Here is a 50,688-nt window from a genome sequence, read left to right as displayed (position 1 = left end):
TAATATGTGATAGGGAAGCCTGTCAAGTTCTTAGGGAGAAGAATGTTTAACAAATAGTGTTTTTTAAAAATCTGACTAACATCATAGAATGAAAATAGGATTAGGTGCCTATCCATTATCACAAGCCAAATTTATTAAGGATTTAAATGCAAAAACAAACCAACAGAAAGCACCAGATTTACTAGAAGAAAACACAGTGCAGGTTTATGTTTACAGAACTTCAGATGAGGGGAACTAAACAAAAGCAAACATCATAAAGAAATTTCTGATGAACTCAACCAGGCAAAAATTTTAATGCCGTAAATGAAATTCAAAAGCAAGTGACAACCTTGAAAAATATTTGTAACAGATATGACAGGAGATTAATATTTTAATTGCTAAAGAGCTCTTCAAAAATTAAAAGATGTTGATTTTAATAGAAATATTGTCTCTGGGCATAATGTAGGACATTTACAAAAGAAAAACAATATGAATACCCAAGACACACAATGTCCAAAATGGAACAATGCCATTTCTTACATAGCAAATAGGCAAAGATTAAAAAATAATAATAAACCCACACAGAGGAGGAGTGGGAACAAGAAAACAGCTATGCTCCGGAGGGCAGCTTGCCAGGACCTGTCAAACACCTTTCAAAGGTGTGTATGATCCCTAACATCCCTGCCATTCCTGCCGTGCACTGTGAAGAAACAAGGGGGGCGCACCTTGCTCCAGCGAGGATAACCCCACCCTCCTGCCGCGGAGCCGGGCCGGGTAACTTAGCTGTCTTCCCCTGGCCAAATGACTGGCTTAGGTTCCGTCCCTTTTCCCTGTTCAATCCAAATTGACTCACGGGGGACGTTTCCTGGGGCTACAGGGAAGGAAAATTCTTGTCTTTTGGCAAGAGCACCCAGACTCCTGTTCTCCCTCCTTTTCTGGAAAAACTGGAGCGCACGGAGAAGCCTGGAAGTGCCGCAGCCATTTCGCCACCATGCGGGATGGCGCCGAGGACAAAGCTGTCCTGAGCGAGGCGGAGCAGAGAGAGGAAGAGGCCTGGGCTCTCGGTGGTAGTGCGGCCCCGCTCTGCCTCTGGGCCGTGCGGTTTTGCGTGCCCTTCCTCCCTGTGCTTTGGTCTGGGTCTCCCTAGAAGCAGGCCAGCTTTGGGCCGGGGATTCCGTGCAAGTGGCTTCTTGAGAGGCGCCCCCAGGCGACACCCACAGGAGCCTGTGGAAGTGAGACACGGGCGGGAAGCCTGTGTCCTGAAATCACTTTCCACGGGGGGCAGTGGGAGCTCAGTCCCCGCTGGCAGCTCTGGGATACAGCGTAGAACGTACCTCCCCGTTGTCCCAACCAAGAGGCACCTCTGGGGACATCGACCAGCTGCGACGCCCAGTTTGCCTGTGTGCTGGGCACGTGCGCTCGCACCGCCAGGAACCCACCCCCCTCCCCCACCCCCCGAAGCAGAGACTCAGGTCCTCAGAGGCAGCAGCAGCCTTGCGCCTGCAGGATAAAGGCCTGGGGCTCCAGGCTCCAGCGTGGCGGAGCTGGTTTTGCTGCGGGCAGCAGACGCGCAGTGCTTCGCTCTCCATCGGCGCTTCTGTTGCTGGACATTCGTCCCGAGGACGCTCAAGAGAGTGCTTCCCGGGGCAAGCGGCTCTGCGGGCGGGCGCCCAGGCTCTGGGGCCAAGGTGTCATCTTCCTGCGCTCCGGGCGCCTGCCTCGGGGGTGGTTGGAGGGTTCAGTGGGTCCGTATATGCAAAGGGATTCTATCAGGGACACGCCCAGAGGAAATATGAGGGACCCAAAAAACCCAGAATGTGTTTATGAAAAATTGTGTACTTATTTTTACATGTTTAAACCACAGTCGCCTTCAAAGTGCTCCCGCTGGATGCAACACACCTACTTGGACTTTTTTGCACGGCTCAGATGTTTTTGAACTCAACGGTTTTGATGCCTTTTAGTGCTTCTGCCGTTTTTTGTTTCACCTCTTCCACATGGGCAAAAGTTTCCGTTTGAGGACGTTTTTTTATCCGGGAAAACAAACAAACAAAAGTCGCTTGGGCAAGAGATTGGGTGAACAGGGAGGGTGAGGCACAGAGGTCACGCCGTTTTTGGTCAAAAACTGCTGAACACTCAGCGTGGTGTGGGCAGGTGTGCTTGCAAATCACCCGTCATGAAATGGGCCAACGTGTTGCAAATTCACTGAAGCCAAACGCAGCCTCTCACAACAACGCCAGCTGGCGCACAGATCCAGGGGGCTCCTAGAACACTTACCTAGGAGGGGAAACCTGTACTACAAGACACCTGCTCTCCAAAGGATAATTCCATTTGGGGGGATCCCCCTCGCACACTTAGATGTTAACTGGCATTAAAATTAATGACCTTGATAACAGCAGGAAGTTGAAAATAAACTAACACTCAACCATAGGGACTGTTGGATATATTTGCAGCAATTCATATGATGAGTTAGTACATGACCATCAAAACCCCAGAACCCTACAAAAATGTAACCACTGACAGAAGGATGTTCATGACGTTGTTACAAAGCCCATTTCAAGAGGGAATGTGCAGCTGTGCCAACACCAGCTTCTGGTTTTGATATTGTACCTTCATTGCATAAACTATTAGCTCGGGGCGGGGGAGTTATAGAGGGGAGGGGTGCCCTGACCTCTCTACTATTTCTATAACTCCCCATGAATCTAAAATTATTTCTAAATAGAATGTGAAAACAACAGTTTTAGGTTTACAGACATATTTGAGTGCAGAGAATCAGCATATCCCCTTTTTCCCCTCCAGGTTCTTTATTGTTAACATCTTACTTAGTCCTGCTCATTCGGTACAACTGAGAAGCCAGTACTGACCCATTATTATTAACTAAGGCCCGTAGTTTACATGAGGGTTCACGCTTGGTGCTGTACATTCCGTGGGTTTGGACAAATGTATAAAGACATGTGCCCACCAGTAAGCGCCACACAGAGTAGTTTCACTGCCCTGAACGTCCTCTGTGCCCACCTGTTCGCCCAGCCCCCCAACCCCCGGCCACCACCTGTCTTCTCACTGCCGGCACAGGTTTGATTTTCCCAGGTCATGTAGTTGGAGGAACACAGTGGGTGGCCTTTCAGACTGGCTTCTTCCGCTCAGTCATATGCATTCAAGTTCCCTCCGTGCCTTTCTATGGCTTAATAGCTCCTTTTTGTTGTTGAATAACACCTCATTGTAGGAATGCACAACAGAGGGGCTCCCTAAGAGCTCATTTAAATTCAGGAAAGAAACCCTCCCTTAGAAGAGGGGATAAGCATATCCGGGGGAGCCGAGGCAGAAGGAAAGGTGTGTAGATGGACTTTAGGAGAATGGGGCATTGCAAGGGAGGGAGAGGCAGAGGCGGCAGCGGGAGGGGGAGGGGCGGTGGGAGGCGGGCAGCAGCAGCAGGTACTTATTAGGAACTCTGGGCCTCTGGGTCTTGGAAGAGAAGGCGGGGGCGTGACAGGTGCAGGCGCGGTTGCCATCTATGTCACTTCATGTTGACCTGTGTCTTGAGGAATTTCCTGTCTGGCTCATGGTGGGTTTCAAAGCACCCACCACCCCTTCCTGGCAGCTGCAGTCTGGAAAACTCACCACCGAGCATTTCCCAGACGCCAGGGGCTCAGAGCCTGGACATTTAGCACTGTCATGGCCAAACTGGCAGGCTGCCAGCTGCCACAGGGGCTAGGGCATAATTCCCCAGCCACTGACAGCTGAGCGCCTGCCTGACAACATGGTACCCCGGGGTCAGGGGAGCCGTGGAAGGCAACGGAGTTTGTTGCCTCCACCCTCAGGTCTGAGGCCCTTAGATTCCAGGGCTGAATGGGGCCCGAAAGGCCATCTGGTCTACCCACTGGGCTCTCCATGGTCAGTCCCTCAACAGGTGACCTTCCTGGGGAGTGGCATTTAGACATTAAGATCTGGGTGCAGGTGTGTTTGATGTCCCTGGGCTGCCATTGCTTCTAGTCCCTCTCAGAGGAGAGGGTAGGAATATACATCTATGTACCAAGGCACGTATGTTCCTACAGCTATAGTTATTTTTCTGTCTCTCTGAAGAGGTACGTGCTTGTATTAAAGTGAACACTTTCACACCGATGCCTCCCACGCTAATCCAGCGCACGGGGTCCATCCTGGCACCTGCTGTGACTTTAAGCGGCTCTTACAGCAGACTAAGGGTTGGGTGTTGCAGGAAGGCCGGAGTAAGCAGCAGGGACCGCACGTCTGTCACCTCCACACGCCCGTTACCGGGCAAACATTCTGCTCCCTGATGTTGGCCTCATCCACGAGCTGATGCGCTGCCAGAATGAGCCCTGAGCCCAAGCGTGGGTCCGGGTCCTGCCGTGGCGGCCCAGGACCTCAGCTAGGGATCAGGGAGCCAGGCCTGAGCCTGCTCTGGGGCCTGAGCACTGGCATGGCGGAGGCACCAGGCAAAGGCTGGCACATCCACGGAGTCACGCCTAAGAGGAACTAACAGGGTCTCTCAGTGCTCTTGGTCCCCTTTTTAATCAATGCTCCCCTATGTCTGCGTAAAGGAAATTGACAGAGACTTAAGTTGGGATAGTGATTCGTTATTCACATGCGCGAGCCCAGACACTGGTGAGTACAAAGCACCGGCGGGGGTGGGGGCTGCTGAGATGTGCCAAGTGAAGACACCCCTGGCTTTGGTCTTCTCCTGGGCTGCGGCATGTGCCATCACCCGGACAACATGGCCCACGCCCATGTCCCCTCCCTCATGGTTTCTCGACCTCCCCGCTCCTCTCTCTGAGCCGCCGGTCCCATGCTTGCCCTCTGGTCTCTGCCATGCCTGGAATGGCTCTCTTTCTGGAATCGGGTCCCTGCAGCCTCTCCTTGCAGCCTTCTGAGTGGCCTCACCGGGGCCTGCAGCCCTCCCTCCTGCTCCGCAGTCAGTCCCGTCTCCTCACCCCTGCCCGGGACTCTCTCCAGCCTCCACCTCTCTACCTTTGCTTTGAACAGACAAATATGACTCAAACTCCAGAAGCCATACAGCAGAAAGATCGACCCATTCAGATACACAGCAACAAGACCCTGGATGTAAAAACACCTGGGAGGAGAGGACATGCTCCCATCCGCTTTAGGGCACCTGCGCTTCTAATATCCTAGAGAGTCCATAACAGGTGATACAGACACCCAGCTCGGAGTCCAACTTGCCTGCTCACAGCATTTTCTTGGTAAGACACACCCTGCCTTTGAGCTCTTGCCCAGCCTCGGCCACCGCACTGGGTGATCACCCTGTGCTCCTCACGAGCCTGTGTTGGTTCCTGAACTGGTCAAGCTCCATCTACAAACAAAGGGATGGTCTCCTTAATATATAAAGATCGCCCAGAAATCAATAAGAAATGGTCCAGATATGATAAGAAGAGCAAATACAACTTGTTCTTAAATATAGGAAAGAAAAGCCATCTCGCTTGTATGACCTGAGGTATATTTTACCTGTCAGAATTAGCAAAAACAAGAGTTTTATATGATACTCTTTTCGCTGGGTGTTTGTATTTGGCTCCCAATTCCAATGTGTGGAGGGTTCCCCACACCAATGCTCTGACACCACCCGTTACCCGTACTGCCACACTCTTGGGTTCGATCGATTTGCTAGAGCAGCTTGGAGAACTCAGGAAACGCAGTTACTCACCAGTTTACCAGCTTATTGTAAAAAATATGAGTAAAATTTGTGAATCAACAGCCAAGCCAGATGGAGAAGAGATGCAGAGGGTGAGGTTTCAGACAAAGGGGCCCCTCTCCGCGAGGAGCCGGGGGCTGGACGCAGTAGCACTCGGAAGCTCTCCCCACCTCTACCTTTGGGTTTTCTGGAGGCCACATCGCAGCGGCAGGGCAGATTCAGTCACCGGCCATCGGTGACACACACGCCCACCCCGTTCCAGGCTGGTTCCCCGGCAGGTGCTCCCAAAGGTCACCTCATCACCCCAACCCAGGGGCTCAGTTGGTTAGGCCAAGAGATGGCTGTTTTTCTCCCTCCCTCTCTTTTGCCCTCCCTTTCCCTCTCTCTGAAAAATAAATAAACACAAATTTAAAAAATGAAAAACAAAAGTCACTTAACATAAATCCAGTTGTGGCAGAAAGGGTCTGGTTATCAATAACTACACCCATTTCACCCTCTGGCTCTAAGGTGATTTCAGGAACTAAGAACAAAAGATGCTCCCATTGTTCTTGAGGCTCAGGAAATCCCAAGGGTTTGGGGAGCTGCGAGAGCCACCAGCCCAGGGCAGACTGCGGCCCAAACCTGGGCTGCCCCCAGGACCCCCGAGCAGCAGGGTCTCTCTGCCTCTGGCCTTGGCCATTGTATCAGTAGGAGGGACCGGCACCCTGCCCTCTGTGAAGAGTCTTGGAGGACAGGAGGGAAAGTGGGAGCCCGCGGGGGAGAGGCTGGGGACGAGCTGAGGCAAAAATGTTTGGCTCCATTAGCGACAGCAAGGCAGCCTGGCCGTGGAGTCAGAGAGCAGGGAGAACAGACCTGGGCCACGGAGTGGGGGGGGGGCGCGGCCCCAGAGCCGCCCAGGAGCCCCACGCGGGGTGGGACCAGACTAGCCCCACCAGTAGCCTGTGTGGGACTCTCAGCACCTTCCAGAAGGCGGCCAAGGGGGCTGGGGGGGCTTGGGGGAGCAGGACAAGGAGAGGCTTGGCTGGCTGCTGGCTCTTGGGGTCAATGTCAGCAGCCCTCTCGTCACTCACAGGAGGAAGGGCTGCCGGCCCAGGGACAGCAGATGGCTCCACCTGCCTCCTCGGGCCCAAGGCGGACTGACATTTCTCTGTCCACTCACGTTCTTGGCTGCGTGTGGCCGGCAGGCGTGAGAAGAGCGACACCAAACTGTGGACCAGCCAGGAGGCCAAGGGACGCGGTGCCAAGGAAGGAAAAGGCTGGATTAGAGCCCCTGCCCTTCGGTAAGTGGTAGGCGGACACGTGTCCTGGGTGTGGACTGGCACCACTCCCATCGTGCTCTCCCCGGCAGGCGTGGGCGATGGAACACCGAATCCACCAGCGTGGTGTTCTACCCACTGCTTTTAATCAGGGAACTCACCTCGCATCAGAAGTGAGGCCATGGGCTTGCAATCACGTGACACGCCCGCCCCCACGGCCCCCACCCCACAGGGCAGCTGGGTCAGCAGAGGGGCATGGCCCGCTGAAGACAGTCTTCTGCAAGGGCTGCTTCTGTCTTCCAGGTGGCAGGGACTGCTTTGCGTGGGTCTCTCTCCGTAGCCAGGACTCAGAATCAGGCAGACTGGAGCCTTGCTGGCATGGAGGTCTTGGTGTCCACGGAGGATTGCTTCTACTAGAGGACAGAGCAATGGCTTTACCGGACTGCAAATTAAGTCTCACCAGGCCATGTGGGGCTCTTCAGGAAACGGACCCAACACAGAGCCAACAGAATACGAGGATTATTCTACTGACTGGGGAACATTTAATGGTGTTAGGGCCGGAGACCCCATGTTGCCGGCCCCGTGACCTGCCACCTTGTGTCAGGCCTTGCAAAACAGGTTACGGCCAGTGGTCACTGTGTGCTCGGGAACTGTGGCCTGCGTCACCACACGCCCAATCACGAGGTTCCCTGTCACCAGTGGCGACTGAGGCACAGCCGCCAACGTCCTGCTGAGAACTAGTTACGCCCCCATCGCCCCCTCCCCTCTCCCCTGAGCATTTCCCAGAAACAAGGACCTTGTCTCCTGACAGCCATCCCTAATCAGGGGACATTGTTCTTTTGTAAACACCTGTACCCTGGACTCTGGAGCTGACCAACAGGGTGACCCACCCCCGAGAGTCTGCGCCATGGCCTCAAAAATCCCTCCATCCTTTCCCCTGGGGCTGCAGTCTGCTGGGACTCAGCCTGCCTGCTCGAACATCCTTCAATAACGGCTTTGACCTGGTCCACCCAACTCCTCCCTTCTTCCAGGCACAAACCTAACAAAGGGGAAACCTGGAGACAGGTTCCCACACAACAAGGGTGCGAGGACCACGGCTGGGACCCAGAGAATCCTCTAGAAAAAGCACAAATGAATGGAAAACTGTAATGAATAAAGGCTGCACAGTTCAGACCCTTTTGGAATAAAGGTTTGAACCAACCGTGCCCAATAAAGACTCCCGACCAGCTGAGGCCCTGGCTGAGGGCACAGGAAATACAGCTAGACATTGGACATCAAAGTTAGAAAACAGCAACTTCTGCCCTGGCTGCTGTGGCTCAGTGGCCTGAGCACCGGCCTGCAAACCACAGGGTCGCCGGTTTGATCCCCAGTCAGGGCCCAGGCCTGGGCTGTGGGCCAGGTCCCCAGCTGGGGCTGCAAGAGAGGCAACCACACATTAATGTTTCTCTCCCTTTCTCTCTCCCTTCACTTCTCTCTAAAAATAAATAAAATTTTTTAAAAAGAAAAAGAAAACAGCAGCTCTGGCCTCATGAGTTACAGGCTCTACCTCTTTCCTTGACAGATATGGCAGCTCCCCCCAAAGTCGCTACCTACACACGATTTCCTTTCCTCATTATTTTATGCACGTTTTGTTGGAAGTTAACTTGGCCCTGAACTTGGCCCTTTCGTCTGCAGGCGTCGTTCAGTGATTCTGTGTTCTAGTCAGATGAGGCCGTGACTGAACTAGAGGCACCCACAGGTGGCTGGGCTGGGCAGGTCTTCAGTTTGGGGAGAGGGTAAGAACACACACAGCACAAGTAATTCTATCCTGGGCAGAAAGAGCTGCTTCTACACTGTTCAAGTTCAGGTACGTGTAGGAGGGTACGTATAGATGCCGCGTGGCTCCAGCGGAGAGCTGTACAATTTCTAAGCCCTTTCCTTTCAGCGCCGCCTGTTTGGGGGGCATTGGGCAGAGGGCTCGGCACACAGCCCAGCCCGCCCGCGGGCCCACGGCGGGCTTCTCTGCCGCGGCAGGGCACCCCGAGGGCAGCCTTGGTGCTGGAGGGAGAAAGGGCCCCGCTGCGCCTCGCCTCTCCGCCTCTGCAGCGGCCATGTGTCCCCACAGCCGCGCCGCCACCAGGGCCTCCCTGCACCTGTGTCGTGTGGCGCTCAGACGCCAGCACCAGGGGGCAGCAACCGCCCCAGGCAGCAGCTCCCGGAGTTGCGGCCTCCCTGATGTTCAGTGTTTTCTGTTTGCCTTTTGAGTCAGCAGTACTATTTTACTATAAAAGTAATTTGCACAGTGTCTGTCTCCTCTTCGGACCATGACTGAAACACGCCCAAGGAAAATCTCCATCTGCTAAAGCAGAGCCTCAGGACTGTCTTGTTTCGCAGTCAGGTAGGCGCTACATGGTTCCACCCCTCGGGCACTTCCCAGGGGCCCTGGGCATCCGGAGGCCCCCCACCCCACGGCCACCTTCGGGCTAAGCCCCTCCATCCAAGCCGGCACTCCAAGCCCAGGCCTGGGGCGATTCCTTACTTCGAAGGCTAATCCGCAGAACCGCCTTCCATTCCAACACTCCTGACCCCACGCTGAGAATGAACAAGTTGAGTTTTGGTAACGATTACCATCACCGAGAGAGGATTTTTATAACGAACTTGTGTCCGCGACCCCGGCACTGTCCGGACCATTTGGCACACTGTCTGGACGCACTTAAAACCAAGACCCACGCACCGGAGGGCAGCATTAGCAGCACCCACGCCCCGCAGCCCCGCTCCCCGGTACTGAAGAGTCCGCAGCCCGGTTCTTGCTGATACTTTCCGTTTATTACTGAGCAGACAGTGTCTCTGACAATGCAGCACTGGGTCCCTCCTGCCACAGCCTCCGCTCCTCCACTGGCGGGCGCCTGGAAACTCATTCCGGGAGCATCGTGGACCACAAGCTTCTCTCTGGACAGGACATCCTCACCACCGCCAGTGTCGCAGGGAAAGCGCGAACACACACAGGAATGGAAGGAGAAAAGGGGCATCCACTGGGGGAGGGGTCAGGGCCACGGGAAAGCAGCCCTCCTGTAGGAAGTGACCCCATCTCCCCGCAGTAACACACCCGCTTGTCAGGTGCACCTCTTCCCCTTGTCTCTAGAGCAGGCGACACCCTGGCCACTGTCCTATCTCAGCACAACAGAGGCTACGGGAGCACAGGGGAGAGGGCCTCCCAAGCTGGCCGGGGAACTGGAGGCTGGGATGAGCGGGCTCTCCCAGCTCCCACTCAAAGCTGCCGGCAGTGTCTGGAGCCCTCTCAGCGGGAGACGCTGCCTCACAAAGTGACTGGTTTACCCAGCAGCGGTCAGCCTGCGTCAGGTGGGGAAAAACCACTTTCAGATACGGCAGTGACGAAGAGGACGGGGAGGCACAAGCAGCTCCAGAAACACAAGAGGGAAAGAATCTGAACAAATGAGACCAAAAAAGAAAAGAAAAAGCAACCCCACGGATGTGGACAATCCACCTAAGCACCGGGCGTGACAGAACCCTCACTTGTGAACATGTGATACACGCACACGCGCACACGCACACACATGACAGCCTGGCCGGTGCCCAGAGGAGGGCACCCCGAACGTCTGCTCTCTTTGGGATTTCCGTGGCAAATCTGAGTTGAGGAGCAAATGAAGGCCTCCCTGGGGCCTAGACAGGTCCCCGGAGGCAGCCCCGCTCCCCACATGAGGCCGCGCTGCCCCTGGGCTCGTCGGCCTGAGCCCCACACACCTGTCTGGGCACTAGGATTTAGTCTTCACATTCCTGGAGTTTCAATCACTGCTAGACCTTCTCATCCAACCGAACCTTCCCTCTAATGGAAGCACCTCCCTTTGGCCCCTGAACTCCTCTGTTCTTTTAGGAAAAAGCCTCCCCAGACAGTGGCGATTTGGGGGTATTCAGGAGGTGGAGAGGAATAGAAATACAGTAAGGAAATGCCTGTTGCTCTCATACGACTTCTCTGAGACCAGGTGGCGAAGGCCCTCTGGCCTGCAAGGATAGGTTTTAGGAGGGACCTTAATTTAAGGTACTTCGATCTCTGCTCACAAGAGCCCAGTAAGACACTGCTCCCTGGAGGCCGCTGCAGGACGGGTCCTCAGTACTCACTCAGTCCCAGGTGCTCTCTGACCCGGCGGCAGTCCCGCCGAGCCAGACCCCCCGCCCCGGTGCCCGCCTGCAGGTGCCTGCCAGAGGTGGCTGTGGGCATCCCGGGTCAGCACACACCTGCCACATACACACCAGGTGAAGAGGACTGACAGCAGGTCTCCGACCACTGAGACGGGCACAGCCACGCAAAGAAAGCCTCCCATCGCAGCCAGCTGTTCTTCGGACGTCCGGTTTCAGGATCACAGAAGTTACCACGTCAGGGCTAACACCTGGCCGTGACCGGCCTCCACGCCCCTCCCTCGGGGACGGGCAGGCAAGAACACGCAGGCCCTGCTGCTCTGGGGAGTCGGGTTCTCTCAGACACTGCCCTCGGCTCCCAATCTGGCGCTCGCAACCTCTACGGCCCTTCTGCTCCTACCCAGCCGGACCCCGCTCCCGTGTAAATGCAGTCACACCTCTGAGGCGCCTCTGGACTCCACTTCTAAGAGCAGCAGTGCCTGAGCAGGAGAGTCCCATCCCAGGGAAGGCTGGGGGGGCACACAGCAGGAGACCACACGATCACACCACACTGTCGGGAGGTGGTGGGCTCGGGGGGCGGGAGGGGAGCGAAATAAACAAAACGTCCCAATAATTTAATGGCAAAGCTAGAAGACAGCGCTTTCAGCTACCCCGGGAGGGACTCTCCAACACAGTGTCTCCCGGATGCAGAGATGTTCTGACACCGAGAGCGCTCAGCGGGCCAGTCTGGCTTGCACACGGGGTCACCGCACCCTCCGAATGGCAGGGAAGAGCACAATACAAGGCCCACGAGGCGCCCGGGCGGCACACAGCAAAACGGAAGGCCGGGCTCCCCCCCACAGAAACCCATGAAAAAAGTGTGTCTATTACAAAGTCACGTCTGCCATCTTCCGCTTTATAAAGTCGGCGATGCTGGAGGGTGTCTAGCGGAATCCGTCCTCCAGGAATGAGTGCAAAAGGGAGCAGGCCGCTCAGGGGCATCCCTTCTGCCAGCCGACGGAAGGACCAGCTGGAGACCGCCCATCCGTTCGGACAAACACACACACAGAAAAGGGTTACTGCCCGCGGTGTATGTTCACAATGTGATTTTTGTATTTCGAAAGCTTGAATTGTCCCTGGAAGAAAAAAATGGAGAAAATAGAGCATTCAATACACAGGTCATCTACAGGCGACACACACACACACACAGGGGAGACCTGCCCTACGCCACTCGGGGCCCTCGTGCGCGGGACGCAGCCTCCGACCACCCCCTCTCCCCACTCTAATGCCAACACAGCCATCGGCCTCCCAAGTCCCTTCAAACATTGCAACTCGACCGTCTGCAACAGTAAAAGATTAGAAACCACCCGAATGCACATCGGTAGGGGACTGAGTGTTAATGCAATAGCACATTCCTACGATGGGACACTGTGTAGCTTAAAAACACAAGGAAGCTCCCTACTGCTCAGGAAAGGTCTCCAAGAGAAACTGATAAGTTAAGGGGCAGAACAGCGTGTGCACATAGTATGCTACCTTTTGTGCACGTGGGGGTGGGGGACGTAAGGTCAGAGTTCGTGTTTGCTTGGACACACATGAAGAAGCTCTGTAAGGCTCCACAAGAAACCAGCAACATTAGTCACCTGGGGCAGGGAGGGGACACAGCAGAGACTGGGCAGAGGCCGTCCGAGTGGGAGGGAGACCTCCCTTCCTTACACACACACACACACTTTAAAAGAAGATGGAACCACACGACTGTACTTTGCACTCAAGAAGATGAACCAACCCGTCAACCAAACAACCCTGGGCTTCAAACTTACAGCAGCTTAAAAGGGATATTCCAAGAGGTGCAAAGTGGGTACCCTTCACTTTAGAAACTTAGCTAGACCTCCTGAAAGAGAAGCGTGTGTGTGTGGAACAGACTACAGGATATGTCCTGTGTAGTTCCTTCTACTGGGTGCAGACGGGTTTGGCCACCCACTAGCACCCACTCCTGTTCCCACTGGGAATCCAGTGACATCTCAGCAGTTCACGTCACCATTTGAATCCTGAAATCTAAGGCTGAAGATGCTTTACAGGTCACCTTATCTGCTGCTCTTAAGACTTAAATTTGTCTGAAATTCTGAAACAGAAATGGTCATTAACCTGATTCTGAAGCCATTATTTCCCTTTAATTTTAGTGGAACATTCTAGAAACTTTGGCTTTAACAGACCTATCTGAGAGGGCATAGGGCAAAGGGTCCAGAGGAACGGATACATTTGGCGCAGCCAGACGACAGCGTCCTCCGGCCGACACCAAGGCAGGACTGCAGTAAGTACGCGACAGGGACGGGCGGGAGGTGGCGGCTGGGCTGGGCGGCCTCTGCCCACTGGCAGGCATGAGCATGCAGCTCACTTATCAACGGCCACGGAGAATTTCAAGGATTTCCGTCTAAGGAGTTGAAGGCCGAACACAAACAGAACTTAACGGGGTAAGCGTCTGTTTTAATGGGCCTTTCAAAAGGACAGACCCCACTGAGGTGCCACCACGTAGCAAGCAAAGGATAAGGAACGTACTTGACCCTAAGACAGAGGAAAGCAAGTGGAACTGGTGTGTGTGCTACTTTGGAGTCCCCTTAGGGAAGATGTGCTGTCACACTGAGTGCACAGGACACAGGACCCCTCTAATGATGACAAAGCAGTGGTCAGGACGGTGTGGCTTCTCTGTACCACCTCTTCCCTTACAATGCCACCTCTCTGCCCACTGAGCAACTGGATGACAAAGCCCGCCAGCAGGGAGAAGTAAACGGGTGGCCAGACAGGCGGGGTGCGGAAAGCAGTCAGAAGATGCTCTGACTGCGGGAGGACGGTCTATCTGAGTGAGAGCTGGCAGACCAGGGTCTGGACCAGCCCTGGCCGCTCTTCAGGGACGTAAGGAAGAGCAGCTTCAGGATGTCTTCGCCATAAGCAGGTCCTCATCGTTGGGAAGGACTCCTGCCCTGTGCTGGGGCTGGGCCAGAACCAGATTGTTTCCGTGGCAGGTAAACTGAAGAGCTCTGGATATTTATTCTTGTTATTTCTGTCGTCACAGATGATCTCAGCATGAGAAAAACTAAGAACTCACATCACCCTACGGTCTGTCTGTGACACAGGAAAGGAGAGCAGGCTGGCATAGGAGCCAGGACAGTCAACTGTTCTTCCAGGGTCTGAGAGCAAGGGAAAGGACGAGCCATAGGGTGGGTGACAGGCTCCTGATAAGGACAGGCTGGTGGCAGATGGTGGCTTTGGCCCAGCTTTTCTAAAGAAAAGTGGGTTGAGAACAGCTCGGTGCCAAATTTAGTCTGAGGAATGCGTTCACCGCAAACCAGCTGGGAGCTAATCCTCGGTTGTGTCCCTCACCCAGGCTGCAGGGCAGAGAGCGCAGGAGACAGAAGGGACTGGGGGCAGGAAGCGGCAGAGGCCACTGGCGACTTTGTTTTTGTATAAAAAGATAGGCTTCTGATCTTTTGAAAGCACACTAAAATTGAGGAAACTGAGGAAATCCAGAGTGAGCTTCGGAAAGCCAGTCCCTCCAGCCCCCCAGCATGCTGGGATGGTGCGTGGGCTATCGGGAAGGCTTTTACTGTTACTGATACGGAAGCCGTTTTAGAAGGAAGGAAAACGTTACATTCCCATCTGTGCGTTTACGTAGAAGCAGCAACTGAGACTGAGCCCAGTGCACTGATTTAAAGGGGCTCTTCAGACCTCAGGATTCCCACTGTATCCTAATAACTCACTCCAGCAGGCGTTTACAAACCAGAGGGGCTCTTTCTCTACCAGATGGCCCTTCGTCCTGATGACCCTCCTAGGCTTCAGAGGGAACAGAGCTTCATCAAAATCAGCTTCTAACCTCACGCTGCCAGGCAACCTGGGGAGAACTGTTGCCCAAATACTCTGGAACAGCTTTCTACCCTGCTCCGCCTCAAAACAATCCCCTCCTGTCCTTGCAGAGAAATGGACCAGAGTGAGCTAGGGCAGACGTAGCTCCGGAGGGTGGACGGCACAGGGTGGGCGGTCCCTCAGAAGAATGCCTCCTGCCCTTACGAACACCTGCCCAAGCTGGGCACCAGCACAGGGCACCAAAGTGGCTCTGGGACCTCTGGGGGAAGCGAGGTGCCACCGAGGAGGAGCCCTCCCAGTGTCGGCCCTGATGGGGGCTCTGGGAACGCAGCCCCAGATGGGCCCGCAGGTTCAAGCCTCCATGCTTCTCGGGGGGACGGTCCCTGGCTACCAGCCGTGCAGCCCAAGCCAGTCCTGGCGCCCTCCTCTCTCCTTCCCGCATGCTAATAAAACCGCAAACCTCCCAGGTGCGGTGGGGCCAATTGCACTGCCTAATCGCCCGCTGAGCGGCCCCACCAACTTCATTCCCCCGAAATACAGACCGCTGCTCTGTGCATGCCCGCCCGGACACCGAGGGAACCCGAATCCTCCCCCAGCAGCCACCTGGGGCGCCTAGTGAGGCCATGCTTGAAAGGGCAATACTTGTTTATGATGGGGTCAACTGAAACAGTCCTACAGTATTAGCCATACATAGCGGCATCGAATATCATGTAAACTGAAGAAAAAAGTACTTGTTATATAACAATTATTTAATCAGCTTTTCCCTCTTCATAGATCATGACCTACTTCGATGAGAGGCTGAATGTCAGCGTCTCCATGGAGCCCAGGCAGCACGGGCGGGCCACGCGCAGCGTCTAGGAGGCCCCTTCAAGGTCAAGGCAGTAGTGATACATGAAGAAGCCCTGCCCCAGTCCAATAACACAAGGGAGTGAGTGGTATTTTTGGTTTAGTCTCCAATACTCCTCTCAGCCTTCCAAGTCTGTGCGACAAGAAGCAGAAGTGCCCCCCTCGTCTGCCCATAAAAAAGACGGGGGCGGGGGGGAGAACAGAGAGACTACAAAATGGCGATCACGCAAACATAGGACTTTTCAAAGCCATTCTGGAATTTCTTTCTGGGGGATTTAGTGTTAGCTAAGGGGAGAGAGAATTTTTTTAGTTTTCTTCCATTCTGACTATTCTATTTCATTTCAAAACCTTTTTTTCATGGAACCTAAGATATTATTAATGCTATGAACTTTTAAAGGTAGCACCATTTTATGTACTTTAAGAAGTAAATATTGCCAATTAAACTATGACAGAAATCTTTCCTACCACATTCACTGTAAGCAGTCTAATTTTAGGGATATTAAAAGCCAAAAAATAAAAAAAGGAATCTTAGACATAATTAAATATGGCAATATAATTAAAACAATTCCATTACAGACTCAGGCCTCTGGAAATTAACCTTGATTTACTTCAGATACCGGTTCTGCAGCCAGCAAACCAATGCACCTAACCGCACGGCTGATGCGATTTCATCCCCCCCGCGTGCTGGCCGCCACCGCAGAATCCCACGCTGACTGCATCTGACAGAGAACTCTTTTGAACTTCAATATTAAAAATCCAGGATCATCCAGCCCTTGCTGGTGCGGCTCCGTTGGTTGGAGCGTCGTCCCGTACACCAAAAGGCTGAGGGTTTGATTCCTGGTCTGGGCACATACCGAGGTTGCAGGTTCGAGCCCCACCCGGGGCGCGTATGGGCGGCAACCCATCGACATGTCTCTCTCACATCGTTTTGCCTGTGCTCTCCCTTCCTCTCTAAAATCAATAGTGTTTAAATTCTTTTTAATTGACTATTATCATCTAAAATCGAATTCATGATATGGGGATTAAACTAGTAAAACAAGAGGCATGAGTGGCATCATCCGTGCGCAGGAGTTCTGGGACTGCTTATCCATCCACAGTCCTCAGACCCCTGGCCCCTGCTTCTGCCCCTGCGGCATCTTCCCTTCCAGCCCATCTGAGGGACGCGGGTCTTCTTTTCTTGAGTCTCGTGTCCTCCCTGGGAAGGTGGAGTCCCGGAGCAGCTACTACAGTTGACATGTTCTGTTCCACTCTCAGGAACTCCCCCCTTCTTAGGAGGGTGGGGATCAGGGGTGGGTGATGTCTCTCAGGTCAGGCAAATGCAGAAGTCGTCTTTCTGCTCATTCCTCTCATCCAGAGTAAACGCGCCAGTGTCCCCTGCTAAAGCAGCAGACAGGAGCCTGGCATTCCCTTCACTGACATACAAGCGTTCACCCGGGGAACGCTTCCGCTGACCCCGCCTGCGGTAGCCTGGGGCCTCTCCCTGCCCCTGAACACGCCACGGTGCGGTGACAGCGCGGCCCAGAGCTCCGCCTGCCTCCCAGAGCCTGTCCCCGGTTCCTCACAACTGACAACCACCGCCAGCCAGCAAGACACACTCACCTACCCACGTCAGTCACAGGACACTGCCAGATGGGTTAAAAATGGCCACGTCTGGGCTAAAGCAAAAGGATTTGTGGCACATTTATAATCATGGAATGCTGGCACGGGAAGAGGTCAGAGACGTGGTCAGAGACACGTTAGTCCGTGGAGCCTCCCTTCCCAAATGGGAAAAGGCAGGTACAGTGAGGTTGGGGTTCAGCGGGAGACATGCAACCCAGGGAGCACGAGTCCAGTGGGTTTGACCGGGACGGTGACCATGAGCCAGAGGAGGGGCTGGAGCTCACTCGGCTCCAGCAGAAGCAAGGCTGGGGGCAGAGGGGAGAGGGGTCCTACGGCTCAGGGGTGTGTCACAAGGTCACAGAGAAGATAGACGGGCCCTACCCTGAGTGTGAGAGACAGAGGGGAGCGTCCGATCAGCGGCCGCTGCTGTTCACCAGGCCATGAAACTCCTCCCAGGCCCTGGCAAACCAGAGACAAAAAACACAATAGCACATTCAGATCAAAAGCTTTTTAACAAAGGAAGAGCAGACACATAACCCCTTTCAGATACCCTCAAGGTCGAGAGCGGCCCACCCGACCCGGGAGGCACAGCAGCGGTTCCCCAGCTGGCGGGCCCTCAGCTCCGCGGCGCAGGCCAGCGCCTATCAGGGACACTTGGCACTGGTCCTGGCTGCTCTACTGGTGAACTCTGGCCCTCACTCCTGTTCCCTGGGGCTTCGCAGCCAATCCTTCCACAGGTCCACCAGGGAGGCCAATGGGGTCAGAGCCCAGCTCTGCCATCGCGGGCGACGCCTCCCATTCACGGGGGCAAAGGGCAGCATGAGGGGGGACGGGTGACAGAAAGGGCCTCACCTGGACGGTAAGGGCAGCTGCCCAGCAGCATTCTGGCGTCTCGAGGTGCAAGGGGCAGCTGCGCTGCTTTCTGTTTTCACAATTCCAACCTTCTCACCCCTCCAACCTCAGACCCCAAATCTGTCCCAGGCTGTTTCTGAAGAGGCCCGTGTAATTGTCCTAAAACCTGAGCTGCGCAGGTCACAGGGAGCAACGCTCATGACAACTTCCACGCTGAACTCAGTGCAGAAACCGGGCTCAGGCAGGACTGAGAATGGGACCGAGGGGCCGTCTCTCGGGCTGGTGCCCCACAGAGAAGAGGTCCTTGGGGGCTGCTGGCCGGAAAACGGGACACACCAGCATCCTTGTGCATCCGGAGCCCTAACACACCTCCAGCCTCTTCAGAGGAACTACGTCCTGCTTTTTGTCCCGGCCACTTTTCAGCCCTATTGGGGACAGAATGTCTGCTAAGTTCCCTGGCAGTTATACACAGAATGGGTCATTTGGGGCTTCTAAATCTACCATTTCTTTTTGTCAATTATTCCATCCTTCGTTTAAAGGGGTGACGATCCCCAGGGTGACAACATATTGTGTCACTCACCACTGGTTTAGATTATGGCTACTAAAATACACTTCCTTACCAGGCCTTCTACAGGTAGCTTTTCTTCTTCTTTTTAAATAGGGAGGGAGGGATTGGGCACAGAGACCTGGCACAAGTGCCCCTTCCAGGCAGCACGGACAGGAGTTCCATCTTTGGAACAGGAGACTCTCACGTCAATGGCCCACCTCCCAGAGCAAGAGGCGGGCATGCAGCTGACGGTTTATTCAGCCAGTAGCACCACAGCCATGGATCGGCACTAACTGAGTGAAAGACAAACACCAGCCCGCCAAACAAGCGTGGGGTCTGTCAGTTCACAGACGGCTTCCACAGCGAGACAGCTGTCCCACAGCCCCCTCCGGCGACGGTCGTGCAGGGACGAGCCCGGCAGTCCACACGTGACGGCAGAAGGCCGCTCCACACTTCACTCCAAGTTTACACAAGGGCAAAGCAAACTCCGCGGCCGGGGCAGTGGCCCAGGAAACCCATCTCTCGTTTTAACTGGGAGATTCAAATTCTAGTCTAAGTAACTTAAATGTCCACAAGAAATGACATGACTGTGTGGAAGCTTCACCTCGTTTGTCCTTTGTTCCCAGAAAGGCCTCCACTAGCCCCAGAAGAGCAGCTCTGTCCCAAGAACCTACAGATACGTGGGTTTCAGAGACACGCTCCGGTCCACTGCAGCAGTAAGCTGTCCTCCCATCTTCTTCAGAAGGCTCGTCCTCATGTTAAATCTCAACATGAAGAATCTGGGTAAAGAAATTCCCTCACATGGACTCAGTGGAAATAAAATAATTGGTCAGAGTCACTGGTGCAATCCCTCTCACGCCTGCCTAAGAGCAAACCAACCGCCTAAAGCTAGGTCCAGTAGTCTAGCTGTTTGCCATCTGGCATCCCAGGCACATTAGGTATTAAAACTTGCTTCTTTTAAAGGTAAGAAAAAGAACAAATTAAATATCAGAAGTGTCATATGAATGAAGCTTCTAAAAACAATTACTGAGATTAATACAGCCCACATGGACTTCTGAACAAATGCAAATGACAGAGTTAACAGGGGCCTTTGAAGACCACTCTTGTTCCAGCTCACTCACCAGAAAGCAAACCCTGGGAGCAGAGGTCGCATTTCTGTGCAGCTCGGACCCTGCCCCCCCCCCCCCCCCCCCCCGAGCCGGGTTCACAGCCTGGCTCTCAGCTGGCCCTCAGTACTCACGGACAAGCTCAGCCGCCTGCTAGCCTGGGCTTTCTTTGCTTTGAACATCAGTAGAGAGCACATTTCAAAAGCCAGGCCAGCAATCACACTGGTGTGACCCGGCGATCCTGGGCTATGATTCTCCCACAACAGAGGGTGTGACTGGCCTTGCCTACAAAGTTCAATGTTTCAAGTACAATGAAATCTAGGCAAGGTGGAGGAAATTCCCCACGACTTGACCCGTTTTTCTGCTCGAATAAAGAAATAAAGAGAAGCCACCTACCCTCAACTTTCTCTGCAGAGGGGTCTGGTGAGCTTCCTCAACACTGTGGCCCCCCGAGTGAAGCTGGCCCTGTCTTCCCCGCGTCCATTCCAGGCCAGACGCACAAAGGGGCTCGATGGGACTATTCCAGAGCTACCACAGAGGCCAGGGCTGCTTTAAAGGCTCTGTGCCCAGTTTTATCCTGGTGGTCCCGGGATGCGGGGGTGCAAGTCTGTCTGTGTTAGGAGATGTCCTTTCAGAATGGGGGACGCGAGTCACTTGATGCCCACAGGGACCCAAACCTAGAAAACCTCAGCTGCGACCGGCCTCATTGAAAGGAGCCGGGCACCTGAGCGAGCACTCAGGTTAACAAGCCTGCGTTGCTCAATGGGACCTGTTCACCCCTAAGGGGCCAGCTGCGGGCAGCACAAAGGTAGGAGGCAGCAGGCAGGCGACCCCCCTGCAGCGGAGCAGCCGGGGCGGCGTGCGCAGCAGCGTCTGCCTCTCAGCTCTCCGAGGAGCGCAAGCACAGCAGGGAAGGCCACAAGCGCTGTGACTGGGAGCAGGCTGGAGAAACTGGACAGCTGAAAAAGGACACTGGAAATTGGACAGAAACGTAGCGAGGCGGCAGCACACTTGACTGAGAAACCCAGGCCCCTCAGCATCTCCAGAATGCCTTTTTCCTTCTCCTCCCTTGAGCTCGCAAGTCCCAGCAGCTGCCGTCCCTCGGCTCAAACAAAGGCGTCCCTAAGAGAGAGCCACAGGCAGGGCACGGGGCAGACGGTTCTGATGTCTGCTCACACATGGCAGGGTCACAGGGGCCTCAAGGTCGGTTCGTGCTTTCTGGTCAACCCCGATTCAGGAAGGTGACGTAACGCTCATCCCCTGGACCAGTTACATGAGCTGGAATTAAGGCCAACACATGTCACATAATAGTGGGAGGCAAGAGGAAAAAGGCCGTCTCAGAGGCAATTCTTGGACAAACGCTGGAAACAGAGCACAGGCACTTCCACATACCGGCACGTTCCTGTTTTCTAGGCACTTGGACCACTTTCGTGTATGCAATAAACCAAGCAGCAAAGACACAAACTCCTCTGGAAGGTGGAGCCCAGGGTGCTGCTCCCAACTGGGTTCTGTGGGATCCCAGGCCATGTGGAGAGTGATGGTCCGTCAGGATGGTACAAGCCCGGGCTGTCGCTGCCAATGAACAGCCACTTTGGAAACCTTCACAGATGCTATTAGGCAACCAGACCCAAGGTCTTCAAAAACATGTATTTTTGGTTTTGGTGGTGGCTCCCAAGAAAGCCTAAGGGACGTGAGGCTCGCTGCAACTGGACATGCAGGTCAGCGCCTGTGGGCCAAGCTGCCGGCCACACAGGCCAAGCCACGAAGCACGTGCGGGGCTGGCACAGGCTGCGCTCAGACGCCCTAAGGAGCAAACTCAGAGGATGAAGATGCTGCCCCCACCCCGGCTCCCAAGGCACAGTAACCTGGGAGAAAGGGAAGGGCCAGACCCAGGAGACCCCGCCAGCAGAGCTAGCTCAAAGAGGAGGATGGCCTGGCTCTACAGGAAAGCGCAAGGGAGAGGCCGGCAGAGCGCCTGTGGCCCAGGCAGCTCTGGCAGTGAGCAGACCCATCAGCACCAAGCAAGGAAGCTGTGTTCGGACAGACACGCACAGATGGAAGCAGGACTGCACCTCCGAGCAAGATTCCTCTGAAGTAAAGGCAAACAAAGTCAGCGAAGCAGAGGCCAAGGATCCCCCTTTCCAATATTAACGACCTTGCGGCTGAATTCTACATCGGAGATCACTACTCTTGTTAATCAGCGTGGCTAGATGGCAACTAAAGTTCAAGTACCAGAAAATGGGGTCTCGTGTTGAGTTAGATGTCACCTCATTATGTCAGACCTCAGCGAAAGAGGAACAAAATACCACGGGACACTGTACAGTGGGCTTAGGGAAAGGAGGCTGCATTCCCCGATGGCCCTCCACGGAGAAGTCTGTGCCATTCCTTAGCATGGGGACAGTCGGTCTGAAAGGCCACTTCTTTGATGCGCCAGAAAGAGCGAGAGCATGAGACAAGCTAGTTTAGCACCGTTTATTAAGTGATCTCAGCTGTTGCGTGTCAGCCTGTTCTTAAAACATAAAATGCTCTTCCAATTCCTCTTGTCCAGGACAGAAGGATCTTCAGGTAGCACGCCAACAGAACAAGAGGCTCCGATGATGCCAGCTTCAATGATGGTGCCATCCAGGCAGGGAGAGGGTCATGGCCCATTCAACCGCGGCTTCCAGAGGTTTTGAAAAAGGAGCCTTGGGGGGCCCGGCCTGCCTGGCATTCTAGTGGAAGTGCAAAAGGTCGGCACGTTGGGAGAGGGAAGAGCAGGAGACGCGAGGGCAAGTAGCATCTGGGTGTCAAGGAGGGTTCCCTGGTCCCCGTTGCTGCACGGCTGGAGCACTAGGCAGGCCTCTGGGTAAAGCGGCTCGCAGCGGATTACTGCGAGGAGCCCACGGGCTCTCCTAGACCCTGTAAGGACCTGAACATGTTTCTACAAAAGCCAGGAAAGGATTGTCTCAGGGTATGAGAGAGGGAGAACAGCGGAGAGGGGAAGAGGTGAAAAATACCTTTCCCTTTCCTATCCAGGTGAAGAGCTTGCTTTTGGGGCGTTGGGGGAAGTGGTTAGGGAGCCTTGACTGTAAGAGCCTTAGAAAAAGCAGGTATGAATCTCTCCAGCCTGCACCGAGTCTGGCTGGAGGGCAGAAATAATTTCTACCCTCAGAACAAAGAAAAGGAAAAATCTGCTTAGAGAAAACCATGCTAATGTAGGACTGCTAAGTCAAGCCACCAAGGCTGTAGCTAGCTAATAATAAGTCTTGGTGGCTGCAATGAGTCACACCCAGCCCTCTGAGTGTGGACCAACTCCTATGGCAGCGTCCCCAGTTAAAAACGGGCCCTCAGCTAGCTGTAGCTAACTCCACCCACAACACGGCCTGTGAATGCGTGCGGAAGACTCCCGAATGGTCTGTCTGCTGAACACCGTCACTGGGCTCGCCACTAGTCTCTAGTAAGGATAACGGGATGATGGTACTATTTCTAATGATGACGATGAGAGCAATACTACTACTTGGCCCTGTAAGAGCAGCCTCCTTCCGAGGACCTTCCATTACAAAGATGCAATGCGCTCCCAACAGCCATGTTAGGTCAAGTATCGTTACCTCCCATTTTACAGAGGTAAACAGAAGCCGAGGGGCAGAGACTTGCCAAGGGCACATCCTGATGCCGGAGTCCCAGGAGAGAAGGGAACCTAAAAGTCCTGACTCCGCGTTGGCTAGCTCTCCATCGGTTGGTTTTGGGAAAATCTAACAGCCACTCCCCACGACTTGACTCCTAGTGGCCGGGCTGTATTGAAGACTCACTCGTTGAAGGAGCAACCCTGCCCGGTGCTTCCCGTGCGTGGACGCCCAGGGCCACTTCCCTAAGCCCCGGGCCAAGCACACAGCACAGCTTATTTCCCTGCTGGCTGTCATGCTTCTGAGATCCTACTCTCACAAACACACTGTTCTGCTTCCTTTAGAATTGCAGCTCCGCACACAAGGAAATGGAGTCACGTTCCTGATAAGACGTTAATTTCCCAAGACACAGAAACAGACAGAAGCTAATGGGTTAAAAAGACATGCAAAAGTGGGGACAGGAGCAGACAGGGAGGACTTTCTTGTTCAGTGAAGTTACTTTAAAAAATGGCAGGAAAGGGAAGAGCCCTCTGTCTTTCATGACAAGACGGCGGTTAGCCAATGAAGGACAAGCCAGCCCGTGTACAGAAAGCCAGCGCAGGAGCTGCAGCTGGGGCTCGCAGAGGGGCTCTCTCTGCTGCAGAGACATGTGCAGGGAGCCTCGCCAGTGAAGAGCCGCCACACGTGGCCAGAAGCACTAGAGGGGAAGACTGGGCTGTCCCTTCTCCACAAGTCAGTCTCCTGCGCGACCATATTCCTCTGCACCCAACCAAGAACCTACTTTTGCTAAGCTCAGGGATATGTCCCCCCGACTCCCCCCAACACGTACTTGATGCTGTCGGTGTGGGTTTTGTATTCCATAATGGTGTTGGGAGGTAGGTTAAGCACTCGCCGAAGCGTGTCCCGGATTCGGGCTGTGGTGGCTTGGTCGCTGGCAGTCTTATTCCATATTGAAATAATGTCCTCCTGCAGGAGGAACAGAGGGACTCATCAAAGCAAACCAGAGGCCGAGGGGAGAGGAAAGGCAACATGTGAAAACAGCCCAGCCCACGGGGAGGCTTACCTGAAACCGGACAGAGACTACAGCCCCACAGATCTCCTCCCCAACCATGAACTGTTCCCCCAACATGGCCAGGATGAGATTCTCCCAGCAACGGGATGCCAAGCCCTTCCGCAGCCGAATAATCCACTTGCCACCATTTTTATTTGCATCATCCTGTAAAAAGAAAGCAAAGTTAAAATATGGTTTCACAGCTCTTTCTTCTTTGGTATGATCACTAAGAGGTCTTGTCACTTTCCAATCATTCAACTTTATAGAAAAAATGGTGGTAGAGAGACAGAAAAGAAAGAAAAACGTGGTGGGGATCCTGACACAAACCATTACAAAAATGGCTCAACAGACCCTTTAAAAAGAATCTTCTTTTTTGAAACTACTTTAGGAACTGAAATGATGTCAGATTCCAAACACAGATAATCTCTCACTTCATTTGCTAAGAGTTTACCAAGTGTCACCATGTCACAAAGGCACAGACAGGAAGCCAGTCTACCTCCCAGACGCAGTCTAGCGGAGGAGAGAGACAAGGATATGAACACAGCAGTACAGTCTGGTGAGTGCTGCTGTAACATGAGTTAAAGAGGGAGACCTCAGAACCACTTAAGAGGAGGAAACATTTAAGCTGGCCTCGAGGGACCCGGAGCCAGCCAGGCCAGGCCGGCGGAGGCCCAGCGGCACTGGGAGGAGCATGGCTGTGCAAACTCTGAGTGTGGGATCAGGGAGGCAAAGGAAGGTCCAGCAGCCCCAAAGGGAAGATTTAAGAGAGGATGGGAGGTGAGGCCTGAAAGGTAAATGAGCTTCAAGGGCATGTGGCAATGGAGAGCAGCATAACGTTTTAAATTTGGGGGGAGAGGGACTTCTGGCCAAGATGGAGGCGTAGACAGACACGCTGCGTCTCCCCCACAACCAAGAAGGAACACAACTACCTCAAAAGTTCCAGAAAATCAAACTACATGGAAGTCCAGCAAACAAAGATATAAAAAAGAAATACTCACCCAGGCAGGAGCAATAGCTCTGCCTGGGACGTGAAGGCAAACAAACACAGGAGCCTGTCAGAATGAGGAGACAGAGAAGTATGGCCCCAAAAGGGGAACGGATCAAGGTCCCAGTGGGAGAATTAAGCGACGAGGAGATAGCCAACCTAACAGATGCAGAATTCAAAACACTGGTGATAAAGATGCTCACAGGGTTGACAGATATGCTTGAGTACGGCAAATGCATAAGAGAAGAAGTGAAGGCTATGCTAAGTGAAACGAAGGAAAATCCACACAAAACAAATGGTGAAGGGAAGGAAACCAGGGTTCAAATCAATGATTTGGAACATAAGGAAGAAAAAAAGTCAACCAGTGCAGAATGAGGAAGCAAGAATTGAAAAAAATGAGGAAAACTTCCCAAATTTTGCGAAGTTGATGGACATACAGGTCCGGGAAGCATGGAGGGCCCTGGGCGAGCTGGACCCAGAGGGGACCACACCAGGATACATCATGACTGAGATGCCAAAGGTAAAAGATAAAGAGAGAGTCCTGGGGGCAGCAAGAGAGAGGCGGAGAGTTGCCTACAGGGGGGTGCCTATAGGACTATCAGCTGATTTCTCAGAGGACACTTTGCGGGCAGGAAGGGACAGGTAAGAAGTATTCAATGTGATGAAAAGCAACCTACAACCAGGATTACTCTATCCAGCAAGGCTATAATTTAGAATGGAAGGGCAGATGAAGTGCTTCCCAGACAAGGTAAAGCTAAAGGAGCTCATCATCACCAAGCCATTATTATATGAAATGTCAAAGGGACTTACTTAAGAAAAAGAAGATCCAAACTATGAACACTAAAATGACAACAAACTCACAACTATCAACAACTGAATCTAAAAAATAAAAACAAAATCCAACAAGCAAACCAGAATAGGAACAGAATCATAGGTATGAGGATCATTTAGAGCAACGGTTCTCAACCTGTGGGTTGCAACCCCTTTTGGGGTCAAACAACACTTTCACAGGGTTGCCTAAGACCATCGGAAAACACATATATAACTACATATTGTTTTTGTGATTAATCACTATGCTTTAATTATGTTCAATTTGTAACAATGAAAATACATCCTGCATATCAGATATTTACATTACGATTCATAACAGTAGCAAAATTACAGTTATGAAGTAGCAACGCAAATAATTTTATGGTTGGGGGTCACCACAACATGGGAAACTGTATTAAAAGGTCGGGGCATTAAGAAAGTTGAGAACCACTGATTTTAGAGGGTTATCAGCTGAGAGGGGGGAGGGGGAGAAATGGGGAAATGGTGCAGGGATTAAGAACCATAATCGGTTGGTACAAAATAGACAGGGGGAAGTTAAGAATAATATAGGAAAGGGTGAAGCCAAAGAACTTATGCACGATCCATGGATATGAACTAAGGGGGGTGGGATGGCTGGAGGGAAGGGGGGTACTGGGTGGAGGGGAGCAAAGGGGGAAAAAACTGGAACTACTGTAACAACATAATCAATAAAATATACTTAAAAAAAAAATAAAATAAATTTGGTGGGAGAGGAGGGCGGTGTGATCACATTTGTCTTCTAGAAAACGTCATGGGATCAGGATAGAGATGGATTTCAGCAAAGCAAGGAGATCAGGAAGCTCAGCTCTGGGCCTCCAGTTATCGCCTGCGAGCTTATTTTTTGCCCACTTTAATCGACAGTCCACCATGGTAATATGATGCACACACAGCCAGGCCTATGAGAATAAGAGTAATTTTATAAAAAACACAGTCCTTTAATGTTGTTATAATACCTTTGGTGATGAAACAATCGTTCAGACCACCCAGCACCCACCCCACCCGCCCCCTGGCCCGACAAGTGATGGCACCGTGTCTTCTCCTGGAGGTCCCAGGTCTAAGGAGGTGCCCAACAGTGACGCGGTTTTGATAGAAGACTTTAAAATACTTTTAACCTTGGCAAGGCTAAAAAACAAAACAAAAACCCCAAACAAAAAACAACTTGCTCAGAAAAGCAGTCTGAGGCCAGCGTCCTCACCTCCCACATGGGTTTGATCCCTTCCTTGAAGAGATGGAAGTCACTGTGGCCTGTCAGGTCCCCGGGACGTACCATGTGGCTGTAAAACCTCCAGAACTGCTCCACCTGTGAAGAGAAGGCCCCAGAGTACTCAAGATACGACTTTTCTCTCTCTCTGACTGAATTCGAGACTCGCCTAAGAGAGAAGCATCAACAGGGAGGAAGACACCGTTTCGGGCTCTACTTCCGAAGGACACACTTTCATTTGGAGGGCGGCGTGGGAGGACAGGCGCATCGGGTAAAAGCGTGGGGTAAGAAGACAGCACAGCACAGCCCCCCCGGGCGAGAAAGGCCAGCCTCAGCCAGGAGCCTCTGCTGGCGGGTCCTGTCCGTCCCCACGCACCCTCCCCCCTGCACGGGTGCAGGATAACCGTGAGCTGCTGTGGGTCCCTGTTTTACCCACCAGAAGCCCTTGAGCCCTGAGGTATATTAAGTGCCACATAACCTCAGCCTGAAGGACCACAGGCTGTTTGCTCAAATACAGCATTCGCTACAATGACGTGCATTTCAGTTCCGTTCGGTTCCTAAGCAGGGGCACTGAGCTCGGCACCATGGTGCCTCTGCGGAGGCCAGGGCCGTCCAAACCCATGTAGGACTTAGCCTCTCATACTTAGGGTTCAAGACCCGTTTCTCCTCATTTCAGTTACAGCTGACATTCAATGTTATTCTGTATGAGTTTCAGGTGGACGGCGCCGCGGTCAGACAAGCGTATACTTTACAGGGATTCCGCGATACGCCTGGTGCCCACCTGGCCCCAGACACAGGTATTACAAGGTTATTGACCGTGTTCCCTGTGCTGCACTTGACAGCCCCGTGACTGCCCTGTAACTGCCAACGTGTGCTTCTTACTCCCTCCACTTCTCTCGCCCCGCCCCGCCCCTCCTCAGGCTGTTCTGTTAGGGCCCCTCCTTCGCTAGAACGTCTGTGTTGCTCCTTGCCCGCTCTCCACGGCCCTGGGGGGCAGCAGGCGCACCTCTCTGCCCAGTGTGCGCGCATTTATGCTGTCGTGCTAGTCCCGCCCCCTCCGTGGGGCCCTGAGGGGAGTGACAGCGTCCCGATGCCTCCGGGGTTCACAGAGGACACCGCCGAGGACAGGCCAGTGAAGAGGCCCGCTTCGGGCGAGAGGAGAGAACACGTGGGACAGTCCGGAGAGGCGCAGCTGGGACCTGCCAACACACTGCCCAGAGGCTCTCACCAGACACACAGCAGGACACCGGAGCCGTGCGGCTGGACACGGGCACTGCGGACACAGAGGCTCGGGTCACGCTTCTCGGTCTGGATGGCGGCTGCGGAGGAGGAGCCCCCACACTGTGCGCCGGAGGGCCCTTCAGTGCCCCTGCAGAACAGGGGCACGGGCCGCGCCCCGCGAGCAACCAGGCAGGCTGCCGCCACCTGCGGGACCTGCACGCAGGGCCCCATCTGGGCGACGGCCACGCTTGGCTGTTTAAGCTGCTCTGGGACAGGAGGTGGTCTGCGTGCACAGTGAGCGGCCATCCGTTCCCCCGGAACACAGGGTGGGGAAATAGAGCCCCCCACCCCACCCCAGCGGCGGCGGCTCCCTGTGAGTCAGGGACGGGAGCGGGGCCGCGCGGAGAGGCGCCTCAGCCACGCCCTGCCTCGGCCACGCGTGCTCTTCTCCGCTCTCACAGCCAGTCTTACGTCTAAGCCTGAGAGACGAAGGGTTATTAAACTTTGAAAGACTTTTCTCCCTCTCTTTAGGCAACTTTGGTTTCTGAGACTCTGAACTGAAAGACAAAAATAGAAGAAGGGTGCAGGCTTGGCACACAGTGTGCGGAAAGGATCTCAGAGTGACTGAAGCCGTGTGACAGCCGAGGACACGGCGTCAGACCCTGGCCTGCCCGCAGCCGGGCGCCGGAGATGAGCCTCGGGACCCCGGGCCGCGCTCCCGCCACGTTAACGCGCTGCCTTCCGGGCCTCCTGGGCCAAGGGCTCTGACACGCTGTTAGAGCAGGCCTAAGGGCCAGCGGGCAACCCTGCTTCGGACTGAACAGCACGTTCCCCGACATCATCACTTCCCCGTGAGCAACGCGACGTCGCGAGGCGCCCGGAACTGAGCGGCGGCGGCCCTGAAGCGCTGTCGCCCACCAGCGAGCGCTGAAGACGAGTTAAGCCAAGACGACGCTGTGACAGGCTCTATTCAGTCGGCCCACAGCCGGAGAAGACACCAGCAGCCCCCTCTCACGAGGCGGGCACGTGACGCGTTCTGCAGGAGGGAAAGGAGACGGCTGGGAATACCCGTCACGACCACGGAATAACGGCGCGGAGTCGGGAGCGAGCACTTACTGCCCAGCGCAGTGGGCGTCCTGTCTGGCCCTCGGTGCCCGGCCAGCTACTCACAGCCTCGAGGCTGCCATTCCCCTGGCATGTGGAGCGTGCCCACAAACGGGATGAGACTTGCGACAGACCCAGAAATGCAGGGAATAAAGCTGCCACCTAACAACGCAGGTTTCAACCGCCTGGTTCATCTGGAAGGAGGAGCGCGTCTAAGGGGACCCTCGAAGTTCTTCTCCCCAGAGCACCTCCATCTCCCTGTACTAGAAACTCCCAGCCCTGTCTTCCTTCCCTAAAGGCAAGGTCTTCCTTCATTTCAGAACCTACTAGTGCCCTGAACTCATTCAACAAACATTCCTTGAACCAAATATGCTCCAGTGCACAAGCTATTTTTAATTTTTCAAGAGAGCCTAACTTTACCAGAGATGAGGGAGCATGTGTCTACTCACTAGGGTCATCAGATGGCCTGATTACCAGTCACATCTGATTGATCATAGCTGGATGAATAAATACAACCTGTGTAGTCAGCAGTTTACACAGCAGAGCCTCTCATGCAGCACTCCGGGGCCGGCACTCCAGAGCGCTGGATGAGTGAGAGTATGGGCTTTGGAACGTGGCTCCCACAGCCCAATGGGGCTTCCATACTGATCCTCCGCTTAGCCAAGTAAAGTACAACCGACGTAAGACTTGAGATCAGATACTTAACCCAAGCCCCCCTTGTCCCAACTACAAAATATGGATAATATTCCTGGCCTCACAGGCTATCACAACAATCGAAGAAAGTTACACAAAGTGGCTATTACTGTGTCCTTCCTCTTCACTACTTTACTGTAACATTTACTATCTATCAGGGTTTCCTTTTCTAGTGTCTGCATTTTAAACAGGGCAGATGCCCCAACAATTTCAAGAAAATAACAAACTGCATTTGGCTCTGCCCAGAGATGGAATGCACAGCACATAGGAAGTACGTGATAATCTACGTGGAACAAGACGCGTTTTAGTGGCAGACACTTCTCAGGGAACACAGACCTAGCTACCTGTGCGGGAGGCGGACCGAGCCTGGGCTCCCTGTGCAGGCAGGACCACAGAAACAATTACTATAGTTTCATTTTCTTTCTGAAGACAGGAAAAAAACGCTGCTTTATACACATAATCACTAACAGCTCCAAAACCCTAACGGGAGGTTCTTAAATACAAAAGAATCACCTTGACCGGTGTGGCTCAGTGGATTGGGCATCATTCTGCAAACCGAAAGGGCAGCGGTTTGATTCCCAGTCAGGGCACACGCCTGGGTTGTGGGCCAGGTCCCCAGTTGGGGGCCCCAAAGAGGTAGCCACACATTGATGTTCCTCTCCCTCTCTTTCTCCCTTCCTTCCCCTCTCTCTAAAAATAGATAAAATCTTAGAAAATATATTTTAAAAAATACAAAAGAATCTTCTGAACTTTACTCTTAGCTTAACCATCAAGCTTCATGAGGACACCATGTACTATAAAATTTTGTACCCCACCCCCAGACACTGCACATAGTAAGAACTCAATAAATATCTACTTAAGCCTGTACTTCTATATTGTCCCCTTCTGATCAACTCCACAATTCACATACTCAGTCCCCACGGATGTCCAACAAGAAACCCAAGAATGACCAAATGTGTGTGACCTGCGAGACAGCAGAACACAGGCACGAAGGCCCCGCGAAGGCTCCCTGCGCACTCACAGAGGCAAAGGTGCCGATCTGCTTGATGTTCTGCTCATAGCTCTGCGAGCTGGTGGGCCGGCCGGGGGTCCTCCTGGAGTACCAGAACGTGTAGTTGTACTGCAGGGGGTGCTCCGCTGGTCCGGGGACAACAGCCTGCGGATTGCAGAGGGTGTGTTAGTCCGGGCCGTTGTTCTCATGCTCTGAGACTGAGGAAACGTATCAGGGCACCACCGCTTACAGCCTCCCCAGTTTAGTGCCTGCAAGGTGCCCAAGTTTCTACTTAAGACAGGAAATTTCTATAGTGGCTGATTCTAAATTCATGGGCCATTTTATTTCTGCTCTGATGGCTTCTGTAACTTTCTACTTCCTAACACAAGTATTTGTGTTTGTACCTTATCTCAACACATTCCCAGGCCCAGCACCACCTCCTCTATGGCACTCTGTCACTTACTGGCTAGTGACCCAGCGCAAGCTGTTTAACCTGCTTGTGCCTCAGCTACTCACCTGAAAAAATGGGAGTAAATAGCAATCATCATCTCACAGGGGTACTGAGATCAAATACATTAATAGACATAAAGTGCTTAGCACCATGGCCGGCACAGAGGAAGTGCTCAGTAAATGTCGGCTACTGTCATTAACACCACTATTAAACATGATCTGCTTGCCCTGGCTGGGGTGGCTCAGTGGATTGAGCACCAGCCTGCAAACCAAACGGTCGCAGGTTTCATTCCCATCAGGGCACAGGCCTGGGTTGTGGGCCAGGTCTCCAGTTGGGGGCACACAAGAGGCAACCACACACTGACGTCTCTCTCCCCACTCATCCCCTCTATAAATAAATAAATAAATAAATAAATAAATAAATAAATAAATAAATAAATAAATAAATATTATCTACTTGGTCCATAGTTTCCTTCACCTTTGTGTCCCCTTAGCACCTAAAATGCTTGTATCTAAAGGATACCCAATATTGTAGAATAAAGCAATAATGATTGCTTTAATTGAAAAATCCTCACTCAAGGACATGCTAATTGACTGACTGATTTTGTTTTTTAGAGAGAAGGGAAGGAAGGAAGAGGAAAACCAATCGGTTGCCTCCCATACACACCCTGACTACTGGGGACCAAACTTGCAACCCAGGCACGTGCCCTGACCTGGAATCAAACCTGTGACCTTCTGATTTACGGGATGCTCCAACCAACGCCTTTGATTTTTCAAGGCGCTGACCCATCTATCTTTAATTCTCTAAGTTTTCTCTCTTCTAAGTCACTTTTAGTTTAGACTATTACTGACGAAAGAGTCTAATATTCCAAGGGATGTGCAGGATTAGAAAGACTCAGCTGCAGCTTATGAAGCAAGTAACAGCCCTGCTGAGCCCAGGTGTGACATAACAGTGTGCAACCACCTTACCCCGGCTGGTGTCCTCTGGATACACAGATCCCGAGAGATAACCAAGCCCCAGGACAACTACCTCTGCGCAGCACAGAACTCACCTTCCTCTTGCTGCTGCTCTGCCCTCTGTCCCGGTCCGCTTTTTCCTTCTCACCATCTTTCTGTGTACTGTTCTCTTCATTCTGATCATGGTCCCCACTGTCATCGTCTTTCAATCTAAGTAGAAGGGCAGAAACAATGTTATCTCATGACTGAACTGACTCTCACTTACCTAACAGAGCTCCCAGGGCAAAGGAGCCACCACGTAACCAGCCCAAAGTCACACAGAAACCGACAGTGAGATGGGAGGAGGGCAAGAGAGTGCAGAAAGTCAAGCAGGGTTAAACAGCAATGGAACAGCCTCAGCTAAGGTGTGAGTTCCAGAAAGCACAGTCTTCCAGTTTCCCGACAGGCAGTGCAAAGAAGCAAGAGGTAAACGTTTCAGCCCCAGCCGGCGTGGCTCACCGGACTGAGTGCCAGCCTGTGAACCGAGTGGTCACCGGCTCGGTTCCCGGTCAGGGCACAGGCCTGGGCTGCTGGCCAGGTCCCCATTTGGGGGTGTGAGAGAGGCAACTGGCCGCTGTCTCTCTCACACAGCAATGGTCCTCTCCCTCCCTTTCTCCCTCCCTTCCTGTCTCTTTAAAAAACAACAACAACAACAAGTAAACAGTTTAAGGGATTGTCTTCTTGGCCAAAAACAAAGAGCCAAAAATCATAAGTTTCTGGATTAAGAACTACTTTGGCATTTCCAATGAAGTTTAAAAACTCGGCTATCCTTCTTGCCACATCTTCCAGCCCTCTCTCCTGTCCTTCCCCACTGCTACTGCCTCAGTTCCGGCCTGCTTCCCACCACCTCGTTATTGAAATAAATTCCTAAGTGCTCCCCCCAACACACACCACTCCACCCTCGATCCGTCCTCCACACAGCCACCAGCACGATCTTCCTAGATGCGAACTGACCATTTAACTTCCACGCTCAAAACTCTCAATGTTGCCATGACCGGGTTGCTCGGGGGCTGGAGCACCATGCTGTGCACCAGATGGCTGCGGGTTCAACTCCCGATCAGGGCACATACCTAGGTTGCAGATTCAATCCCCGGTTGGGGTGCGTAGAGGAGGCAACCGATCAAGGTTTCTCTCTCTCTCCCTTCCTCTCTCTCTAAAATCAATAAACATGTCCTCGACTGAGGATTTAAAAAAAAATAAAAACAAAAAACCTAAGGAAACCCCAAAGTCTCACTGCCCCTTGCCTTTTGATGCCCACCCTGCAGGGGAAAGTGCAGTGAAATGTGAGACACTCGAGAATCTGACCCCTGCCTACTAGCATCCACCCTGCCCCCGTCCCCAGCAATCTGCAGTCCCACTTCTGCGCTATCTGGAAACACTGCCCCTCAGCTGACGGTGACATTCCTCCCACACCTGTTTTTCCTACTAGATGGAGGGATCCCCTAGAACTGTGTCTTCTCATCCTTGTATCTCTGGCACCCAGGCCAGGAAGGTGCTGCCTCAGTGATGCATGAAAGAAGAAATGAATGTCTTCTTGCCTTAGAAGTACAGTCAAACGTACGTCAGGTGCTACCTTCTCCAGAGCACTGAAACTACCCCAAGGCTTTCAGGCACCCCTTAGGTTCACTGGTTCAGACAAAACCAAAGACACAAGGGCAGTTCGCCAGGAGAGTAAGAATGCTGCTTAGTCTAGAGCTGGACCGTTAACTTAGCATGGATCGTCTTTGAAATTGCTTTCCTGGCTCTAGGACTATCTAATCAAATGGAATTAGGCAATTCTCAGAAAGGTACTACAAAGGCTCAAATTATAATTCAGATGTTACTCTACATAAATACAGAAACCTGCTGTAAAGCATCTTCCTTTTTTTTTTTTGCCCATGAATCTTCATTTCATTGCCTAGCACGTAAAAAAGCATTCAAGCCCTAGCTAGTGTGGCTCAGTGGATTGAGTGCTGACCTGTGAACCTAATGGTTGCCAGTTCAATCCCCAGTCAGGGTACATGCCTGGGTTGTGGGCCAGGTCCCCAGTTGGGGGCGTGTGAGAGGCAACCACACATCGATGCTTCTCTCCCTCTCTTTCTCCCTCCCCTCCCCTCTCTAAAAAATAAATAACATCTTTTTTTTTAAAAGGCATTCAATAAACATCAGAATTCATGTGCTAGCCCCATACTGGGGTTCCTGCCTGGCCCATTTCACAGCCCTCCCTGTAGGACACACACAAGTGGAATGTCCCCATCCCCACCCTGGACAAGACCTGGCTACGAAGGGCACCTGACCAAAGGATAGTCTAGTCTGCCAATAGCCTCTGCCTCAGGGCCTTGCTCAAATTTATGGGCAGATTCCTTCCTCAGCTTTTCACCCAGAAGATGACAGACCACACAGAGTCAGAGCTGGGGCAGGCATATGGGCCCCACACGAGAAAAGCAACAAAGGAATAAAGACAATGAGCAAAAACAGAGAGCCAGCTGGGGAAGGCGATGGAACAGACAAGCAGAGAGCAGGGACGAGGTGGGTGTGGGACGCTCTCACTTCACTGGCTTGGTCCGGCCTCCCTGGATTTCTGGGAGACCATAACCTGTGCCTCTGCCCCTTCCCCTTAGGACACAGGCGTTGCTTTGGTTCCCTTCCAGAAGGAGCGTGTCTAGCACACAAGTCCCACACATTCTCCAGGCACTGACTGTCAGTACCAGACATTACAGAGCGCCCGTCCCCAAGGGCCTGAGGGAGGAGATGCACTCGGGCCTCTGCACGGCACCAAGGCCCCTGCTCCTCCTGCACGAGCCAGTGTCAGCCCCTGCCTGGTCCCAACAACCACCCCCACGGCAGTGTCAACCCGCCTGCAGTTCCCCGACCTCCAGTCACACTCACGATGAGGTCTCTTTTCAGGCAGCAGTTTCCCTTCTTCAAGAGTCCTTCAGGGCTGGGGCTGAGGGCCCCTTTCTCTTGGAAATATTTCCTAATCTCTCCCTAGGCTGAGCCTAGCTCCCCTCTTCTGGAGCGACCCCCCCCAAATAAATGTTTCTACTTGTCCCAGTGACACTGTCATGGCCAGTTTTGCAGTCTCCCGATTAGGACCATTGCGTGGGTTTTCTATTGCATAGGCCCCAGACACCCCCTAACTCTTCCTTAGGGCACACTCCAGGGACCCAAACCACCTCCTCAGCTCCCAGCCCCCCACTATGTCCTCTGGGTTCCCTTCCCTCAAGTCTTGGCTGAAGAGGGAAACAGTCGCCCAGCATCTCTTTTTGTTATTCCAAGCAAAGAATGGGAGTTCCTTTCTTTCTCGTGGTTTTGCTGCTAATCACTACTAGGAAAGAGAAAAGTAACAACAAAAATAACTATGTTGCGAAGAAACATAAGTGAACTCTGCACCATACTTCCCGACTCCCTCCTAAGACAGTACCTGGAACCCCTAATGGACCGTCACCTGGTGCAGTTATTTCTTGAAAAGCAGAGCTAACCGACCGCCCTTACCTCTGAGCCTTCACTTAAGACAAGTTATTTGTATTGGATCTTCCAGAGGTTACTATTCCCCGTGTGAAGCTGGGTTTGAGCCAAAACACAATCCAGACTGAACAGTCAATGCTCCCTAGACTCAGATGGTCAATTAGCATCTCTGAAGCTGTCCAGACTGCGTGGCACATCATTAGCTCACCAAGCTTCCGCTCAGGTATGTCCTCATACTTTCTGACCAGACAGATTCCTTGTGGCTAAGAACTTGGTCTAATTCATCTTTATATGTCTAGCGTCAGACAGAAAAAAAAAATGCTTAGTGAATGGATTTCTAAAATCAACGGGATACAGGGCAGAACAGGATGAGTGCCAAGTAAGTGGTCCAGACAATAGTTAAGAATGAGCTGAAAGCTAACAAAGACAGAGGAGGGACAAAACCAAGTTTTGCTTCAGCATCTGAAAACCAAGCTTATCCAAGTTCTGGGACTGCCTCGCAGTGGAAAGCACTGGGGTTTTGCATTTGAATAGGAGCAATGGCAATGGCAGCTAACGACCTGGCCGAGACCTGGCAGGTGCAGGGGCGGGAAGCCATTGTGGGCCCCAGTTACAGCTGCAGAAGTGGAGCCCACACAGTATAGGAGGCCGGAGGTCTTCATTAATCTGAGCCCATCTGACTAGGATACAGGGCTCACCTCCAGGCCCTGGACCTTCGGGATTCTGGCAGACGGAACCAAACCCTTAGGAACCGCAGGTGCAGAGTGCAGAAGCCAAGCATGTGACAATGGTCTAGAACTGCAGACTTTTTGCATGAAAAACAGAAACAACAGGCAAATGAGGGGCAGGAGCGCTGTCCTCAACTGCTAATTTCAAATGAAAGAAAGCTCTGGTTTTTTCCTGCATACCTAGAAGATGGACATTTAAAAAACTCTGGCTCAGGGTAAGGAACAGTTAATAATTAGAACTAAATATAAATGACCCAGGTTAATTTTTGTCAAGAGACGGTTCAACTTTGGTTCAAGCACCACATGGTCCTTCCTGTCGAGGGCAACTCACTTAACCTCAGAGCACCTCATTTTCCTTCTCTGGAAAAGAAGGGAGCGAGATTCCCTTGGCAGGGTGGGCGGGAGCAGAAAAAACACACGAAGCGTATCCAGCAAGCTGCCCTTGGACGCCATTACCGCCATTTCTAAAGGAGCTCGCTGCAGACCTCCAAATGATTTGCTCAGACTGGGCCGGACGACCCACAACGTGTCGTAAGATAAAATCCTGATGAGTTTCGTTTAGCGGAGGAAGGGGCCCAGGCCCGGCAGGCGGCCCCACTGCGGCAGGACTGGGACCCCGCGCCAGCTGTTGCGCTGTTTATGACCGGGAGGCGTCAGGACGGGGCTCTGCCAAAGACCCCGCAAAGGGTCCTCCCGCAACCAAGGAACACTTCTGAGGAGCTGCCTGGACCAGTGGGACCCAGCACCTCTGAATACGCCGGCCGGCGCTCGCGGTACCGGGAAAAAAAGCCAACTCCCCACTATGAGCAGCGGGTCCCAACCTAAAGCAACAGCAACTCCACTTGACATACGTACGTCACTGTGTCACAGTTTACCCAGTAAGCGGTGCTGCATGTGATTTGAGCCTTGTGACTCCCCTACGCGGCAGCCAGGCACCAGGGTGGCTCGGGTGACAATGTCTCGGAGACTGGGTGCCTTTTCTGCTCTAAGCGACCCGCAGCTGGTTGAGTCTGGGAGCAGAACGCTAGGTTTTCGGAGGAGCTGCCGGATGCACTAGCCAACAGGGCGAGAGCCGAGACAGAATCCCCCCGAAGATGCGATCGCTGGGGGGAATGCGCACAATTACTCTGCGTCTCCTTTCTGCATCTCCAAACTGTTGCTGGGACTGGGACTCGGACTGGGCGCCTAGAGACGGGGCCACGACAAGCACACCCGCCGGGCCAGGGACCGAGCAGCTCCCGGAGGGCGCGGGAAGGGAGAGGGCGTGGGGACAGCACGGAGTCTCAGGTAGACCGGGCGGCCTCCGTTCACCTGCGCAGCCGCCGTACTGCGCGCAGCGGTCGCGCGACCTCACTGCATCCTCCCAACTCTACGACAGGGGCTCGTCAGCGGCCCCGCCGGCGGACCAGAAAACCGACTCGGAGAGGAGCGGCGACCAGCGCAGGGCAGAAGGCGTGTGTGGGGACGCCGGTGTCGGACATTCAGAAGCGGCCAGGCTGCGGAAACACCCAAGCCTCCCCACGCCGCTGGCGCACCCGCGCGCGCCGGGGCGGGGCGTCCGAAAAGCTCCTTCCGGGCGGCGCAGCCACCCGTCTCCCGGCCCCTGCGCTTCGCCCTCCGTCCGACTGCCCTGGGGTCCGCGGGACCCTTGCACCTCGCTTCCCCAGCTCCCTCCTCCCAGCCGGCCGCCTGCGCCGGGTCCAGCCGGCAGCCCGAGCCGGGGACGGAGGCCGGCGCTGTAGACTTAGCGCCGCCACCAGCCGCGGCGAGGGCAGGCGCGGGGAACGGTTGGGGGAAGGGGCCCCTGGAGGCGTCCGCACGCCACTCACGCGTCGAACTTGTTGTTCATCCTCTCGCCGTCGCCGCTGCTTCACGGAGTGACTTCCGCTTCGCCCGGTCCCTTCGCGTAGGGCCCGGCCACTTCCGGTTGCTCGGGGCTCAGCGGAACGTAGGCGCGCGGGCCCGATGGGGGGCGGATATCCCGGGACGCCAGCCCAGGGCGGCTGCGCGGAGGCGCGCGTGCTTTCGGGCCGCACCGGCTGCAGGTGTCACTGTTCCAGTCGGCAGGCGGTCGGGGCGGCCGCCCTGGGCCTCCAAGGAACCAACCCCCGCCCCCCGCGCGGCCGGCTCGGAGGAAGGCAGCGGCGCATGGCGGAGGCGCGGGATCGAATCAGATCCCGACTCCAGCCCCGGAGCGGTCTGACCGATCCCGGACTCGACCTCCCCGGGGCAGTTCTTCCTCTTTGGTGCTGGCGATCTTATACTATAGTACCTGCCTTTTCAGGTTGCCGTGTGGATCAAACGAGATAATCCTTTTGGGGCGCTCGATACATTAAGTGGCAGCTATTGTTAATCATTGCTTACTTGGGCCAGGAGCTGCAGAGCTAACCTCTGCCCCTGAAGCATTCAGGTTGAGAGACTCAACCCAGGTGACAAAGCTAGTAAGAGATTTACAGGAACCAGAGCTGGTTCCGCCGCCATCAAATTGCCTCCTGGGTCTAAGTCTGCTCCGAACAGCACGCGCACACTCACTGGAGTAAAGGAAACGAAGCTGCTAGTGATGGAGCCCCTAAAGCCATCAAGCCAGCAACGCTGTACTTGAGAAAGGGGGTTATTTCTTGGATTCTCTTCTCTCTCCCCAACAATGTTCCACTGTCAGGTCTTCATACGGCGTTTTCACATTTTTGAATCCCCTTCACCCACACCTTGATCCTGTGATGTGGGTAGATAGGAACTGGTATCTGTGCCCGTAGTTACAGATGAGGAAACTGAGGCTCAGGAAGCACAAATGACTTGCCCAAATTTACCCCCATGTCACCAACAGAACTCGGGCCCCATCTGTGCTCTCCAAGCAGGGTCTTGCTCCCCTACCCCACCCCCAGGAAGCCATCAGCTGGTCATCTTGTTTCATGAGTAGGGGCAAGGGAGGCTGGTCAGGATCTCCCTGAAGGTAGAGCCCAGCACTTCCCTGTTACCTCCCAGCCTCCCTGCCTAGCTCTTCCTTAATCATCCTGTGGGACTAGTGCAAATTCTCTGCGGAATCTTAGAATGGCTAAGATTAGGTCAGAGGTGGGAATTCTGGGCTCCAAGCCATAAAGCCATCAGTGTGCTGGGAAGCCCTTCTGACTCTGGGCCTCAGTTTGTGCATGTGAAACAGGGATATGGTGACTTGCTTTTCCATGATGCTGTGAGGAGGTCTTAACAATGGAAAAAGATAATAAAGCTCATGAAATTGTATCAACGATAAAATGCGTACGGATAGAAGGCTCACTGGTGCAGGTGAGTAATGGGTGCTTACTGCACCCAAGGGCAGGGGACGGAGATGGCAGCTGGTGTGGGCTGCCACCTTTTATTTTCTTAATTTTTATTTATTATTTTTTTATCCTCATCCAAAGACATTTTTTACTGCTTTTTAGAGAGGGAGGAAGGGAGAGAAAGAAACTGATGAAGAAAGAGAAGCATCGATTAGTTGCCTCCCATACGCGCCTGGACCAAGAATTGCACGCGCCTGGACCAGGCACTGAATCTGCAGCCCAGGCATGTGCCCTGACCAGGGATTGAACCCGCAATGTTTTGATTGCAGGATGACACTCCAACCAACTGAGCCACACCAGCCAGGGCTGCCGTCTTCTTTTGAGAGAGCATTGGTTGCTACTATTCACATTTCTCCTGACTTTCCTCTTTCAGGAGCCTGCAGGGAGCTCATAAAAGGGAAGGGAAGCCCAGGCCTGGAAGGATAGGATCTTACCTCATTGGGGGCATCATGCAAAGTGGAGTGGTTAGGGCTTCAAAAATTATGGGAGTTCCTAACGCTTTGCTGAAATAAGGCAAGTGCCGGATAGAGCTAGCCACTGTCACATGGATGCTGACCCCCACAGCACACCCTGTCCACAGCCCATCCCCAACCACTCCATGACTCCGGCTCTGTCTCTTTTATTTCTCCAGCTTTTCTCAGGGCTGTTTGGCTTCCACCGCCCTGAAGGCTGCTTCCCACAGAGCACACACGCATGACCTCAGCAGAAGAACACAGCTGATAAGACTTTGCATGGCAAACAGCCATTGGTTGGCTCAGTCAGGCGAGGGCAGGTAGGGGCGAGGATCCCCCAGGAACGGCAGGGTGGGCACCCGGTTGTAGTGCGCCGTGAGGAAGATACCAGCAGTGCCGCAGACGAAGAGCGAGAGCGTGGCCAGGAAGCAGACACGGTCCAGCACACGGCCCACCAGGAACCACTCCTCATTCCCCTGGGGAGGGGGCAGGGTGCGTGATGACCAGCGGTGGCACCAAGCCTGCCCCAAATCCCTGAGCCCTCCTTGGCCTGCCAGCAGCCCCCTAGTCTCCATTTCCTTGGGCCTCTCTTACGTACTTCTGGTCCTCAACCTGGCTTCTTGCATGGCCCCCGACCCTGATGTCCCCTCTCTTCCCCACTCCCAGCTCTACTTTTTCCATCCCGTTGCCCTACCATGGTCACCCCATTCATCCTGCCCCGTGTCAGGTCCCAGCCCCTCACCAGGTACTTAGAGCCCCTACCACCCCTAGCAGCTTACGCTGTCAAAGTGGCTCCGCTGGTGTCGGGCACGGGCAATGAAGTTGCAGGCTTCCACACAGGCCTGGATGGCCGGCGCAGCCTGCTTCAGGCTGCCACAGAAGTCCTGGCTCTGCCCAGGCTCCGGGCCTTTTTCTGATGAGATGAAGATCAGGTTTGTGAGAAGAATGGAGGAGAAACAGGCAGAGATGATCCAAGTCCCCAACCTGGACACTTGCCCAACACTCATCTGCAGTACCTGGTGTTTTGGCCAACAGACAGCCCTCCCCACCTGGTGTCCACGGGAGGGGTGTCCCCAGGGTCACACCCTCTGCCTCACCTAGCTTCTCCAGCGCCGCCCTTGCCAGCCCATTGCGCTGCCATTGCCGGAAGAGGAGTTCGCTTCGAGGCAGGCAGAGGGCGGCCTCTCCCCCGCCTGACATCGACCACCCCGAGGAGGAGCCATTCTGCAGCCGGGGCCGGGCGTCCAGCGCAGCTGCTGTGGCAAGTGGGCGCACGTGCATCCGCAGCAGCTGGGGCAGGAGCCGCAGGAACACCTGGAGAGGGGATTTTCTGGGTGGCCTAGCTGCTGGAAGCAGAGGTGAAGGTTGGCATGAAGGGCTCACGCTGCCAGAGGTCTGCAGGTGGCACGTTAGGGGCAGTGGCGGGGCCCTGATAAAGCTTGTCTGACTGTTCTATGCCAGGCATGGAGGCCAGGTGTCCAAACTGCTGTGCACATCAGAACCACCGGGCTCCAAACATGGGTTCCTGGGCCCCAGCCCTGTAATTCTGGCCCAGGATGTGGTGGGAGTCCTGGGAATCTGCCTTTGTGACAGGTATTCAGCTGTCAGCTGCAGGTGGGTTGCCGATCACACAGGCTCTGCAGCTAGACCGCCTCGCCAGACTCCTGCTTCCTCCACTGTCTACCTGTGTGAACTTAGGCGAGCTACTTAACCTCCCTGTGCCTCAGTTCCTCATCTGAAAAGTGGAGATGATGCTAGTACCCATTGCCAGAGGGCTTTTATGAAGAGTAAATAAGCTAGTATGTGTAACAGGCCTGCCGCTTGGGATTGATATTAACTCATTTGGGCATGTGCTTCAAGACACACACACGGCAGATTTGCTGCTGGAGATGGCAGGTGAGGAACAGGCATAGCAATGGGTGCGGAGGAAGGGGCGGGTCAGTGAGGTGGGTGGGAAGGGGCTGAGACGGGCAGGGAGGGACCTTGCCTTGCGGACCCCTCGGGCCATGGAGTGCGTATGTGGGGACCGCAAGGACACGTTCAGCACGACCACAGCGTTCACGACAATGAGGATGGTCCCCACCAGGAGGAAGGTCAGGTACCTGCCGGGGTGGGGTGGGCAGGAGGCGGGGCCGGCCCTTCAGCTCTGCATCCCCAGATGCCAACCCCACCCTCAGCAGCTGTGCCCCCCAGATCCCTTGGGTGAGGGGCTGGCTTTGTCAGGGGGCGGGAGTGGCAGGAGGGCAGTGCCAAGAAGACAGGGCAGCAGACATGAGGACTGGCCTTACTTGCTGATGAGTGGCACTGCCTGGGAGGTCTCAGGCACCTTCTTTGCCACGAGGAAGAGGAAGACAGTCTGGGCCAGGAGCACGTTGATGGCGACGGTACACTTCTGGCCACCCGCTGCCAGTGACCCAGAGGGGCTCTCAGAGCAGGTATCAGCCTCCCTGCTGTAGGCCCCTCCCCTCCACAAGGAGTCCACTGCCCTGCCAGCCGTCCCCTGTGCTCCCCGCTGGGGCCAATGGCTCCCCTCCCACAGGTCCAGGTACCCTTGGCAGGAAGGAAGTAGATGAGGATGGCAACGGAGGAGATGAGCACACAGGGGGCGATGATGTTGATGACATAGAAGAGGGGCTTGCGCTGGATCAGCAGGTAGAAGACCACCTTCTGGTGGCCCGCCTCCTCTGCTGGGGCCGCAGTGTCCAGCAGCATCTTGGCTGGCCGGTGCCGGATGGCCCACTCCCCGTTCTCTGTGGGCAGCAGGGAGTAAGCTGGGCAGACACGTGCAGCCTGCATGGGCCCAAAGGATCCATCGAGGGACAGAAACAGCGAGGGAAGTGCGATACTAGATCCCCTGCCCTCCAAAATGGAAGTCATTATCATGGAAGTCAAAATCAGAACTGTGTAGGGCCTTTAAGAAAACATTTCATTTTCATCTTGAGGTGCATGGGAGGCGGCATGATCTTGGTCTAGCCTTGTCCCCACAGCCAGGCCCAGCAGGGGGCCTGGGTGGAGGTTACCTGTGAAGGCCTCGGGGTCGATGAAAATCCACTCGATGGTCTGACCGTCTTCCTGGCTCAGTTGCAGATTGATCTCATTGGTGCTGTAGGTCTGGGACCTGGGGGCCGGGACAGGGAGAGGGTGAATCTGTAGAGACCCACTGATGAGGTGTGTGGTATGGTCATCTGAGAGCAGCTGTGGGCAGTTTTGCCTCAAAAAGTACATTCAATAGTTTCTGAGTTCTCCACAGAACCCAGGCAGCAAGATGAGTGGGCCTCGGGCTCTTTGGGGCCCTGAGGAAGTTTAAGTTGAAGGGCCAGGAGGCTGTGGCTCAGGGCGGTCGTCTGGTGTCCTGGGGCGGGGGGGTGACTGTTCTGCTCTTCCACTGCCTCCCAGGCAGGAGGGGCCAACTGTCAGAACAGAGAAAAACCCGCCAGTCCTGCTCGGGTCTGTTTACCAAGGAGGGTCTCCCTGCAAGGTCTTCCTGTGCCAAGACTGCTCCTCTGAACTCAAGGAGACCCTCAGCCAGACCCCTTCCCGCATTTATGGGTGAGGAAACCGAAGACAGCCTGGCCTCTCCATTGGACTGTAGAGGTAGCGGTCTCATGTGTGTGCTGGCACCCGTGTGTGCACCATGTATGTTGTGGCATGTGTATGTCTTCTCACCTACCCCACCTCAGACATTATTTCTCCCCTTGGGGCGCAAGCAGGGAAACTGAGTCAGTGAAGGAGGATGAGTGAGGGGACTGGGGCTAAGCAGGGAGGGACGTGGGTGTCTCCAGGTGCCTGGACCTGTTACGTGCACAGAGGCCCCGCCCTAGAGAGGTGGAGCCAGGGCGCTGGCCAGAGGCCTCACGTCCCCCACCGGACCGGGGGCAGCGAGAGGACGCCCTCCCAGGGCAGCTCCCTAAGTGCCCCCTCGCCGCAACAAATGGCCTCACTGGAAGATGAGGGAGCAGTTCTGCCAGTCGAAGGGGAAGTAGGTGACGGAGACCGGGCAGGAGGAGCGGAAGATGGCGGGTGGCAGCCAGTAGACGCAGCCGTCAGGAGACACGAGCACGTTGCAATAGAGGGCCACCTCAAACACGCCGTCCACGCTGCGGACAGACCAGGCCACGGGGCTGCTGAGGCCCGCCCCCAAAACCAGCCCTGTGCCCTGCTTGGGTGTGGCCCGGGGACACCAGCCCCTCCCAGGGGCCACGCCCCTGCCTGGTCCCCACCTGGCCACGCAACCCACCACCTCCCCAGCACCTCCCTGCCAGGCTCCCCAGGCCCCGCCTCCTATCATCGGCTGCTCCCCAGGCCCCGCCTCCTCACCCCCGCTGCTCCCCAGGCCCCGCCTCCTCACCCCAGCTGCTCCCCAGGTCCCGCCTCCTCACCCCCGCTGCTCCCCAGGCCCCGCCTCCTCACCCCCGCTGCTCCCCAGGCCCCGCCTCCTCACCCCGGCTGCTCCCCAGGCCCCGCCTCCTCACCCCCGCTGCTCCCCAGGCCCCGCCTCCTCACCCCGGCTGCTCCCCAGGCCCCGCCTCCTCACCCCGGCTGCTCCCCAGGCCCCGCCTCCTCACCCCCGCTGCTCCCCAGGCCCCGCCTCCTCACCCCCGCTGCTCCCCAGGCCCCGCCTCCTCACCCCGGCTGCTCCCCAGGCCCCGCCTCCTCACCCCCGCTGCTCCCCAGGCCCCGCCTCCTCACCCGGCTGCGTCTCAGGCTCTCATCAGTGGTGGCCATCAAGGCTACTAACGTCTGTTCACCTGCTGCGAGTGCCAGGGCTGAGAGCAGCGCTTTTCCTGTCTTGTCAACTTTTGACTCTCAACAGCTTCTCTAGGAGCTGCCCTCACCCCCAAGTTAGAGGAGGGGGTGGCCCACCCAGACAGCCTGGTCCAGAGGCGATGGAGCCAGGGCTACAGTCAGCTCAGTGGCCCTGGGGGCCGACCCTCAGCACCTGCCCTGTCTAGGATCCACACCCCCAAAGGACCCCCAGTCGGCGCCCTCGTGCACCTCGCTTTTCCCAGACGTGCCCTTGTCCTGCCAGGCCCTGCCCTTACGTCATTTTGTCCCCCAACCCCGGCCTGCGTCCCCTCTCACTTGTTCTCCAGCACGACATCTGGCCGCCACACCATGGTGGAGGGCACCCTCAGCACCCACAGGCCTTCGTAGTCTTGAGGGTCCCAGCGAAGGCGATAGTCACACCACTGCTGCAGGGAGAGGGGGTTGCCAGGCGCCTGCTCTCTGTTGTGCCACATCCCCAGGAACAGGAGCCCGGCCCAGGGGGCACAGAGGAGGCGGGGAGTGGGGCTTACAGGCAGCCCTGAGGACCTTGGGGCCCCATGCTGGGGGGGATTGTTAGAGGGACAGAGAGGGACAGAGTGCTCTCTTACCATCTCTATCCAAACGTTGGTGGTGAGGGCCTCCTCTCGCTCATTCTGGGGGTGCAGACCGAAGGATAAGCCCCTATCTCTTGCCCCGCCCAGACTTTAGTCCCTACAGGCCACAGTTGGGTGCCACAGGACCCCAGCCTCTTGGGCAGCCTCCCTGGGAGCATTCCAGCACCCTGGCCTCTCCCCGGGGGGCCCTCCCCCTCATGGCCGCTGGAGCCAGCCCCTCCCCCTCCCCAGCAGGTCCCAAGGCCAGGGCCCTGGCCCTTCCTCCCTCATCATCCTGTGGGCCTGCAGCTCACCAGGGAGATGAGGTTGGTGAGGGTGAGCTTCAGGCTGACGTTGACCACGTCCGTATCCCGCTCAGCAGGCCGCAGGTGGGGGTCGTAGCTGTGCATCAAGTCGGCCAGCAGACGCTCCTCCTGGTTCCGACCCTGGGCTCCTGCAACAGACAGCGGTGAGCGGGGTGCAGGGGCTTTGGGGCCGGCAAAGGGGGAGCCCATGAGAGGATGTGACATGGAAAGGAAAGGAGCTGGGGGGGGGCAGGCCCCAATAGCCCTCCAGTCCCTCCATCTCCTGAGGCCTTGGATCCCGGCTCCAGGCTTCCCCAGGCCCCCAAGCCCCTGGGTCCACACCCAGGCAGACAGCCAGCAGCAGCAGGAGGAACAGCTGCCCCTGACCCCGGTGCATGGTGCCACAGCTCTCTGCAGTGACAGGGGTGGGATGGCAGCTCCCCAGGTCTGAGGCCAAGAGATGCAGACTCTGGGTCTCATGTAACAGCTCACGCTCCCACCCCAGCCAGGCGGTCCCAGCCCCATCAGCTGTCTGACCACAGCACTGTCAGCTGTTCCAGGACCGACAAAATGCCAGGCTCAGGTTACCTGGGCTGGGGAGGGGACAGAGGGGCCCCAGCTGCCCCCAAAGAGATGGTCGGCCTCCATCCCCAGTCACTCAGCTGTCCCAGATTCGTGGTCCAGCTGGGGCACTGCGGATGCCACCAGGGCCATGTGGGTGCGGGGGAAGAGACAGAGAGCTTGCTAAGGAAGGCCCCTCCGCCTACTCCCTCCAGGGGGTCAGGAGTTGGGTGTGTGTGTGGTTAGGCATGTTGTGTACCTGAGTTTCTCTATGACATGGTTGAGGACCCCAAACCTCTTCCACCTGCCTGGCGATTTAAGGGGTCACTCCTCTGGGCCACGACACCAGAGGGAAAAATGCCTACCAGCAAGATGCGTTATGGTCCCCAGGCTTTGACACCTTAACACAAATTAGGATGCCAGACCAGGGTCCTCAATCCCTCCGAGGCATGGGTTAGCCCAGCCTGGTAAGCTTTGTAGGAAGGACATCTGAGAAAGATCTGGGACTTGGGGCTCTTGTGAATAGGACAGCCCCCGAATAGGGACTCCTCTGTGAGGTCTCAGTATTTATCAAATCATCCATAGACTTATGGAGTCCCTAGCATATGGCAGGCACAGTGCCAGGTTGGGGGGACCCAGGGTACATCTGAGCTGCTCGTGGGAACGCGCAGGCCAGTGGAGCAGGTGGACAAGATGGAAGTCATGGCCCCCGCAGGAGTCGGATGTGGTCAGGGGAAGGGTGGGGTTAAGGCTGATTTGGGAGCTGATGACTGTGACCACCAGCTCAGGCCACCTCTCTCCTGACCATCCATTGCAAACAGACAGGTCAGCATGTCCCAGTTCATGGGCAAGACAGAAAACGCAAGTTCCCGTTCATGCCACCCACCCTTCAGCATCCTGGGGGATGGGGTGACAGGTGCCTCTCAGGTCTGAAAGAACACGCCATTTGAGAACATGTCCCCCACCCCACAAATAAATGACGTCTGTGGCCTTTGAATTGTGCGTCAGTAAACCAGAAGTCAGCTGACATGCCCCATTCTTGGAGGTCCAAATGAGGTTGGCTCTGACCCCAGCTCCTTGCAGCAGGGCCACCAGTTCCTCCTGTCCTCACAGGACTTGGATTGGGGGAGGGGGAGGTGGCAGCAGCGTCCCTGGTCACTGGCTTCCACTGTGTTACGCTGTGGGGGGCTCGTTGGCTATCCTTGCACTCAGTCCTGCCCCGGGCCCCACGCTCAGTTTCCCTTGACACCCCCTCGGCCCCAAGCTTGGCCCTCTCCATGTATCTAGGCCACCTTCTCTGGGGTTTACAAAGCCATTGGCCCCTTCTCCCCAGTCTGGCACCCCAGACTCTGTTCCCTCACCCATTCTGCAGGGTAGTATCTCTCAGCCTCTCTACCCGCCTCTAAAACCACACTTTGTCAAAGATCATTAATGGCTTCTGCTCAACAATGGGCCGCCTCCCCTCTCCCCCCCTCCCCCAGCACCATCCCAGCCATAGGCGGTCCAGCTGATGCATCAACATCTCTGACTTTGCCTCTTTCCTTCCCCACAAGCATCTGGGATGGAGCCTGACTTCCCTCTGGTTTGAATTATGCCACCTCCCTAAGTATGAAGGTTCACATTCCTGTTTTCTCTCCTTCCTTCTTCTCTGGGAGGGGCTGAAGAGTCTCCTTGGTACTCAGGAGGGGGCAACACCTTTGAGGGTTGACTGTTTCTGTCCTGAGGGGCCACAGAGGAGGTATAGGACCCATTAAGAGAAGATCTTGGGGAGAGGGGACAGGGGAGATCAACAGGGGAAGAATCGGGACAACTGTAATGGAACAACAACAAAATTTTAAAAAGAGAAAGTCTTCCGTAGGCATCCTTTATTGTCTAACAACTCAGCACCTTCTACTCCAGAGGCTGGAAAAGCGAGATGCTCGTTTCCCAGGCTCCCTTGCAGGTAGGACCGGCCGCGTGACAGCATGTCTGCAGAAGTTGGCTGAGGGGCTTCCGGGGAAGCTTCTGCTTCCCAATACAAGGGGTCAGCAATGGCTGGCCCCTTTCCTGCCTCAAACATAGGTGTGAAGTGAGACGCTGGGGTAGCCAGCTTACAACCTGGGGCAACAAGCCGGGGTCCCTAATGGCTCTGTGGCACAGCTGAACCGATGTGGCAGCCACTGCCCTGCGATCCTTCCTGTATGAGAAAGAGGAAACTTTCCTTGTGTAAGGACGGCCCTGGCTTCATGGAAAGCTGGCCCCTGTGGGTGGGACAGCCTGTGGAGGGAAGATGGTAAGAGTTCTATGTCACCCAGAGTGGACCGGTCCTGACTGCACCCTGGAGCTGGAGTGCTGGCGGGGAGGACCTGCTGTGACTCTGGGAACATGCACAACAGGCAGTTTTGGTTGGGGGTGGCATTTGGGGGTTGTCTTTTCTGGAAGGCTCACAGCTACCTGAGCTCGGCCAGATGCAACTGAGGATCCACCTGCCAACAGCGCCACCGTGTGGCAGAGAGAAGCGACCACAGTGAACGGAGTCGGGACGATTCGGGGAAGGCCCCGACTTCCTGCTCACCCGACAGGTGTAAGGCCCAGCTAGTTTTCCTATGCAAAGGCAGAACATTCAAACTGTGTGTCTTGAATTTGTGGGTGACTCATATTGGAAGGCAGAAGTAAGTAGGGTCAGTTTTGTTCTTTTCCCTCAGTTCCATCAAACGTGTCACCTGTATAGCTGAGCTCAGGAGCTCACAGATGCCCTCCGAAGGGAATGGGCTGAGCTGTGAAGGTCATGTGTCTGGGCCTCAGGAGGGGAGTGCCAGGGCCCTCTGCACCTGCTCCAGCTCTCAGTCACCATGCCAGGCTTGCAGGGAGGAGACCCTCATGAGAGCCCCGAGGGGCCCATTCTGTGTGACGGAGGCCCTCCAATGAGGAATGAGATAAATAAGCACCCCTTAATTTGCAGGACACACGTTAAGTACCCTCACACTGACTAGCAAGTTTGATTTTCACAACTCCCCATGGGAGGGGCCTACTACGCATATGTTGCAGAAAACTGAAGCCAAGAGACGAGGCATTGCTTGTCCAAGGTCACACTGTCCCAAACAACTAAAAACTTTGTCTCATAAAGCAACACACATTTATTATCTCCCACAGTTTGTGGGGGTCAGGAATCCAGGAGCACCACCTCTGGGTGGTCCCAGCTCAGGGACTGCCACAGGGCTGCGATCTTATCCGAGGGTCCGCGGGGGCTGAGGGATCCACTTCCAAGTTCACTGCCATGGCTGTGGGCAGGAGGCCTCGCTTCCATGCCTGGTGGCCCTCTCCATAGAATGTTCATTGTGCCTCCCACTCTCCCAAGAAAAAGTGAGAGTGAAGGAAGGACAGACAGCAAGTGGGGGGAGGGGTGCTGCAATGTCTTCTGTGACCTGACCTTGGAAGTGGCCTGCTGGTGCCCCTACCTCATTCTATTGGCCACACAGACCAGCCCTGGTTGGCGTGGAGGGCACTACACCAGGGCGTGATGTGATGCAGGAGGTGGGGGTCACTGGGGCCATCCTGGAGGTGGACCCCATCTCCCACCTCCTCCAGCC

At 54.8% G+C, this 50,688-nt stretch overlaps 2 protein-coding genes across 6 annotated transcripts; both read right to left on the bottom strand.

The window, feature by feature from the left end:
- Nucleotides 1-11,889: 11,889 nt before the first annotated feature.
- On the bottom strand, nt 11,890-39,040 carry EIF4E2 (eukaryotic translation initiation factor 4E family member 2). 5 transcript variants are annotated; one of them, XM_090284999.1, is made up of 8 exons: nt 38,957-39,040; nt 33,009-33,123; nt 31,537-31,671; nt 27,492-27,596; nt 24,475-24,627; nt 24,241-24,377; nt 17,686-17,763; nt 11,890-12,140 (listed from the first exon to the last, which is right to left on the bottom strand). In XM_090284999.1, the coding sequence occupies exons 1-7, from the start codon at nt 38,974-38,976 to the stop codon at nt 17,718-17,720; spliced, it is 711 nt and encodes a 236-aa protein (XP_090141125.1). In that variant the 5' UTR covers nt 38,977-39,040; the 3' UTR covers nt 11,890-12,140; nt 17,686-17,717. The 5 variants fall into 5 exon arrangements, with proteins under 5 accessions (XP_090141125.1, XP_090141127.1, XP_090141129.1 ...); XM_090285001.1 differs by lacking the exon at nt 17,686-17,763; XM_090285003.1 differs by lacking the exon at nt 31,537-31,671.
- A 1,521-nt stretch (nt 39,041-40,561) lies between these two features.
- CHRNG (cholinergic receptor nicotinic gamma subunit) lies at nt 40,562-46,971 on the bottom strand. The gene is made up of 12 exons (XM_090284993.1): nt 46,901-46,971; nt 46,568-46,707; nt 46,269-46,313; nt 45,976-46,085; nt 44,835-44,990; nt 43,914-44,011; nt 43,443-43,643; nt 43,182-43,296; nt 42,881-42,995; nt 41,991-42,207; nt 41,673-41,806; nt 40,562-41,369 (listed from the first exon to the last, which is right to left on the bottom strand). The coding sequence occupies exons 1-12, from the start codon at nt 46,953-46,955 to the stop codon at nt 41,196-41,198; spliced, it is 1,560 nt and encodes a 519-aa protein (XP_090141119.1). The 5' UTR covers nt 46,956-46,971; the 3' UTR covers nt 40,562-41,195.
- Between the last annotated feature and the right edge of the window lie 3,717 nt (nt 46,972-50,688).

Source organism: Furipterus horrens, unplaced genomic scaffold (assembly GCF_987537825.1).
Source record: "Furipterus horrens unplaced genomic scaffold, mFurHor1.1.pri manual_scaffold_1, whole genome shotgun sequence".
In the NCBI taxonomy this organism is placed as follows: Eukaryota; Metazoa; Chordata; class Mammalia; order Chiroptera; family Furipteridae; genus Furipterus; species Furipterus horrens.
The sequence above is the reverse complement of the archived record's forward strand: the minus strand, read 5'-3'. Positions and strand labels throughout refer to the sequence as shown.

Bases quoted from the DNA above. Each gene is read 5' to 3' on its own strand.
- CHRNG (XM_090284993.1), bottom strand. From the start codon at position 46,955: ATGCACCGGGGTCAGGGGCAGCTGTTCCTCCTGCTGCTGCTGGCTGTC. The intron at 46,086-46,268 runs GTAAGAGAGCAC...CTCTCCCTGCAG, and splicing joins CCAACGTTTGGATAGAGATG to CAGTGGTGTGACTATCGCCT. The intron at 44,991-45,975 runs GTGAGAGGGGAC...GTCTGTCCGCAG, and splicing joins GATGTCGTGCTGGAGAACAA to CGTGGACGGCGTGTTTGAGG.
- EIF4E2 (XM_090284998.1), bottom strand. From the start codon at position 38,976: ATGAACAACAAGTTCGACGC. The intron at 31,672-33,008 runs GTGAGTTCTGTG...TGCAATCCGCAG, and splicing joins AGAGCAGCAGCAAGAGGAAG to GCTGTTGTCCCCGGACCAGC. The intron at 27,597-31,536 runs GTGAGTGCGCAG...TTCTCTTCACAG, and splicing joins AGATCGGCACCTTTGCCTCT to GTGGAGCAGTTCTGGAGGTT.